The 70250-nt window shown below is 45.8% G+C and overlaps 4 protein-coding genes across 6 annotated transcripts in view; 3 read left to right on the forward strand and 1 right to left on the reverse strand.

The window, feature by feature from the left end:
- Window positions 1-18186: 18186 nt before the first annotated feature.
- LOC309346941 (F-box only protein 44-like) lies at window positions 18187-32497 on the reverse strand. The gene is made up of 7 exons (XM_081871331.1): window positions 32130-32497; window positions 30289-30555; window positions 26705-26882; window positions 26375-26470; window positions 23829-23949; window positions 22317-22528; window positions 18187-18915 (listed from the first exon to the last, which is right to left on the reverse strand). Coding segments are annotated over exons 2-7 (849 nt in total). The 5' UTR covers window positions 30530-30555; window positions 32130-32497; the 3' UTR covers window positions 18187-18914.
- A 274-nt stretch (window positions 32498-32771) lies between these two features.
- On the forward strand, window positions 32772-39239 carry LOC309346935 (F-box only protein 44-like). 3 transcript variants are annotated; one of them, XM_081871312.1, is made up of 6 exons: window positions 32772-32928; window positions 35727-36005; window positions 36530-36647; window positions 37684-37779; window positions 38748-38883; window positions 39022-39239. In XM_081871312.1, exons 1-6 carry the CDS (start codon window positions 32781-32783, stop codon window positions 39145-39147), a joined length of 903 nt encoding a protein of 300 aa, XP_081727438.1. In that variant the 5' UTR covers window positions 32772-32780; the 3' UTR covers window positions 39148-39239. The 3 variants fall into 3 exon arrangements, with proteins under 3 accessions (XP_081727438.1, XP_081727439.1, XP_081727440.1); XM_081871313.1 differs by having other exon boundaries at window positions 32772-32910; XM_081871314.1 differs by having other exon boundaries at window positions 32799-32910; window positions 35626-36005.
- A 9079-nt stretch (window positions 39240-48318) lies between these two features.
- LOC309346963 (F-box only protein 44-like) lies at window positions 48319-59637 on the forward strand. The gene is made up of 6 exons (XM_081871362.1): window positions 48319-48422; window positions 52575-52836; window positions 55079-55196; window positions 56520-56615; window positions 58261-58399; window positions 59292-59637. The coding sequence occupies exons 2-6, from the start codon at window positions 52575-52577 to the stop codon at window positions 59406-59408; spliced, it is 732 nt and encodes a 243-aa protein (XP_081727488.1). The 5' UTR covers window positions 48319-48422; the 3' UTR covers window positions 59409-59637.
- Window positions 59638-68617: 8980 nt separating this feature from the next.
- Window positions 68618-70250, forward strand: part of LOC309347034 (F-box only protein 2-like) — a 14968-nt gene continuing 13335 nt past the window's right edge. The window contains exon 1 of the mRNA XM_081871463.1: window positions 68618-69417. The gene's annotated coding sequence lies outside the window, so the exon portion shown is untranslated. The remainder of the gene's footprint in view (window positions 69418-70250) is intronic.

Here is a 70250-nt window from a genome sequence, read left to right on the forward strand (position 1 = left end):
GGGATTGCTTATAACTGCTCCAATACCATCACAAGCCCAAACCATCACAAATGCACAATAAAATGGATCTTCCACGACTTCCGGGTTGGTGCCATCGCCGAATGGCGGACTCCCTCCGAGCTCCGGAGGGAGCCTGCTCGGCAGGGGCTGGGTCCTACCGCGCCGGCGACGCGGGGACCCTCAAAAACCATGGGCGCTGAAACCCATGGACATGGTGACTCGGCTGGCACCTTTTGCGCCCCCCCGACCCGCGAAGGAGCCTTTTTAAAGGCTGCGGAACAGGTGACGGGGGGGTGGTGCTTTGAGTCCTCCGCTTCCCCTGCCGAGCGAAGCCGCATGCCATTCGACGGAGAGCGCTGACTTCTTCTATTGAAAATTTGGACTTAAAAGAATAACCCGTGAGTAATTGGAACCTGGACTAAAAAGGGGGATAATTTTTTTAAAAAAAATTCGGAGCGAACGGGGGAGGCGCAAAAAGGAAGTCAGCCCCCCCCCCCCGTCGTAGAGGAGTTAAAGTAAAGGATTTGACAACTAAGATCGAGCGCAACCCTATTTTGACAAAGTTACTAACTTCGCGATGGAAAATTATAAGACTGAGCTGGAGGAGAAAAGTGGAATTGAATTAAAAAGCAACCCCCCCCCCCCCGGAATCCTGGGAGCGATTTGTGAGAGCACCGGGAGAAGAGAAAGAGAGGTTTTGACAGCTGTCAAAGAGCTGTCAAAGCGGAAGAACAAAAAAGAGAACTTTGTTACGAGGACTTTGCCGGTTACATTTGTTATAAATTGGATATAAATTGTTTAAAACAAGGAATAACAAGTTATTTTGACTGGTGGGCGTGATTTGGAAGGGAATTGAGTTATTGCAATCCACCTAGAGGAGCTGAGGGATATTACAAGTATTGTTGGCTTGGAACTTGAATAGAATTTTTTATCTCCTGGGAAACTGCAGAAATGGAACACTATTTTGTCTACAGAGGTCTACACACTAAAGGAGACAATAGATTTATCTATTGAAGAATGGAAGGGACTTGGCATAATGTTTTGTTCCTGAATAACAGAGCCTCTGCAGAGGAATTAGAAGCTTTTGGAATTAGAACATTTGTGCAGGAGAGCAGGGGAAAAAAAAAAAAAAAAGGAGGAGAGAGACCAACAAGAACAACAAGAACAACAAGAATTGGACAAAGTTGGAAGTGGGAACATTTGGGACATCCAGATTTGAAAGGTCTAAAGAAATAAAATTGGAGCTTTTACTCCTAAATATAAAAATCTGGATGGAAGAAATGGGCCTTTTTGAGATAGACTCCTTCCAAGATTGGACATTCGAAATTAAAGATGACTGGTAAAGGACTATGGCCTAGATAGATGTGGGAGCTCCAGGAAGACATCAGACGTTGAAGAACATTGGGAACGCAACCGGGAAAGGGGGGAGGGAAATTTGGAATCCAAAGGGCGTAAAATTATATTTGATTATCTTAACTATATTTTATAATTTTATTTTAATTAATTATATCTGATTATTTTAATCTGTATTGTATATTAAAGGAGGGAACGCGCGGAAGGGAACAGGTCGATTTTAGGGGATGGGAAAATATTTTTAAAATTGGGCTAATGAAAATAAGTTCAAAAACTGGGATAAGAACTTGCTGAATTTATTTGTAAGATTTGGAATACAAGAGGGGGGAGGGAGGGGAAGTCCTGGAAAGATGTTATTGAAAATAAGATTTTAAATTGGGATGTTTTGTTCTTTTTATTTTGTTGTAATTGGAAATTTCTAATAAATTTTATTTTTTTAAAAATAAAAAAATAAAATGGATCTTCCAGAAGGGCCCTACTGCTACTTCAGAGTAGGTTGTTGTTGTTGTTGTTTGTTTTTTTTGCCTCACATCAGTCTTGTTCACACAACCACCATTAACAGGTGGTTAATTAACATTAAAAAGACAGTACATTTCTGGTCATTTTGACTCTGCCAGCCTTGTGCCAGGAGGAAAGAAAACTCAAAACGTAGGTGGGTGAATCGATAACAACTAGCCCTGATCCCAGAGAGCCAAGATTTTTGCAGCCGAGATCCCCCCCCCCCCCATTTAACAAACCAGGCCATATGAGGAAAGCTTGAAGGAGTTGAGTCTGCTTAGCCTGGATCAGAGGAGAATGAGAGGAGATTCGATAGCCATCTTCCGATACTTTATCTCAAGGGCTGTCACTTGACAGATGGAGCAAGCTTGTTTTCTGCCATTCTGGAGGGTAGGACTCGAACCCATGGCTTTGAGTTACAAGAAAGGAGATTCTGACCAAACATCAGGAAAAACTTTCTGGCAGTAAGAGCTGTTTTGACAGCAGAGCGGACTCCCTCAGGATGTGGTGGACTCTCCTTCCTTGGAGGTTTTTAAGCAGAGGTTGGATGGCCATCTGCTATGGATGCTTTAACTTAGATTCCTGCATTGCAGGGGGTCAGACTAGATGACCGTTGGGGCGCCTTCCAATTCTATGCTTCTATGCTAGATTTAATGTTAAGCCAGGGAGCAGGGTTTGTTTCCTTCGCACGTTAGTTGGGAAGGATCGAAGGAGCCCTCAGAGGCACAGTCAGGGCAAACTGTGACCTGTTTACCACCATGATGTGGGAACTGCACCTTTAGCAAGCAAGAGCTTTCACTCTGGTTTTCGCCTCAGGGTAGCGTTCACATATAAATGCAGCCATGCAGATCTATGGCACAACCGCATTTGAAATACTGTGTACTGTTCCTGTCGCCTCACCTCAAAAAGGATGTTGGAAAAGGTCCAGAAAAGGGCGACCCAAATGATCAAGGGGAAAAGCCAAGCGAGAGGTGTCATGACAGTTTATAAAACTACGTGTGGTGTGGAGAAAGAGGGTGGAGGGAAGCTTGTTCTCCTTCTCTTCAAACACCCGAAGTTGCGGACGTCCACTGAAGCTGAATGATGGAAGAGTCGGGACAGATGGAATCAAGGACTTCTAGAGTTAAACGGTGGAACTCACTGCCACAGGAAGCAGTGATGGACACCTACTTGAAAGGCTTTAAAAGACAGACTCATGGAGGAGAGGACTATATACCAGTTTCTAGGAATCATGAGTGGGGACTTTTCCTGTTGCGCTTAGGTCCTTTTTGTGGGGTTCCCACAAAATGGGCCCCTGGTTGGCCGCTGTGAGACCAGGACGCTGGGCTAGGGGAACCATTGGCCTGATCCAGTAGGTTCTCCTCATGGCCTTTATATTCTATCACAGCTACAGCCAACATGGCGTCCTGCAGGCCTTCAACTCCCCTCATCCCCAGCCATCACAGCCCAATGGTCGGGAATGAGGGGAGTTGCAACAAATGTTGGAAATTTAAAGAGAAAGGGAGAGACCTTTTGGAATGTAATGTAAAAGTGCTGTCTAAAATGTATAAAATATTATTGGAATGGGAGACCAAGTAAAATCCTTAATGATACATTGGGCAATAGATATTGGTCATTATATAGATATGAAAGCACGGGAACGATTGTGGAATATGGATATAAAATTTACAGCATGTTATGGTGTAAGAGAAAATTATATGAAAATGATATATCGATGGTATCTAACAACGAGTAAACTGGCAAAAATGTATAAATCCAAATCAAATAAGTGTTGGGAATGTAAAGAGAAAGAAGGTTCTTTTTATCATATGTGGTGGTCTTGCAGTAAGGTTGAAGCTTACTGGGAAATGATATATAATGAATTGAAAAGGATGTTCAAAATAACTTTAATTTTTTTTAAAAAAACCAGAAGCTTTTCTTTTAGGAATTATAGGGACAAAACTACTTAAATTGTATAGAAATTTATTTATGTATGCTACTACAGCGGCAAGAATGTTACTTGCCCAAAAGTGGAAAGAAGCTTAAGATCAATAAGGCCTTTAAGAACCATATTGTCAGGAAAGCAGTATTTAATGTCTGGACAAAATACAAAGACTTATTGGAAAACAAAACTCCAAGGTGGCTTTCACCTCTGGAAGCTAAGGCCCGAAAAAGACCCAATATGGAGGCCAAATGGCCAAAATATTGGGAAATATTAGAAAAAGATGGAGACAATTGGAAATTGCAGAGTTTGGAGAAAATGAAGGACAAAGTGCGAGACTGGTTACATCATGCTCAGATTAAAGAAGTTTTTAAAAATGACAAAAAGTTAGGGTTCCAGGTGGAGAAATCGAAGTTAGAAACAGAATTGCTAGAACCAAAGACTAAGGTACTATCTAGAATGTATAACTTGCTGTTAAAATGGAACACACAAGACGAAATGGTTAAATCGGCTATGATAAAGTGGGCACAGGACATTGGGTATAACATTATGTTCGAGGACTGGGAAAGGTTATGTACCACTGGGCTGAACTTCACTGCATGTAATGCTCTGAAGGAAAATGTAATGAAAATGATATATAGATGGTACATGACCCCAGTTAAACTTGCCAAAATATACCATTCGTCTGATAATAAATGTTGGAAATGTAAAGAAAATGAAGGAACATTCTTTCACCTCTGGTGGACATGCCCTGAGGTGAAGGCTTTCTGGGAAATGATATATAATGAGCTGAAAAAGGTATTTAAGTATACCTTCCCTAAGAAACCAGAGGCCTTCCTTCTGGGCATTGTCGGCCAGAAGGTGTTAAAGAAGGACCGAACATTTTTTATGTATGCAACAACGGCAGCAAGGATACTCATCGCAAAAAACTGGAAAACTCAAGATCTACCCACACTGGAAGAGTGGCAGATGCAGCTGATGGACTACATGCAATTAGCCGAGATGACTGGCAGAATCCGAGACCTGGGAGAAGAGAGGATTGAGGAAGACTGGAAGAAATTTAAGATGTATTTACAAAAACATAATTTGGTTGAATGTTAAGAAGGATGCTAGATTATAAAAAATCGGCCACCACTAAATTAGATTTTGAACTTGATGATAAGTGAGATTAAAGAAAACATAAATTTTATGGAGAATTGTTAGATTATACTTGATTGAGTGGATATAAGATCGTAAACAAGTTGATAATTTGCTTGGAAAAATCTTTTAACGATGTAAATGGGAGCGGGAGACGTGAGGGAGTCCAAAGAAGTGATGAAACTACGTTATGATAGAAGTAAGATTGTTTATTATTGGTGTATTTGTATTTAAAAACTCTAATAAATATTTATATATATATAAAAAAAAAAAGTGGAAAAAAGCAGAAGTTCCCAGCAAAGGAAGAATGGATACAAAAACTTATGGAAGATGCAGAAATGGCAAAATTTACCGGAAGAATAAGAAATCAAGACAACAAACTCTTTATAAAAGAATGGAAAGAGTATATTGAATATTTACAGATAAATTGTAAACTGATAAAAACATTAGCAAGATTATGGTAGTAACCTACAGGTTTGTAAGAATATATATTTAAAGTAGATGATTAAACGAGCACATTAAGTTAATGTGGATATACAGAAGATATTAAAAATATATTTAAGGAACCACAGAAAGAAGGGGGAGGAAGTCAAATTTTGAAATGATAAATTGATTGTAAAGCTAATGAAATGTATAGATTTGAAAAGTGTGTGTGTGTGTATGAATGACAGAAGTTCTAGTCCCTCAGCACCAGGAGGATGTCATCTTGACTACCCCCTTTCTAAAAAATAAAGCAAAGTAAATAACCTTAACCGACAATAGTGGGAGATATCGACTATCTTGTTGTTAATTTATTTTGGTAAAACAGTCTCATGAACTGAAGCATCTCCCATTTTACTTCATGGTTGTTGTTTAGGTCAGGAGAGCAATCTATGCCCCCTGTCCAAGTCTGAGGTAAAAAACGAAAAACCTTAGTCATGCTTTTTTATTTTATCTCCAGATCACCTCACTTTAGCTAACCACAGTTGTTTGTTCATAATCACTGTGGAATTTGGTTTCTTGTGTGGTTAGGATAGAAATGGCCATGAATATCTGGCTCGGCATCACATTTTACCTCAAATTTTGCCTCAGAGTGTAATGACACAGGTCACGCTAACAGCGCTCCCCTTGTCAGTCAGAGAGAAATAAATTCACATCTTCCTCTTCCCTTATTGCAAAAGCTCCCGGAAGATTATAAAGAGGTGTGGAGCTTTTATTTTAAAAGGGCCAGTTTTTTAAAAACATGCTTTTGTTAGCGGGTAAAAGGGAGTGACTTTGATCCATGTCAACTAAGCGATTGTTCATAACTGACTTCTTAAAATCCAAGAGGCGACAGGAGTGTGACTGGTGTGTTAGGCCACATTGCTATTGGAGTTTGTGATTCTTAGTGTGAAATTGGGCTCCATGAAAAGGAAATCTGCACCTCTGCAGTCCTGTGTTTGTTTGTTTTGCAAAGTGACTGTTTTCTGTCAGCCTGACTAATGAATGGGGGGATGGATTTGTTTAAAGAAGAATCTGTTTTATTCACACTTTCCAAAACAAGACAGCCCACCTTCCAAATTTGCATTTTTCCATATTTTGCAATGCACTTCTCCGGCCATGTCTACCAAAAAATGCATACGCTGAGGTAAAGTGTGCGTAAAAATGCATATGATAAAACGAAGATGGCATTCAAAAGTAGAGAACCCTGCTTGTGGGTTTTCCTTCGGTGCTTCTGGTCAGCCATTGTGAGAAGAGGAGGCTGGACTAAATGGGCCCCCTTTGGCTTTTTCCTATGTTCTTGTGAAATTTAAATATATGTGGAAAAATAAACATATGGGGGAATGTAAATGTTAGGGAACATAGGCTTTGCAAAAATAATAATAGGGGAAACTGAATGCATAAATGAATATATTGGGAGAAATCCACACTGAACTGCTGGTGAAGCTATGCAAGCAGGGACAGAGCGCATGTTCAGAGAGGGTGGTGTCAGGGACCAATGAAGAAGGGCTAACAGGGCACTGCATGAGCCAGATAAGAGAATGAGTTGAATTGTGTAATATGGTTGGATAAGGAAAGGGATGACGATGTATGGGGTGATGAGGGGGGTATAAAAATTGCTTGCCAACATGCTGCAAGGGCCACCAGCCTTTGGAAGCAATTCCGCTGGCCGCCTCTGCGCAGAACTAAATAAACTCTTTCTCCGTGAAGCACACCCTGGTGTCCATTGACTCCTCTGTCTTCCCACCCTGGGGCAACGTGCATAAGGGGAAAAGGCTACACTATCAGCCGCAGCCGGCATTTGGTCGAAATTTCAAAGTAAAAAAAAAAAGAAAGACCTGGATGTCACCAGGCCTAGGAAGGAAGACGGAGAACAGCTGTGGCGTGGCCCTCCAGGTGTTGATGGACTCCAATTCCCATAAGCCGCAGGCAGCATGGTCAGGGAGGAGGAGGATGGGAATTGTAGTCTGGGATCAGCCAGAGGTTGGTCAGCCCAGCATTAAAAGAAGGCAGAGGGGGGAATGGAGGGAGCCAGGGGCAGTGAAGGCAAGTGAGGGTCTAGTTCAGGGATGGGGGAACTCATGGCCCTTCAAATGTGGTTCGACTCCAACACCTACCAGCCCCGGCCAGCAAGGCCAAAGGCTCAGATGGGTGCCAGACATTCATGCCAGACATTCAAAGCACTACAATGCCATTTGAAACAGTCATGGCTTCTGGGAGCTGTCATTTGTGACAGGTGCTGAGAAGTGTTAGGAGGCCTCTTTGGGGCTGAAAAATAACAGAAAGTCTGTCTTTGGATGCAGAAAGAGATGCTGATGGCAAGGTCTAGGAATGAGGAAAGGAGATTACAAAAAAGGGAGCCAAACATTTGCCTAAGACAGTTGGGCAATAGAAACCAGCTGCAGGGGAAGTTGTGGTATGGTGTTTACTGGATGACGGAAACAAAACAAAATGTCTTTCTCTTCCAGGGAAGATGTATTGCAGATCTTACGCAGTGTGTGCCTTCAGATAGGTGCTGGGGCTCAACCTAGACAGAATTGCTCAATTCCACCATTAACAGGAGCAGAAATGGCCAGGTTTTGCCTATTTGTCCCGCTTCTGGAAAGGAAATCAATCTAGCAAGTACAATAGGCATTTACGTTGCTTTCCATCTGCAAATGATACATAATTGATTGTTCCGCTTCCCCTCCTTTGCACTGTGTTTCCTTTGCACTAAAATGATGGGGTGGAAGAACATAACAACAATGCAGTTCATGTGATTAATTATGGGTGTTATATAATTGTACCACAGTGGACAGTGGGACAAATAATGTAGGGTTTTTGGTGGTGGGGTTTTTTTTTTTTTTGGTTTTTTTTTTTTGCAAAAGGCGAACTGAGGTAGAATGGAAACCACACTGCAAATTCAAGGCGGGGTGGAAAAGGTCCAGAGCCACCTGCACTCTGCACTCTTATCAAACGGTTTACCTGCACATACTTGTTGTCACGATGCAAAAGTCTGTCTGCCAGGAGCTCATCCAGACCTGCACAAATTTTAAAAACTTGCTGGCTTTCACAAGCCCCATCAGGAAGGGAGCAGTAACTGAATTTTCTCAGTTGGTTACGGCATGGTGCTGATGACACCAGGCTTGCAGGTTCAAATCCTGTATGGGGCAGCTGCATATTCCAGCATTGCAGAGGGTTGGGCTAGATGATCCTCAGGGGTCCCTTCCAACTCCACAGTTCTTTGATTCTGTCCTCACCTTCAAACAGGGCAGCATTTCCAAAACCTTCTTTTGGCTTCATTCCGAACAGCGGGACTGGCTAAGAGCAACCAGAAGGCAGGGGGAGCCCCGGATTCCCCTCTTCCAGAGGAATCATTAGCCATTGGAACCAAGGAAATCGGCCAAACCGTTGAATTTTTGTGCCTCTTTGCTGTTGTGTATGTATGGTTCTTGTATAAAGGGTCATTGTCCTGGCTTAGTTCGAGGCTGTGTTGGAGACTTGGGATTTGGGGGGTTTCATTTAACTGCCCCCACCATTCCTGGCTTTAACAATTACAATCACCTATAATTGGAAAAACTTTCTGACGGTAAGAGCTGTTTGACAGTGGAACGGTCTTCCTCTGGAGGTTGTGGACTCTCCTTCTTTGGTGGTTTTTAAGCAGCGGTTGGGTGGCCATCAGTCATGGCTGCTTTAGCTGGGATTCCTGCATTGCAGGCGGTTGGACTAGATGACCCTTGGGGATCCCTTCCAGCTCTGCGCTTTTATGATTCTACAATCACTATTATGACAACATTTGGGTGCCATATTTTTCCTTCAAGGAACACCAGGTGGCACACGTGGTTCTCCCCATCCAAAACAACCCTGTGAGGTAGGTTAGGCTGAGGAAAGGCAGTAACCTTATACCCAAGGTCTCACCCACTGAGCTTCCTGGCAAAGTGGGGATTTGAACCCTGGTCTCCAGGTCTTAATCTGACATTCTAACCAGGGGAGAACTTCGGTAATATGGCGGCCCTGAGCGAGGACAAAATTTGGCCCACACCCCTAAATATTTATTGTTTTCATGCCCTCTACCCTCTTGCCTTCTGTTCTGCGCATATTTTGTGCTCCTTTGGCTCGGCGTCCTGTTTGGGGGAACCGCCCACAGCACTTCCCTAAATCCAGCACTGCTCTAACCACTAGGTCCCACTGGTTCTCTATTTCAGCTAGGCAAAAAACCCCAAAGACTTTAGTGCAAAGCAGGCTCAGTAAGAGGTGTGGTTCGCAAATTTTGGGGGGCCTGCTCCCTTGGGTTCCATAAACTCACACCTCGTGCCTGCTACTCTAAAATAAAAAATCATTGAGAATAGCACTTTGCAGGACCCACTAAGGAAGAAAATAACACAATCCAATCCTAAACAGTAACCATTAATGGCATATTTATTCCAACGCCAGCTAAAACTATTTAGTTTATTGAACTCAACAAAGCATTTGAATTTGATCCAGTGATAGGGGCTTTTTGGAGTCTGATAGGCATTGACACCTCCATCGCACCCATGATTCCCCCTTGCCTCTTGGCCCCTGGGAATCCTGCTGGCCACTTTGGGATCCCCTAACCTAGTGGCGCTGGGATGCAGGTGGTGCTGTGGGTTAAACCACAGAGCCTAGAACTTGCCGATCAGAAGGTCGGCGGTTTGAATCCCCACGACGGAGTGAGCTCCCGTTGCTCAGTCCCTGCTCCTGCCAACCTAGCAGTTTGAAAGCATGTCAAAGTGCAAGTAGATAAATAGGTACTGCTCTGGCGGGAAGGTAAACGGCATTTCCGTGCGCTGCTCTGGTATGCCAGAAGTGGCTTAGTCATGCTGGCCACATGACCTGGAAGCTGTACGCCTGCTCCCTCGGTCAATAAAGCGAGATGAGCACCACAACCCCAGAGTCGGCCGCGACTGGACCTAATGGTCAGGGGTCCCTTTACCTTTACCCTAGAATTTCCCCTGTGTTCTGACTGCATTCCAAATCCAGGATTGTGATGCAACACTTGACAACAGCCTTACACACACACACATTCCACATATGCATTGCCTCCTGTCTCTCTGTGCTTCCTCCACCCAGCTTTGTCTATGCCTTGCAGCAGCTTGTAAAGAAAGATATTAACCTGTCAACACACGCGGAATTTAAAAGAGAAGCCGAGGGAGGCAGTAAATCTGGTCGTAAACCCATCTAATCGCTGCTTTCCTTGTAGTTGGGCTCTGTTGGATTTACGATCCACAGAAGCACACCCATTAAGCATGACTCCCAGAGCTAGTCGTCTTTGGTTGCAGAAAAGAAGGACGGAATGCAGGGTGGAGGGGGGAAATGAAAGCTTCTTTTATGGGCCCTAAATAAGAGCGATCAGTTTCATAGTGTTTTCCATGCAGGTGGAGCAGCCGCCTTCGATCTCTTAATCTGCACACACCTAAAGGTCATCCTGGGAGTTGGGCTGGCTGATCACTGTTAACGGAGAAATCTGAGGGCTCCCTTGGACAAAAAACAAGGACACCAGCCAGGAATACCAGAGCAAAACAGCAGCCAGTAGGCTTGGTCTTTATTGAAGGCTGCCAGGACTCCCACCTGCCACAAGGTGGAACAAGATGGAAGCCCAGAACAAAAGGAGACCCCAACTTTTATTAGCTACTAATCCCCCAAGCTACACCCCTAGAACTACATCATGACTACATCATTGATACATCACAAAAAAGAGGGGTTGCAGGAGGGGTTTGTGGAGGTAACCAGAGTATCTTGTCACCTGGCTGGTCCCTTCTTTCCCCCTCCCCATGAGTATTTTCCAGAGGACAAAGGGGAGCTGGCAGTTTCCTGCCCTCAGAGGGAAGAGCTGATCATTGTCCTTTGTTCCAGTCTGTGTTGAATCCACTCCCATATGCAAGCTCTTTGTGTCCTTGATGGTCTTCTGTCTAGGACAATCAAGGTTGGCATGCCAACTGGGTAGGGCTCCTGCTTATGTGTTGGTACGGTCAAGGGATTATGGCCATCCTGTATCAAACCATCCCCTTTTGATAGTCCTTCCTTCATGGAGCAAAATAAAAGTGGACCGGTGTAGATCAGATGTACGGTTGATTTTCTATGAATTTATAACAGAAACATTGTGTATGTCGTGTGTGAGAGTTTGTGTGTGTCGAGTTTGTACAAACTAAATGATTGGGGGCGGGGTTTCCTGCAACATCACATAGCAGTTAAAGTATTTTTACAGGAAGCCCCTGAGCAGGTCCTGAGCGCAAGAGCAACTCTCCCCATGGTTTCATTAACCTGCAACCCCGAAATTCAGGATCCCTCCCAAACTGATGCCAAAGTTTTGTGCAGTTTGATGCTATGAACCCCACGTTTTGTGTGACTCCCCAAACTGAATAACCGACAAAACAAATTAGGGTCACAAGTTAATGCCAAAAATCCAAACTTGTCCGATTGACTCCAAACCAGTGTCAGAATTTTCTGCCGCAAACCCCACTTTCCCAACTGCCCCCCAAACTGTGTTATTGACCCTCAAACTGGGGTCACAAGTAAAGGGCCAAAAACCCAATCGACTGACGCCAAACTGGTCCCAAAGCGGAGTGCTGGTTTTGTGCTGTTTTGTGCCACAAACCCTGCTTTCCCAGTGATGTAGAAAAATAGTTAAGAAGCTGAAAACCAAGACCAAATAAACCAAATGAAGACAACCTAAGAGAGATATCAATCTTTTCCTCAATTTTGCCTTCCAGTATGCTCTCCTTTTAATCTGATTCTCCTGTTATTCCCCGCTTTCAAATCTCTTCTTACCTTTCTGTCAGATAAAGCATTTTTCTTTCTTCCCTGCACTGCCCTATTTCCTGAATTTATCCTAACTCTATTTTTATAATTGTTTCCAAGTATTTTTTTGTAATTGTATCCAAGTATTGCTGTTGTTTTTATAATTGTATCCAGGTAATTTTAAATTGTATCTAGTTTCATTTTTCTTGTAATTGTTGTCTTTACTACTTGTAAATGTAAATCCTTTCTGTGACCCTTATGCAATTGTTACATTTGGTGTCTTTGCAATGGAATTGACCCCTTTGTATCCTTATCAGTGTTTGTTCAACTTCTCAATGATTGTAACTACTTTCAGGAAAATAAGAATTGGAACTCATGTATTCAAATTGCATCACTTTATTGTAACCATGAAAGTAAAAATATTATTGTTAGCCTCAACCTAATCACTTCCACTCAGATCCCCTTCCTTCTTCCTGTCAGATGACCAGATCCATTTCCTTTGACCCTGCAGGGTGAGAAATTCAGCTGCTGGATAAAATTCTCATCCAATTCCCATTCTAGAAAAACCAGATTACATTATCATTTGCCATCTCTTCCTGGATTTCTAGGTATTACTTTACTTATGTAGATAGGATTTGCACCCCACTTTATATCTTGCACCCAAACCTCCCTTTTGCAACCCGCACCCATGTACCTCCCCCTTACCTTGTAAGCTGACGAACCTGTGATGAATAAGACCACCTACAATTGGGACTGTACAAGATTCTGGATTCATCATTGGACGGGGTTCCTCGTACCTTTTGTCACCTTTGTATAGGGAACCCAGTTGCAACCAAACAAAGGATCTTTGCTTTTAAAAAGCCACTTGCTTCTTTCTCTCTGTTATGTACTGAGTCGAATAGGATCCAAACTGCAGCAGTCTGATTGGTCCTAGAACAATAGGATCCAAAAGGCAGCAGTATGATTGGTCCCAGAACAATAGGATTCAGAATGCAGCAGTCTGATTGGTCCTAGAACAATGCAGCAGTATGATTGGTTGGCAGGAACCACCCAACCTGCTCCAGATTGAAGTGAATCCACAACCTGATTGGCTTACAGTAGAATTCCAGAGTTAGCCAATCATGTGCAGCCCATTGTGTAAATAATGTATATAAAGTAGATACTTTGAGGGGGCTTTCATTCATTCCTCCTCACCACTATGAGCTGAATAAAGAGCATGAAATCACTTTGCGACTCTGAGTATATTTCACTCTCCTTGGTTGGACATCACCTATCTCCTACAACCGTAGCAGACTCCTTCTATATACAGTGGTGCCTCGCAAGACGAAATTAATCCATTCTGTGATGCTCTTCGTATAGCGGTTTTTTCGTCTTGCGAAGCAAGCCCATTGACAGCTTAGCGGATTAGCGCTATTAGCGGTTTAGCGGCTTTTAGCGGATCAGCTGTTAAGCGGCTTATCAGCGGATCAGCTGATAAGCGGCTTAGCGGCTTAGGAAAAGGGGGGAAGGGGGGGAACCTGCAGGAACTCGCAAGACATTTCGTCTTGCGAAGCAAGCCTATAGGGAAATTCGTTTTGCGAAGCGCCTCCAAAACGGAAAACCCTTTCGTCTAGCGGGTTTTCCATCTTGCGAGGCGTTCGTCTTGCGGGGCACCACTGTAAATTCGTAGAAAATCCATACTTTAACCAACTCTCCACGGCCATTTTGACCCTTATAGAAAGATGAATTTGGGCTCCACCTACCTCCATGAACCAAGAAGCAGGAAGTCACATAGGCAGCAGGAACAGGGCATCCCTCCATAATTCCCCAGGCGTACGGGCCCCTCACCCAGGGGGTGACCAAGGGGGCAACAATAGACATCCACAGAGGCAGTTTAGCAAGTCAGGTTTTCTGAAAGCCCATCTCCAGACAAGTCCTGAGGACAAGGATATGTAAAGTGTTTTATTGTTCTTTCGGTGATGGCTACTTAAGAGGCGTTGGGAAAGGTGTCTGATAAATTCACCTAATGTTGAATTCCTGTTAACCCTTGTATTTGTTGTTTTTTAGTCATGTCTGACTCTTCGTGACCCCATGGACCAGAGCATGCCAGGCACTCCTGTCTTCCACTGCCTCCCGCAGATTGGTCAAACTCATGTTAGTAACTTCAACCATCTCATCCTCTGTCATCCCCTTCTCCTTGTGCCCTCCATCTTTCCCAACATCAGGGTCTTTTCCAGGGAGTCTTCTCTTCTCATGAGGTGGCCAAAGTATTGGAGCCTCAGCTTCAGGATCCGTCCTTCCCGTGAGCACTCAGGGCTGATTTCCTTAAGAATGGAGAGGTTTCATCTTCTTATACCCCTCCCTGTTTGTGACATTCCACTGATGTAGTGATGATGTATCAGTGATGCTGCTCGAAGTGTATTCTGGGGGAAAGAGTGAAGTTTTAAAAGAGGATGACACCCCATGCTTGGTCTTCTTACTCTTGTGGGGACCTGTTGCACAATAATAAAGATATTGGTCTACTGACCGCTGTTTTGCTCCTATATTTGGCTGGAACTTCCTTCCTTTCTGACCGTATAGACCAGCAGGCTCTGCCCCGATGAGCGGGGCTGTTGAGTAGTCTCTCACCCCCTAATTTTTCTTAACAAAGTATTTCACATAACCAGCTGCCCCCCCCATTTGAGTAATTGACACTCAAACTGGGGGCCATAGGCACACCAAACCCACTCCACTTTGGCACCAGTTTGCAGTCAATTGGACAAGGTTTGGTTTGCGGTTTGATTGACACCCCCCCAATATTTTCTTCAGGTTGGCACCCTGCCCAAGATCTTCCATCCCTTGAGGCACCGGGCTATGTCCAATTAAATTTCACTCGGAGTAGTAGACCCATTGCCTATGTCCCCAATGAAGTCCTAGGTGGAATCTGCACTCGTATAAAAAAGGCTGTGAAAATGGCTGTGAAAAAAAAAAGTTTCGAAGGATACGTTGAATTTTGCATAGCTCATTGTCACCATCTAGTGTCACATTTGTATATTGCACTTTGCAGCACATTTAAAACATTTTATTTGCAGCTGTATAGCTGAGTCCCTGGGCGACAAACCTTGCCAACAAAGGTCCGTATAGTTAAAGCTATGGTTTTCCCAGTAGTGATGTATGGAAGTGAGAGCTGGACCATAAAGAAGGCTGATTGCTGAAGAATTGATGCTTTTGAATTATGGTGCTGGAGGAGACTCTTGAGAGTCCAATGGACTGCAAGAAAATCAAACCTCTCCATTCTGAAGGAAATCAGCCCTGAGTGCTCACTGGCTTTGAGTGCTCACTGAGTGCTCACTCTAACAAATCAGCCCTGAGTGCTCACTGGCAGTGAGTGCTCACTGAGTGCTCACTCTAACAAATCCTGAAGCTGAGACTCCAATACTTTGGCCACCTCATGAGAAGAGAAGACTCCCTGGAAAAGACCCTGATGTTGGGAAAGATGGAGGGCACAAGGAGAAGGGGAGGACAGAGGATGAGATCGTTGGACAGGGTTGCCAAAGCTACCAGCATGAGTTTGACCAAACTGTGGGAGGCAGTGGAAGACAGGAGTGCCTGGCATGCTCTGGTCCATGGGGTCATGAAGAGTCGGACACGACTAAATGACTAAACAACAACAACAAGGTGAGTCCCTGGTCTGGAATGAGTGCAGAAACTACATAACAATTTCGACAGGAAATCTAGTCACCACTCTGCTCAGTCACCAGGCAGTAAGAGGAAATTGGAAGCGATCCTAGTCCAGGCAATGGAATTGCAGGAAGTGACATACCCCCTGCTGCCAATCTTCCCTTTAGGGGCGGGGTCTCTAGCAAGTTCTTCCCCTTGTGGGCTGGGCAAGCAGTGGAATCCCTGCCAGACTGTATTTGCATAAGATGATGCTCCTCCCAGGGTGTCATGCCCCTTTCAAGGCCACAGGCGCTTATTAAGCCCCCATCTTGCTGCTCCTAAGGTTTTAGCTCAGCCTGAAGGAATTTGCTCTGAGCTCTAGGAAGCAGATTTCCAAAGGTGGACTCAGGACCCTGTAGCCTACAAAGCAAGTGGATGCAAAGCTTATATTGAAGGGGAGCCAACTCAAATAAAATACTGATAACTGATCATACGATAACTGATAACTGCAGGCACACTATTTGAAGGGCAGTGCCCATGAACTTTGGGGGCCCAGCTCCCTCAAAACATTTTATTGGGGGGGAGAGACCCTTCAGGCCCTAGGAGTTGGCTGCTATGTTAAGATTGTGTGTTAGCAAGCATTATGATTAGCACAAAAAAGCCCCAACGCCGTGTGTGACCCACTTGGCTGATTTCAGCTCCACCACTGGTCCCCATGAAACACGCCTGTGGCCCCCGGAAGGCACGCCACAACCCTCTGTGGTGCATTTATTTTGCTTGGTTACTTCCTCCAAAAGGGTGCTGTACAAAAGTTTAAAGCAGTATATATAACATACAACGCATGCAGATTTCTTTAACGAATTCTTCAAAAGAACCATCATCACAAAAATCAGCAAAAAAACTAAATAAAAAAGCAACAACTCAGATACTTTGCTGCGACAAAAAAATGAAAATTTTATTATGAGGTTACCTTGAAGAAGTCATAAAAGGTATCAGTTTAAGGGTCTGGAAACCAAGACAGGTGAGACACGGTTGAGGGAGCTGGGTCTGTTTAGCCTGGAGAAGACTAAGAGGGGATACAATATCCATCTTCAAATAACTAAAGGGCTGTCCTAAGGAATGGAGCAAGCTTGTTGTTTTGGTGCTCCAGAGGGTAGGACCCAAATCAGTGGATTAAAGTTACGAGAAAGGGGATTCAGACTACCGTATTTTTCCCTCTATAACACGCAGATTTTTTCTCCTAAAAAGGAAGGGGAAATGTCTGTGCGTGTTATACAGCGAATGTGTGGTCCCTGGAGCTGATCACATAGCATGTCCATGGCTACAGCCTGCACCAAAAAAATCACGCACCCACTGTTGCCTGGGGCTGCAATGCTGCAAAAACGTGGTTACAAAGCATGGATCCACAGGGATTCTCAGGATCTTTGCATTGGGTCACCCCAAATTCACCATCAGATCACATAGCATGTCCATGGCTACAGCCTGCACCAAAAAAATCACGCACCCACTGTTGCCTGGGGCTGCAATGGTGCAAAAACGTGGTTACAAAGCATGGATCCACAGGGATTCTCAGGATCTTTGCATTGGGTCACCCCAAATTCACCATCAGATCACATGTCTGTGGCCACAGCATGAAGCCCAAAAATGATACATCCACTGTTTCATTCAGAATGTTTTTTTCCTTGTTTTCCTCCTCTAAAAACGATGTGCGTGTTATGGTCAGGTGCGTGTTATAGAGCGAAAAATACGGTAAATATCAAGAACAACTTTCTGACCCCAAGACCTGTTCAGCAGTGGAATGGACTCTTCTTCATTGGAGGTCTTTAAGCAGAGGTTGGATAGACATCTGTCATGTATGATCTAGATGAGATTCCTGCATTGCAGAGGGTTGTGCCAGATGACCCCTTGGGCCCATTCCAACTCAACCATTCTGTGTATTTGTATATATATAGGTAAAGGTTCCCTGGATGGTTAAGTCTAGTCAAAGGTGACTATGGAGTGTGGCACTCATCTCGCTTTCAGGTCAAGGGAGCTGGCGTTTGTCCACATCTGGGTCATGTGGCCAGCAGGACTAAACCGCTTCTAGCACAACAGCACACTGTGACGGAAACCAGTTCGCACGGAAATGCCATTTACCTTTCCACTGCAATGGTACCTATTTATCTACTTGCACTGGTGTGCTTTCAAACTGCTAGGTTGGCAGGAGCTGGGACAGAGCAATGGGAGCTCACCCTGTCATGAGGCTTTTTGAACTGAAAGCTCAGCGGTTTAGACCACAGCGCCAGACACATCCCAGATGTAAATCTGCTTCTAGTAGCTGAAATATGCATGGCAGCACATTGGAAGTGGGAAAACCGATTGCTCCTTTGATCTTGGAATGTTACAGGAGGGATAGAGAATGTAGCATTTTCCTCTATGCTGATGTCTTTAAAAAGGGATTCATGTAAAGAACAGCAAACACATTTGTTGAAAGATGGACTTTATTTGCCAAGTTTTGTTCACAGTAAATGTCAGGGTGGTGCTCAACCAAATTTCTTTTTTTCTCTGTTATCGTAAGAGTTTGGATTTGAGGCTTTAACTCTTTTCGTGTGAGACAGTTCTTTATCCCCTCTCTCTTTTCATAAGTTCTATGTCCGCTGTCACAGTTTACTTTTCAAAGAGTATTGAAGGCAGTGTTATATAGCCATGGCAGGAAAAATAAATTAATCAAATTCATCTGGCAAAGGATTTGGGAGAAGTCTCGGAGTTTTATGCATTTGTTTATGAGAAGGAAATCAACATCAAGATGTCTGCAGCGAGGATTGCATTGGGAAATGCAGTAATCAGGGCTTCGGTTTAGGGAAAAGGCAGGGAGTCATCATTCTCTCCAGGACAATTTTCCAGGGGCCACAAACCGGCAGTAGGTTTGGCTTGAGGCAAAACATGGGTGGAGCAACAGAAGGCTTCATCCAAACCATGCACAATCCAGAGGTTTGTATACTCAGGTTTCTCCATCTAGGCAAGCTAAAGGCTTTATTATAACTCAGGGACACATTCTGCTAGGCAAAGGCACTCAAGGAAGCAAGCACAGCAGGGCCAGTGAGAGGAGAACCCCAAGGGCCGGATGGGAGGGCCGCATCTGGTCCCAGGGCTGCAGTTCATCACCTCAAAGTTAGGGACTAGAAGCTTGAATGGTGTCACGGAGTACTCATCTGCAAAGGAGGACAGAGATATGGATTTAGCACGGGGGCAGGGAACCCTTGGCTTGACACAGAGCTACAACTCCCATCAGCCCTGGCAAGCATCACATGCCCAATATCAAGGAATGATGGGAGTTGTGGCAGGCCCAAGGTTCCCCATACCTGACTTAGTGTAAACCATGGTAATCCACATAGCTTAGCTTGCTTTGCTGTGCTGCGATTCCTTTTATAGTAAATAACTCCTCACAGTCAGTTACATAGAAATATGTCTCTGAAGAGCAGAGAGAAGGAAGGGAGCATCCTACCCCAGCAAAAAAATAAAAAAGTGAACCCAGAAAAATACAATGTTTGGTATCCAGTTACTATGCCAAACACAAATTAGGCTGCGAGCCTAACCCCACTTACTTGAAAATAAACCCCACTGAATTCAATAGGGCTTACTTCTGAGTAGACACAGTTAGGATTGCAGTGTCTATTCCTATTTTATTAATTCAGGATGAGAGAAAGACCCAACTCATGAAGAGATACTTTATTTACATGTGGCGGTAGAGAAAGACAGAGGACTCTTTGCTGCCCAAAATTATCTTCGTTCAAAAGTCAGCTTCCATCGTTCTCCCTAACTGGCCAGACTACACAGATCAGGAAGCCCTGATGCATCTTTTTTTTTTTTTTTTTAAAGTTTTTATTTATACTTTTCAAGTTTATACATTTCATTAGTTTTACAATCAATTTAACATTTCAGAGTTTGACTTCCTTCCCCCCCTTTCTGTGGTTCCTTAAATTTATTTTTCAATATCTTCTGCATATCCAAATTCATTTAATTATCTACTTTAAATATATACACTTACGAAATTGCAGGTTGGCCGCGCGATTAATGGTGGATGAGAGCTCTTTCGGAAGAAGGAGCCCTTGCGCTTTGAAGACTGGGGTGACAGCAAGAGCGTCGCAGAACCCCGAAAAAACCTCAGATCGAGCGTTCTGAGGACCTGGTGTTCCAGCGGGTACCCCTTGCGACTCCCCTGCTCCCTGGTAAGCTCTAATAAGCAGGGTCGGAGATGCAGATACTGTGGAATCTACTCGCTTTCTTCATCGCGCAAAGCTCCGAAGTCCGGGAATCATGAGCGACCAATTTCTCTGACCAAATTTTAAAAGATTGGACAAGCATGAGTGTCAGGGGCTCAGGAGCAGAGGCACAGGGAAGATGGGAAATGGAGAGCGAGGGCGAGGAATCAGAGGGCAGTGTAGGAGGAGACAGTGGTCCGAGGGATTCCATAAGCCTCTCCAGCGAATCGGAAGATTCACAGAAGGGAGCGCCAGTGGCCAGGGGTAGGGGGGTCCCAAGGGGAACACCCCAGGAGCAAGGGGGGAGCAGGGACTCCCAGAGTAGTAGTTGGAGATCAGGACCAGCTTCCCCACCAGAGCAGAGTGGGGGGGAAGGGTCCCAGGCATCGGGACCAGTACTTCCCCCACCAGGGAGAGAAGACGAGGCAGAGCTGACCACGCCTTCCTCGGAGAGTCGTACAACGGAGGGGAGGTCAGATCCGGCCAGTGTCACGGAAGAGGGAAGCAGTGATAGAAGCAGTGTAACGGTTAGGAGAAAGGTCACTGGGTTGGTGCGAGAAGCAAGTTCAAATGTACAGGAGCGCGGGACAGCAGAGAGTGAGGATTGGGAACCGGGTCCTAAAGCACGCCGGAGGCAAGGGGAGGAGCTAAGCGACTCAGCGTCGGAAGAGTCCAGGAAGGGCAATGCCCCGGAGGGCAAGAGGACCCAGAGGAGGAGAGAGCAGCGCAGAAGGTGGAGCAGGGCTAGGATCTTAAACTGGTGCGGAAGGGGAAGTGATTCAGATAGGACTTCGCCGATCTAGAGTCTAGACGTAGGGTTGCACGCTCTGGCTTTAAAATGGAAACTATACTTCAATAAAGACTTTTGTACATAATATCAGCCTGGCGTTGGTCCTCTGTGAGCTGGGACCTAGAGGCAGCCCTGACAATGAGTAAAAAAGGTTTTAAATTCGGACTGTCAATTGGATTGGAAGGGATTTAAATTACGGAGGTTGATCCCTTTCTGCTGAAGTAGAAGTGAAAGAAGTTACCGCTGACCGAAGCCGTAACTTTAAAAGACGTGTCAAAACTTCCAAGGAAACATTCTAAACCCCTCTTTCTGCAGGGGGAAGGGGGGAAAATCTGACTGAATTGAGAGACCCTGCAAGAGATAGATTTGACAGGGGAATAGACTCTTTCTGGAAGCGGACCTCCCGGTGGGAGAAGGCTGTACTCCATTATTGTGTCACAAAGGGAGAGGAAACATTCAACTTTCTTTTTCCGCTTTGGGGACTACAAAGTAACTGCTGCTGTCTGAGCTTGTTAAAATAGTATAGAGTGTTTCTTTTACCCTCCTTGAATTGGATATAAATGTGTAAATGGATTTTGGATGGTTTTTAAAAAGAATAAGAAGAGTAAAGAAATTAAGACTTTGAAAGGGGGGAGCTGCTGAGCTGTCTGCTGCTGCTGCCTGTGCACTAAAAATCTTGTTGACTGTGACTGGCTGAGTTGACCTTGATACTATAGAATAGTTATGGCTAATGGTGTAGATAAGTCTGAGAAAAGTAAAATGAAAGACAGAAACACCAAATTTTGAAGAGGCGGTGATGCAAATGCTGTCGGACATAAGAACAGGTGTCAGAGGAACGCAGCAGAGTGTACAGGACAGAATTAAGAGTCAGTGGGGGCTGGCAGTGCCCATTGGCACTGGTAGGGCAGTAGGTAAGGAGCCCACCTCTAGGTGGTGCCACGGCCAAAGACAGATGGAGAGCCAATGACAGGCAGAGCCTGAGGAGATTTCACCCCTCCCATATCCAAGAATCTGCTGATGTTCTCTGCTGATTCTCCAGAGAGGAGGGGCGGTTTTCTGCTCTCTACTTATTCCGCTCCAGCCTCACATCAAAGAGAGAGAGACTGTGTGTGATCTCTGTATAGAGAGACTGTGTGTGATCTCTGTATAGATAAGGTTGCTGCTAAGAGCAGCTGCAGACACTCAGTGCAGTTCAGCATTTTCGTTTTAGACCTCATTTAGCTCTGTATATAGTTATATATTATAGTTGTAGATAGAATAAAAAAGATATTCTACAGAGCTGCTCTCCGAGTGGTTTATGCTCTACTATACTCTGCTATACTCTGCTGTGTCAACGACTGTCTTCTTGTGGAAGTGAATCCGGTGCTCACAACTCTAAGCTGTGAGTCCACAGCACTTTGACCTGTTCCTGTGCAGAAGATGGTCTCTGGAAGTGCTACCCAGCTCACTGGCCCAGTTGGGGCTGAAGTGGATGAGTCCAGTTGGTGGCACTGGCTCAGGGGCGATGCTGACAGAGCCTCCCCTTGATTGGTTGCAAGAAGACAGGGGGGAGGGTCCTCACCAGTTGCATCCGCTGCCACTAGCGCCGTCTTCGTCATCTGAGTCGGGAAAGGGCTCTATGAAGTCTTCGTCCCAATTAAAAGGCCCAAGAGTGACGCTGCTCCTGGTGACTCTTACGCTGTTCTCGGGCGGCTGGCCGCTCCCGTTTACAGCCAGGTGTTCAAAGAGGATGTAGCGGAGTCCAGCCCGGCATTCAATAATCCCTTGCGAAATCTGAAGACAGGAGAGAAAGAGGGAGATGCTGAATATAGGGCAAGGCTGCCGAGCTAGGAGGAAAACTACCCCCCTCAAAGGTAGGGGTCTTTGGGCTGAATGTGGCCCTCAAGCCTGGCCCCTGGATCTCCCCTCTGGACACTCCACTTACCAGTCCTCCTTGGCAAGTATTTTTAGGGGGCTGGGAGATCTCCCTGACCCCCCCCCCACTCAACCAATATGTCCTGCCAGATTACAAGAGATGCACAAATGTTCACTGTGCACTAAGATTCCTTCTTTTAGCATGGCAGCACCGATGTTTTGGAACCACCTGCACATGATGTTTGTCAGGTGCCTTTGCTGTCCTTCTTTCAGTGCCCAGCTAACCTCTTTTTTCTTTTAGGCACATCCAAAGACATGCATATAATAATGTGCAACTTTGTTTTATAACATGCATGTAGTCTGATTTCGCCAGTAGTGATTTATGGAAGTGAAAGCTGGACCACAAAGAAGGCTGATTGTCAAAGAATTGAAAGTATTGGAGCCTCAGCTTCAGGTTCTGTCCTTCCAGTGAGCACTCAGGGCTGATTTCCTTCAGAATGGACAGGTTTGATCTTCTTGTAGTCCATGGGACTCTCAAGAGTCTCCTCCAGCACCAGAATTCAAAAGCATCAATTCTTCAGTGATCAGCTTTCTTTATGGTCCAGCTCTCCCTTCCATACATCACTACTGGGAAAACCATAGCTTTAACTATACGGGCCTTTGTTGGCAAGGTGACGTCTCTGCTTTTTCAGATGCTGTCTAGGTTTGTCATTGCCTTTCTCCCAAGAAGCAGGCGTCTTAATTTTGTGACTGCTGTCACCATCTGCAGTGATCATGGAGCCCAAGAAAGTATTCATTTATTACTTTTATAGACCATGTTTTCTCCAAGGAGCTTAAGATGCTGTATATAACTCTCGCCTCCTCATTTTATCCCCAGGGAGGTAGGTTAGGCTTAGAGAAGACATTGAATGGGCTCAAGCTTCATGGCCAAGTGGGGATTCGAACCCTGGTCTCCCAGGTCATAGCCTTGACACTCTAACTAAAACACCACACTGGCTCCCTCCTTTTGTGATGACCACAAACTCCTTTAGATAAAAATAAATGAATAAGCACCCGCTTGCCCACTTCAACCTCTGCTCCTGCCCATCACTGGAATGTGGCCCCCGGAAGCCTGCATACAAGGGAATGCCGGCCCTCAGATCGATAAATCCTTCCTCCATCTACTGCAGGCTTTGCTTCTGCTCCCCACCCTAAGCATTTCCCACTGGGGCTTACAGACCCGACGCCAGCGTGGAGCTTCCGAACCGCGCCCTTCCGTATGGAGGATGTGGAGGAGCTGAAAGTCTGCGTCCAACAGCTTCACACTAAGTTGATAGCGGCTGCCAGGGGGACAATAATAGCTGGGTGGTTTTTTTTTGGGGGGGGGGGAGAAAAAACATCAGTTTGGGCAGAAACCAAACTAGGCATGATTTGAACACTCAACACTAAACCAAGAGTATATATTTCGCGACCGATAACCTCCAGATAAAAAAATCAAGGCAGCCTAGACCTTTTGATACAAATCTATTCCCATGTACTTGAATGTACAACTTTAAAACAGTTACTTCTAATAAATAATAATTAGTAGTAATATAGCCAATAATGGCAAATGGCTGTGTGCTTATATACATCAATCAGTTTCATGCATGAATACGGCTTTCAATGGCCATTATTATTATTATATTATTATTATTATTACAGTCATACCTCGGGATAAATGTTCTTCAGGTTAAGTATTTTTGGGTTGCGCTCCATGGCGACCCAGAAGTAACGGAGCGTGTCGCCGCACGCACATGTGCAGACAGTCAAAATGACATCACGTGCATGTGCGGAAGCAGCGAAACGCAACCCGCACAGACGTGGGTTGCATTCGCTTCAGGATGCGAATGGGATTCCGAAACGGATCCCGTTCGCATCCCAAGGTACCACTGTATTATATTTCTATAATGCCCTATACGTGAAGGTCTCAGGGTGGTTACAACATAAAATCACAATATAAAACCACAAAACACATAATCAAAATAAAACAAAAACAACCCACTACATTTTAAAAAGACATCGGGTGTTAGTCAGCCAAAGGCCTGATTAAAGAGGAATGCTTTTGCCTGGCGCCTAAAGCTGTATAATGAAGGAGCCAGGCGAACCTCCCTGGGGAGAGCATTCCACAGATGGGGAGCCACTACAGAGGAGGCCCCGTTCTCATGTTGCCATGCTCCGGATCTCTCGAGGAGAAGGCACACAATGGAGGCTCTTGGAAGATGATCTCAGGGTCTGGCTAGGTTCATATGCAGAGAGGTGGCTCTTGAAGCTACCAGCCATGGTATCTGTGTTCTCCCTCCACTGTCAAGAGGCGGGACACATTTGAATACCAGTTGCACAAGAACAGGAGGCTGGACTAGACGGGTCGTTGGCCTGATCTAGGAGGGCTCTTCTTACGTTTGTATGTAGATATATTACTTGGTGTGTCTACAAAACATAAGAAGAGCTTGCTAGATCAAGCCAATGGACCACTGAGTCCAGCATCCTGTTCTCACAGTGGCCAACCAGATGCCCATTCTGGGAAACCCACAAGCAGGACCCGAGTACAAGAAACTTCTCCCTTCCTGCCTTTCCAGCAGTTGTTACTCAGAAGCATCCCTATCTCTGACTGTGCCATTCATGTCTGCCTGCAAGCCCTTTAAGGAGGATCTTATCTCAGTGAGGCACAGCTTGCTCAGGAAATTCAAGGCCTGCAAAGGTGCAAAAAGGCTCAGGGTGCTAACAAAACAAGGTTATTTATGTATGCTACTACTGCGGCCCATATTTTGTTGGCCCCAAAATGGAAAACGAGCAAGGTCCCAACTAAAGAAGAGTGGCAACTTAAACTGATGGAATATGAGCAGCTTGCGGACTTAACATATAGAATAAGAGAACATATGCTTAAAGAAGATTGGAAAATGTTTGTTGAATATATGGGGGGGGGGAATTGTGTACACTTGAAAACATTGGCAGCATTCAGATAAATTCAGCAGTGCAAATAAGTTTGGATGGATGCAATAAGGGAAAACTGAATGGTTCGGTTTATATAAAATATGCAGGGATTTATGTTATGCAAAATGAACCATGGAAAGAGAAGAAGGGAAGTCATTGATATTTTAAGGTTGTTTAAATGGATATTCTAAAATATAAAACAGAAAAATTATTGGGGGGGAGGAAGGCTCAGAGCGGATGAGCAGTGTTCTATAACCTTAGGTGGTTGGACTACAAGTCCCATCATCCCCAGTGGTGAGGGATGATGGCAGTTGTAGTCCAGTAACACTAGGAGACCCAAGGTTGAAGGGCGTTGGGTTGGAGCACATTGCCAGCTTTGGAGCTGTCTGGAATCCTACCAGATCCTGCTTTTCAGTTTTCTACATTTCACTAATTTTACAATCATTTTAACATTTCAAACCTTGACTTCCTTCCCCCTCTTTCTGCGGTTCCTTAAATTCATTTTTAGTATCTTGTGCATATCCAAATTAACTTAATTTGCTCATTTATTCATCTATTTCAAATATATATATATATTTAAAACAGATGAATAAATGAGCAAATTGTATGTAATTGCAGGTTATTACAATAATCCTGACAATCTTGTTTACAACTTATCTGTAAATATTAAATAACCATTTCCGTTCTTTTGTTGTCTTGATCTCTTATTCTTCCGTTAAGTTTTGCCATGTCTCCATATTCCATACGTTTTTATTCTGTCCTTTGAACCAGGCAGCCCCCCCCCCCAATAACCAAGACTGGATGCTCTGAACCCACCATTCATTCACGGCGATGTTAGGTCTGGCTTCATCTATCAGCTCGTCCCAGTACCCAAGGTCCTTCAGAATGATGAGCTGAGCTTTGCTGCAGAGCCTGGAGCACAAAGGAACATCTTGCGTGAATATTTGAAGGCGTTTGGAGGATTGATGGCGGTTGATGGATTGCCTGAGGTCAAACCCCGACAAGAGAGAAGTACTGTTTCTGGGGGACAGGGGGTGGGCATGTGTGTGGGGTTCCCTGATCCCAAATGGGGTAACTGTGTCCCCGAGGGACCAGATTTGCAGCCAGGGAGTCATTTTGGACTCACAGATGTCCATGGACACTCACCCGTCACACGCAGCAAAGCATCGGTTGTCCCACTGTGGGGAGGAGTCTTTCTTTTTTGCGTAGGAATTCCTCTGGAGGAAACTTTCCACGGGGAGGGCTGCCAAATCCTCCTCGGACAGCTCCTCAGTTTTCCAGTGGCCCTCGGAAGGGACCCTCATCACCCAGGAGTCCAGGCCCTCTGCGGAAACCAAACCAAAATGACGGACATTGAAGGAAGAGGCTTTTGAGTCAGTGGAAGCAACAGAGGAGTCAATTGCCAGACAAAGGAGAGGATACAGATCCTGGAGGAACATGCGGGCCAGCGAGGGCAACAGGGGGGATGTTTTAGGCATGATGTATTGACATCACGGGACGTGGGTGGCGCTGTGGGTTAAACCACAAAGCCTAGGACTTGCTGATCAGAAGGTCGGCGGTTCGAATCCCTACGACGGGGTGAGCACCTGTTGCTTGCTCCCTGCTCCTGCCAACCTAGCAGTTCGAAAGCACGTCAAAGTGCAAGTAGATAAATAGGTACTGCTCTGGCAGGAAGGTAAACGGCGTTTCCGTGCGCTGCTCTGGTTCGCCAGAAGCAGCTTAGTCCTGCTGGCCACATGACCCGGAAGCTGTATGCCGGCTCACTCGGCCAATAAAGTGAGATGAGTGCCACAATCCCAGAGTCGGCCACAACTGGACGTAATGGTCAGGGGTCCCTTTTCCTACTGACATCACACGCACAAGAAGAAGAAGAAGAAGAAGAAGAAGAAGAAGAAGAAGAAGAAGAAGAAGAAGAAGAAGAAGAGTAGTAGTAGTAGTAGTTTGGATTTGATATTCCGCTTTATCACTATCCGAAGGAGTCTCAAAGCGGCCAACATTCTCCTTTCCCTTCCTCCCCCAGAACAAACACTCTGTGAGGTGAATGAGGCTGAGAGACTTCAGACAAGTGTGATTAGCCCAAGGTCACCCAGCAGCTGCATGTGGAGGAGCGGAGATGCGAACCCGGTTCCCCAGATTACGAGACTACCACTCTTAACCACTACACCACGCTGGCTCTCAAGCATCTCACATCCTTCCCTAAGTCAGGCAGAAGCTTCCTGGACTTTGGAAAGGTGGCATCAGGGTTTAATACTTTAATACTCAGATATACCAGGAACATTTAGGGGAATAGCCTAGTACCTCTAGTCCACTGACTGACTGCCACTGAACCCTTCTCCATTAGGCTTGGGCAATATATTGATATATTGCCCAGGACCGTTATTTGGGGGCAGACCGCGATGAAGCCATTTCCGACCCTGGGGAGGAGAGGGGGTTGCGGTCTAGCCCCTCCCCCCCAGGCGCGGGGGCTGTCCTTGGCCCCCCGCGAGAACTGGGGGAATCCCTGGGCGTGCCCGCGACCCTGGCCGCCTATCGGCAGGCCAGGGGGAGGCGTGGCTTTAGGTATTTTAAGCCGGGCATGCCCAGGGTCCACCCTCTTCACTCCCGACCAGCTGAGAGGTTTTTTGCCCATCCCACCCACCCTTAGATACTTAGGCAGCCGTAGGTCGTCATGACCTTGCTATGGACTTCGGTTGGTCGCCGCAAGGGGCCTGGTAGGAATTTTTCCAAGTTGGCAATCTTTCTGCCATTTGGTTTTTTCGCCTACCTCATAGCAAACGTCACAACTTTCCCCGTATTGGCGGTTAGGCATTGGCTGGGGTTCTATTGTTATGCAAATGGATGGGGGGGAAGGAACGCCATCACCTTCCCCCAGGAAATGGGGTAGTCCGGTAGAGGACTCCGAGGGGCGTTGTCTTGTCCGAAACCTAGCTTGGTAAGGGCCCCCGGCACGCCCCAAGCGGTGACACCTGTGGGATCCTAGTTGGCGTACTTCAACAGGCTCTCCCACGGTTCGTGTTAACCCTTCCCGGTCATCATCCCGGGTAGCTGATAGGAGCCAATGCCTAGGGCCAATACCTTCAATCCTCTAATCAATAAAGTTGTGGCCATTTCATGCCCATTAAAACTTAAACATCGTGTCCTGTGTCTTTCTTTCTGGTGGGAGGGGTTTTGACACGCAACAGCTTCACTCAGCGGTATATCACTGGTGAAACGGTCACCGCTCTCCAGTCCCTCTGCCTCCAGCGCCCAGAGGGAGAAGCAAACTAGTTGGGAGCTGGAGGCAGATATACGGCTGGTGAAACCGCCATTGTAGTCTGTCTCAGCAGAAGCGACTCACACGAGCCAGCGGCAGGATGGGGGCTCTGTCAAAGTGCAACCCCTCTCCAGCTGAGAGAGCCCAGACCCCGCCTGGCTGCCTTCCTCCAGGAGGGGGTGCTGTGCCTTTCCTCCCAGGAAGATGGAGCCCCCCCCCTCCTGGTGGAAGGCAGCCAGGTGGTTTGGGGGCTCTTTGATGCTGCTGGAGGCCCAGCACTCGCCAGCAGCCCCTCTCCACAAGGTGAAGATACCCCATGCCTTGCGCCCGGGGGGGGGGGCTATGTCATTCCTCCTGGGGTGAACGACACCCCCACCGGAAGAAAGCAGCAGCGCACCCGCATAGGTCCCATGTGCTTGGCTATTGCCACTAGGTTGGTCTTCGGGAGTGGGGGGCGAGCGGGCAAGATAGCTTGCCTGCCCCCAATGCCATCAAAGGCAGAAGCAGCTTGGATCCTTGCTGCTCCAGCACGAGTGGCAGGGACGTTGGGGCTGTCTGCGCCGGGGGCAGTTGTTTTCCAGCCCCCAGCAGAGCCAGGCCAAAGGGCCTCAGAGCTGGCTGAAACTGCCTCAGCTCCCACAATGAGATCTGTGGTGTTTTCACCCAGCACCTCGCCGGCTGGGGCCAATGCAGCTTTTTTCAAAATTGTGGTATATCGTCAAACCCCGATGTTTGGCTGGAGATGAACCGCGATGTTGAAAACCCAGCATTGCCCTGCCCTGTTCCCCATCATTTGCAGCAAGTGCCTTCACACAAATCATTTGTCAGACTGTGACTATTTCCCTTTCCTTATTTATTTAATTTGTACATAGTAGTACCTCAGGTTAAGAACTTAATTCGTTCTGGAGGTCTGTTCTTAACCTGAAACTGTTCTTAACCTGAGGTACCACTTTAGCTAATGGGGCCTCCTGCTGCCGCCGTGCTGTCGGAGCACGATTTCTGTTCTAATCCTGAAGCAAAGTTCTTAACCTGAAGCACTATTTCTGGTTACAGATAGGTAGCCGTGTTGGTCTGCCATAGTCAAAACAAAACAAATTCCTTCCAGTAGCACCTTAAAGACCAACTAAGTCAGTTCTTGGTATGAGCTTTCGTGTGCATGCACACTTCTTCAGATACGAAGAAGTGTGCATGCACATGAAAGCTCATACCAAGAACTGACTTAGTTGGTCTTTAAGGTGCTACTGGAAGGAATTTGTTTTGTTTTCACTATTTCTGGGTTAGCGGTGTCTGTAACCTGAAGCGTATGTAACCTGAAGCGTATGTAACCCGAGGTACCACTGTACTGCCCTTCATCTGTAGATCTTAGAGATGTAAAAATGCAAGGTAACGAACACAAAACACATAATAAAAACAAAGAACAGAAACGAAGCAATAACCCCCTCCTCCCCATTTCTCCCCCAGCTGAACAGGGACGCACCTTTGCCACAAGGATTCTTGATTAAGTTCTTCTCCCTGTGGGAGTAAATGAAGAAGGCCTTCGACTCTTGGGTCTCAGGTCCGCTCTTTCGCTGGAATTTAATCTTCCACAGCTCGGGGTCGTCCACCAGGCGTCGCCACTGGGAGCAAACCAGCCGGCAGTTGCAAAGCAGGTTCCTCGCTGGTACCCGGGCCAGCACCTCCAGCAGTACACGTTCAGGCAAGTCTCCGATAGTCAGCATCTTTCTTCAAAGTGGTCTTTTGTCCGCTAACAGGGAAGCACCACAAGAGGGCGAGAATGAGAGAGAGAAATCCCACAAGAAGAACAGCAGTGGGAAATAGTTGTAAAGAGGAACGCTGCAACAAAATGTTGTAGCCACGTGCTTCATTCCTTTCCTGATTCTTCCCCCTGGTTTCTTTCTCTGCCCTAAGAGCCAGTTAAACATTCTGTGCTCTATCCACATCCATCTGCTGCCCTCTTTCATTCTTTGCTTTCCTTCTGCATTTTGTGCTGGCCATCAGGCAATGGCTTTTTCTACCTGCCCTGGCCCACCCTCCAGACCTAGGAGGAGCCTTTCCCAGACCATGCAGAAGCAGCTGGGAAGAGAGTAGTTCAGCGATATTAAAAAATTATTATTATTATTATTAATGAATGTGCTTTTGCTTCTCAATTTGTATTGTGTTACTTTATGCACCGTGATTTGCTGTTATTTTTATTGGTTATAGTTTAGAAACTGTTTATTGTAATTGTTAAGAGTGAATTTGTACTTAATTCTTATTTGCTGATATTTAATTTCATTGTGCACTACTATATCCCAATGGGTTATCAAAGAACGCTTTATTGGATATACCGTAAGTTGTTGATTTTAAAGATGTGTTTTTATTATGACATAACTTTTGTATGTCATAATATTGGATTGGATCAGATTGTTAGAAGGTGCACGATCTTTTGTCATTTCTTCAGCTTGTAAACCGTCCTGTGTATAGTGACACAGAAAGGTGGGATACAAATTAAAACTGAACTGAAATTCAATGAAGTGAAATGAAATCCAAAAATCCAAAATTAGCATACTACATTTAGAAACCATTTAAATCAGCTCCACTCCCCAAATAAAACAGCATCCACCCAAGTTAAAACCCCACCGCCCATTAAAATGTTAATTTAACCAGGGTTATTATCGGGTTGTATGTTCCAACAACAGTTGCCTTCAGAGATGACCCATTAAAATGAGTGAAACCGGCTAACTTTGCCCCATTCATTTCAATGGGCCTATTCCGAGTAGCCCATTACTAACTATTGCATTTCACTGTTCTGTATGGACATATTGGTACCCCCACCCTTCTCTGGCTATGGGTCTAACAGGGGTCCTCTGGATAGGCCAATAAATTTAAGTCTGAGCATCCCCATGGACCCCAAAACGCAATTACTCCATGCACGTGGCAACACTTCATAGCGAGGGGAGGGACTCCCATCACACGTTCACATGTATCTGAAACCCTGGAAAAAAACACACGAACTTATACTTAGAGGGAAGAAAAGAAGGAGGGGTCGCTCTGCACATGCTCAGAGGCCATGCCTTCACTTCTCCTACCGCAAACAGGTCCGGAGGGCGGACCCCCCCCATACAAACTGAACCTCGCAGGCTCCACAACGTCCCCTCCCTCCAGTGGCGTAGCGTGGGGGGTGCAGGGGGGGCCGCCCACACCGGGCGCAACATCTGGCGGTTAGGGTTAGGGGGCGCAAATCCACGGGTTAGGGGGCGCAAATTACTTCCCTTGCCCCGGGTGCTGACAACCCACGCTACGCCACTGCCTCCCTCCAAAAAACAGCAACAGGCTTACCGGGACTGGAAAATGCGCAAGAGCCACGCAGGAAAAAGAAACCGAATGTGAACATGGGCGAGGGGGCAGGAAACTCTCTGGGCGGGTCCCCCAAGGGAGCACCACCTCTTGTAGGCCGGGCGAGCAGGGGATTCCCAGCCGGGGCTCCTTTACGCACGATGATGCGCCTCTCGGGTTGAGCGCGCCCCGGTCGCGGGCAGAAGCTCTTCTCCAAAGAGCAACAGCAATTCCCAAGTCCACTTTTTCCTGAGTTTCCTGGGAAGGAAGTCTATCTGCCTGAGCTCAAGGAGGCTGACTTCCAGAGCACGGTTGCAGGAGGACCCTATACAGCCTTCGCTGTTAGGATGGAGAGCCCCGGTTTAAAAAAGAAGCGCTATTATCATAAATACTGTAGCTTCCAAAAAATCATGCACACGTCCAAGGAGCGATCCCCAAGTAAGGCTCATTTGCATAATATGACGAGCCTCTCCTGTCGCCCCGCCCCGGATTAAATGAAGCCCTGGTGGCCAGAATCAGCTCGGAACCGAAGCGTTGCGCGTGCCTCTGTACTTTGCATCTGAAGGCGCCTTAAGCTATTAAACGATTAAAGCGGGAGGGGAGGGGAGGGGTTCCTTTCGAAGGAGCCAGCTGACGTCGAAGGGGTGTCATCGTATGCAAATGAGCCAGGATTCCCCTCCTCGAGGCGGAGATTGGGTTGTGTTATCTGATATCAGAGCAGTTTCACTTCCTCCTTGCCTTCTCGGCACAGAACCGGGCAGAGACGACTCTTTTAACCCCGGAGGTGAGTTGGGGCTTCCAGGTACCTACCATGAGCTGGAGGGCGGGGGTGGTGGGTGTTGGGGTAGATCCGTGGGAGGCTTTAATTAACAACACTTTTTTAAAAATAAGGAACAGGGAAAATTTATAATTCCTCTTAAAAACCCATTGTAAACTGTTAAAATCGTTAGTAGGATTGGAATAACACTTGTAGTTTAATGGTGAATTTTAGATATAATGGAGATGTAAAAGATTATTGCATTATTATAAAAGATCAGCGGTCAGCAAACTTTTTCAGCAGGGGGCGGGTCCACTATCCCTCAGACCTTGTGGTGGACTATATTTTTTTTTGGGGGGGGGGGATGAAAGAATTCCTCTGCCCCACAAATAACCCAGAGATGCATTTTAAATAAAAGGACACATTCTACTCATGTAAAAACGCGCTGATTTCCGGACCGTCCGCAGGCCAGATTTAGAAGGCGATTGGGCCGGATCCAGCCCCTGGGCCTTAGTTTGCCTATGCATGTAAAAGATGCAGGAGGAAATGACTAAAGATAGAACCCACAAAGGGCAAGAGAGAAGTCCAGGAGATTCTTTGGAATCTTGTCTTTATGATGTATGTTGGATATGCGAGTGTAAAATGTTAATTCGAAAAACCAAATAAATTTGCAAAAATAATAATAAAGCACTTTTGGAGGGGGGAACCAACAAAAACGTTATTCTCATCATCTGAGTAAGCAAGCTTGCATTTCCGAGGGCAAGCTGTAAATAAGTATTTAGTATAAGTCAGTACGGTAAAAACGCCCACATCAGAAACTGTCTCCAAGAGCACAAGTGGCCAAAGTGCCTCTGAGCAGGGAAAGAAGGAACTTCCCCCATGATCAGAAAATAAGAAGCAGTGATGGCCACCAACAGTGGAAGGCTGTGGACACTCCTTCCTTGGAGGTTTTTAAGCAGAGCTTGGATGGCCATGGATGCTTCCGCTGGGATTCATTCCTGCCTTGCAGGGGGTTGAACAAGATGACCCTCGGGGTCCCTTCCAGCTCTAGGTAAAGGTAAAGGGACCCCTGACCATTAGGTCTAGTCGTGGCCAACTCTGAGGTTGCGGCGCTCATCTCGCTTTATTGGCTGAGGGAGCCGGCGTACAGCTTCCGGGTCATGTGGCCAGCATGACTAAGCCGCTTCTGGCAAACCAGAGCAGCGCACGGAAATGCCGTTTACCTTCCCACCAGAGAGGTACCTATTTATCTACTTGCACTTTGACGTGCTTTTGAACTACTAGGTTGGCAGGAGCAGGGACCGAACAACGGGAGCTCACCCCGTCGCGGGGATTCAAACTGCCGACCTTCTGATCAGCAAGTCCTAGGCTCTGTGGTTTAACCCTCAGCGCCAATCGCGTCCCCAGAATCTTCCAGCTCTACGATTCCATAATAACTTGGATGGCTTTAAAAGAGGATTGGGGAAACTCATGGAAGAAGATGAGGAGATCTGTGGCTTGCTAGCCAGGATGGCTGTGCTTTGCCTTCACAGGTGAAGGCAGCAATGCTTTTGAATGCCAGTTGCTGTATGTTCTGGGCCCGGGGGTAACCCGAGAACCACGGTCTAGGTCCGGTCCAGAATCTGTAGGTTCCGCTAGGAGTCAGTCCAACAGGGTCAAGGCAGGACACGAGACAGGAACCCAGGCAAGGACAGGTACAGGGTCTGGCATACAGCAATGTTGCTCCCGCATCCTGGGGCAGGGTCTAACAGCCTTTTATCTATGTCGGGGTAGTGGCCAGTCCTGATCCCCTGGTGACTCACCTCCCTGTTTTGCCTGAAGGTGAGCACTCCTCCTGCGAGTACTCGGGTCTCTCCTTCTCTCAGACCTTAGTCTCTGCAGCTTGGGAGACGTCGGTGGGTTACTAGACCCAGAGGCCGCCTCAGCCTCTCCTGACCCAACCGGTAGTAGAGCAGCTGTAAGTGATGGCCCAGGTGATGACAACAAGGTAATCCCCACAGCTGGAGCCAGGGCAGGCTCAGGCCCCTGACTCGGCCCAGCTGGTGTTTGTTGCAGGGAAACCTGTGCAGACTGGGACCCTTCAGGATCAGGCCCCAGACTTGTTTCAGATGATGCCTGAGGCAAAGGATCCGGTGCAGACTGAGACTCCTCTGGTTCCGAGTCCGAGCCCGAGTCCCAGGCTATCACATTGGAAGCCACAGATGGTTCTCTGGCTTGTGGGTTTCCCTTGGAAGCATCTGTGAGAACAGGATTCTGGGTTAGATGGACCATTGGCCTGATCCAGCAGGCTCTTCACATGTCTCCATGACCTTGTCTAATCCTTATTTATTTATTTGGTTTTTCAAATTATAAATTTACAGTCACATATCCAACATACAACATAAAAACAACATTCCAAGGCATCTCTTGGACTTCCTTCCTCCCCTTTGTGGGTCCTATTGTTAATCATTTCCTCCAGCATCTCTTAGGATAATCCAAAATCTTTTTTACCTCTCCGTTGTGTCCAAAATTCACCATTAAACTACAAGTGATATTCTAATCCTACTAACGACTTTAACTGTTTACAATGGTTTTTAAGATCAGTTATAAATTTCCCCCCTTCCCTATAAAATTTTGGTCTTCCTGATTTCTGACTCTTCCGGTCCTTTTGGCCATTTCGGCATAGTCCATCAACTGGATCTGCCATTCTTCTCTGGCGGGGACTTTATCTTCTTTCCATCTCTGTCTAATCCTCTTTTAAAGCCATCTGAATCTGCGGTCGTTGCTGCTTCTTGCGGGAGCGAATCCCAGAATTTGAGATGCTTTCTCTTCCATTTCTTCCCCCGCCTCGTGGCCGCCCTCAGACCTTTCCCGAAGGAAGATGGTGAATATTGAGGACCTTCCCAAGGAGATGCTGCTGGAGATCTTCCTTCGGCTCCCTTCCTGGTTTCTCCTTCGCAGTTGCCGTCTGGTTTGCTCCGGGTGGCGAGACATGGTGGACCCTCTGAACATGGGATGGAAAGAGAAGTGTGAGCAGGCCGGCTACCCACTTGGGGTGTTGACTGGTGCTCTCCCTGACTGGAAGACTTTCTACTTTCTCTGCAGAATGAAGAAGAACCTCATCAGGAATCCCTGCGGCGAAGGTGGGGAGCAAGAACTTCTTCCAGACTTCTCCCGCGCCATAAATCTTAATAACATAATAATAATTTTTATTTATACCCCGCCCTTTCCGGTTCAAAAACCGGGCTCAGGGCGGCTAACAACAAATTTAAAACACTAGCAGCATAAAATACAGTATAAAAACATGAATAACAATAAAATTCAAAATTCAAAAAATAAGCATTAGATAGGGATGCGGGTGGTGCTGTGGGTTAAACCACAGAGCCTAGGACTTGCTGATCAGAAGGTCAGCAGTTCAAATCCCCGGGACGGGGTGAGCTCCCGTTGCTTGGTCCCTGCTCCTGGCAACCTAGCAGTTTGAAAGCACGTCAAAGTGCAAGTAGATAAATAGGTACCACTCTGGCGGAAAGGAAATAGTTTTGGTTGCCTCGGGTGATTACCTTTATCTGGAGACAGTGTTCATGTGTAGGGGGTGCAGAAATCCCAGGTTCAATATCTGTATGTATCCTTTCCTTTCACTGTCCTTTTCTTTCTGGATTCGCCACAGAGGGCCTGAACTCTTGGCAAATTGGGCCAGATCAAGAAGAGGCCTGGGATGTAGGGAAGCTATCAAGGGATGACTCTCCCTTTGAGGATGGAACATGGTGCTTTGGTGCATTTAGCGGGTAAGGAGCACATTCCCAATCAAATGAATTTGGGGTGGTGGTGGTATGTGTTTAATAATAATAATAATATTTTTTAATATATATCCTGCCCTCCCCAGCTGAAGCCGGGCTCAAGGCAGCTAACAACAATAAAATAATACAACATTCTAAAATCATTTCATTATAAAATTAATTCAAATCAAATTAATGGCAACCATTGGGCTAGAGTTCTGTGAGGATTGCCAAAGGAGGAAGTCAGGCTGTGCCTTGGCCAAAGGCCTGGTGGAACAGCTCTGTCCAGCAGGCCCTGCGGAAAGATGTCAAGTCCCGCAGGGCCCTAGTCTCTTGTGACAGAGCGTTCCACCAGATCGGAGCCACAGTCAAAAAAGCCCTGGCTCTGGTTGAGGCCAGCCTAACCTCCCTGTGGCCCAGGACCTCCAAGATGTTTTTATTTGCAGACTGTAAGTTCCTCTGTGGGACATACCAGGAGAGGCGGTCCCGTAGATACAAGGGTCCTAGGCCGTATAGGACTTTAAAGGTCAAAACCAGACCTTAAACCTGATCCTGTACTCCACCGGGAGCCAGTGCAGCTGGTATAGCACCGGGTGAATGTGATCCTGCAGCGAGGACCCCGTAAGGAGTCTCGGTGTGGCATTCTGCACCCGCTGGAGTTTCTGGGTCAGTCTCAAGGGCAGCCCCACGTAGAGCGAGTTACAATAATCCAGTCTGGAGGTGACCGTTGCGTGGATCACGTGGCTAGGTCAGGGCGAGAGAGGTAAGGAGCTTAGCAGTTACTTATTTGTCCAGTGGGAGTTTGCTATGGGGAGTTGAAACTTTGCATGCTTTCGTGGAGGGTAAAAGCTTCTGAGTTGGGTCGTTGAGTTTGTCAAAGTCAGTAGGGCATGGGGTCGGGAAGGGGTTGCAGCCTGGGCCAGACAGAGAGGTTTGGAGGGCTGCAGTAGGTGCTGGGGCCTGAGATTTCCCACCAGTGCTCTCCAACCCAATATCAATGGGTCCATGTGGGTGATGATGATAATGGCTTTGATCTCTTTTTCAGGCCCTCACCCAAAAGCCAGGTCATCGTCTTAAAGGATCATGGCTACTGGGATGAGCTGATGGATGAAGTCAAGCCTGATATTGTTGTGAAAGACTGGTGAGTGCTGGAGCTGGCGATACCAGGGGTTGCAGGGTGGGTAGCCCTTCTTGTTGGAGAAGCAAAACGAACCCCTACGGTTGGGGTTGCTCATCTGCCATGATTTCTGGGCAAAGCGAGGAATGCAATAGATAGCAGAACTCAGTTTAATTTGGAAGCAGCAAGTTCCTAGTGGTTTCAAAGATCTCAGGGCTTCACCTCCTTCTCCTGAATTGTGCCAGCTGGTCCCTATAGGTATAACTGTTTGGAAACTGGTGCCCACATTTTGATTTTCCTCTTCCTTCCCTGTCCCTTTTCTCTCTTGTGTGCTGCAAATTGCAAGCCTGCGAGAAGGGGTGGTCTAGTTTTCAGTTTCAGTTCTGTGTAAGCTGATCTGGGGGCTTTTTTGGCTGAAAAGCAGGGCACAGATACCCTTTGTTGTTGTTTAGTCGTTTAGTCGTGTCTGACTCTTTGTGACCCCATGGACCAGAACACGCCAGGCACTCCTGTCTTTCACTGCCTCCCACAGTTTGGTCAAACTCATGCTGGTAGCTTCGAGAACACTGTCCAGCCATCTCGGCCTCTGTCGTCCCCTTCTCCTTGTGCCCTCCATCTTTCCCAACATCAGGGTCTTTTCCAGGGAGTCTTCTCTTCTCATGTGTCATGAGGTGGCCAAAGTATTGGTGCCTCAGCTTCAGGATCTGTCCTTCCAGTGAGCACTCAGGGCTGATTTCCTTCAGAATGGAGAGGTTTGATCTTCTTGCAGTCCATGGGACTCTCAAGAGTCTCCTCCAGCACCATAATTCAGAAGCATCAATTCTTCTGCGATCAGCCTTCTTTATCGTCCAGCTCTCACTTCCATACAGATACCCTAAATAAATATATAATAAGCAGGCAGCTGCAAATTCTCCAAATGCGATCAGCTCTTTTTTTGCGGGACCGGTTCCTCCTCAGAAATCGCTCATGTGTCGTTTTGTGCCCCAAAATAGGTGCGATGTCCTTGACGAGGACCCCTGCAACTACACTCTGCACGTGAAACTCTTGTCTGCTGATTCTGAAGTCCTCTGCGAATGTCGCGCTGAAGAGTTGGTCTTAAGTGAGCCCGGAGAGACAGAATGGAGAGAGGTTAGTGGGAAAAGGCATCAAATCAGCTCTGGGATATTAATGTGGGCCTTGAGTAAACGGTTCGTGAAAACGTCAGATCCTTCCTCTTTCTTTTGTTGAACTGACTCCTAACCATTCCTTCTCCTCTTTCCTTTCTAGGGCTCGTATACATTCCATAACTACCCTGCCGGAGTCCGTTACATCTATTTTGAACATGGAGTGACCGGTGTGGACTCTGGGGGCCTAACTAACAGCAGCATCACTGTGGGTCCCAGATTTCCCTAGAAAGAGGAGGAACCACCAGAAGGGGAAGACGGTTCCACTCATCTGCTTGAGCAACAGGGTGGGGAGACACACAAGGGCTCACTCTATTGTGTCATTCCTGTTGCTATCAAAGGGTTAAAAGGTAGCAGAAACGCTCTAATCACTGAGCAGCTGGAGGTCATTAGGCTTCCAGGAACATGAGTTTGTATAAATAGTCAGTCTCCCATGTGTTTGTTCCCCTTTTTCCCCTTCTCCCCTTTTGGGCATGTTTGCTGATATGTGTGGTTCGTCGCCGGGGTTTTTTTTGTTTTTGTAAATAAACCTTTCTTTGAGTTCCAAACCGCTTGCTCCAAGACTCCTCTTTGAAAAGATACTGCCTCTCCTGCCCTTCTAAACCGCTGCGCGAAATGCTCTGCTGTAGTGGGACTTGTGACGATGGAAGCGCACTGGGCATTTACATTAAACTAATTAAAGTTTAATGGGACAGGTTATGGATGTTTGTACGTCAAGAAGGAGATAAGGAGTGCAGTTCAGAGTGATTTATGCAAGGACTGGAGCGAAGTCAGAAGCGGTTGCTGACAACGAAAGCCTTCAAAGCAGCTTGAGTCCTGCAACGTGCCTAGAAAAGTTTTAAACAGGCACTGAGCAGTTTGTACTCGCTGGAAGACGTCTTATTCCTCAGGGAGCCACCTCAGCAGCTGGGAGACGGTCTACAGGTGTGTGAGTATCGTTCCTAAGCCCCAGGGAGGATGGCAGAGTCCCAGGAAAGTTTTTCTGTCCCGTTTACGCGACTCAATGGGAAAAATTGGCAAGATAAAAGGCAAAGAGAAAGAGGTTTGTCTTCAAAGGGGAGTTATGCTGTGCCTAAGAGTGTTGATGCTGAGTTTGAGAACACAGTAAATGCTTTTGCAGCTAGACACTGTTTTCGCTGTGGTTCCCCTTCCCATCTAATCAGGAATTGCACACGTGAACCTGGTCAAGACAGCACCAAGGCCGTTACCCCTAGTTACCAGACAAGGAGTTCCAGGGGACGTCGAAGAAGAGGAGGAGGTCGTGGCTACTCCCAAAGCACACAGCACATGGCTTCAGCAATGGCGTTGATGCAAGGGCGTGGCCAAGGCAGCAATCTACGCTGGTTGATCGACAGTGGTGCATCTCACCACCTGGTGGCGCCATCTAGTGTCCGTTTGCAGAATTGCAGACATTTGCAAATCCCTAAAGTTGTGACAATGGCAGATTCAACTAAACGTTCCTTAGAGACTGTAGGCACAGTGTTCTTGAATTGTTTGCAAACAGAAATTGATGCCTACGTGCTAAAGGGATTGAAGGGGTGTATTTTGTCTGTGTCAGAACTTGATAGAGTTGGGTTTAAAACTGTGTTTGAAAATGGGGTTTGCACTATTTCAAAGAATAACGTATCTCTTTTGCAGGTGGAATGCAGAAATGGGTTATATTATTTTGAGACAAGTCCAGATGAAGTTGAACAGGTTCATGCTGGTTGTGTGAACTCGCCTACCCATAATTCTTGTGTTCATTTATGGCACCGCCGTCTGGGACATATTAATTTTCAGTATGTTAAAAGGCAACCTGAATTATCAGAAGGGTGCAAAATGAACAAATGTGCTAAGTATTTGGATTGTACTGCATGCAAAAGGGCGAAGGTTCATAGATGCAGCTATCCCAGTTCAGATAGGAAATCTGACAAAGTATTCCAACTTGTGCATATGGACCTATGTGGCCCAATGCCTGTTGCTAGCATGGGAGGTTCGAGGTATGCACTGTGTCTCTCGGATGACAAAACAAAAGTCACATGGTTTTTTCCTCTCAAAACCAAAGCAGATACTGCAGAAACAGTTAAAAATTGGGTTCATGCAGTAGAACTTGAATTCGGTACTAAAGTACTTGCTTTTCAAACAGACAGAGGGTCAGAATTTACCGGGTCTGTGTTGCAGAATTTCTTTAAGAAAAAGGGAATTAAGCATCGTCTGTCTACACCTTATTCCCCCCAAGAAGGAGGCGTGGCCGAACGTAAAAACAGGGTTCTGCAAGAGTTGGCAAACTCTATGTTGTTTGATGCTAAACTCCCTCAAAGTTACTGGGCGGAAGCCTGGCAGGCAGCTACTCATATTCTGAACCGAGTATATAATTCTGTAATTGGCACTACCCCTTATTTTGCTTTATATGGGAAGAAGCCCAAAATTAATTACTTTCGGGTGTTTGGATGTCAAGCCTATGTACTTATCCCAAAAGCGTTAAGGAAAAAGGGAGGTCCAAGGGCTAGGAAACTCATCTTTTGTGGGTACGAACCACACGCTAAATCTTGGAGATTCATGAACCCAAATGGGGATACTACAAGAGTGGTCCTCAGTAGGAGCGCTGAATTTTGTGAGCAATCCGGATGGACTCACTTACATGCTAACCCTGACATTTTGAGAGATGATTTAGGCATTTATGCTGAGAATGAAAGTCCAGAGAGTAATGAGCCAGAAGGGGATGGTGCACATGGTTCAGATGCAGATTCTGACCAGGCACAAGGTTCTTCTCCTAAGGTAGAAAAGCCAGAATCTAGGAGTGTTCCAACATCGCCAGTCAGTAGGCCTAGCAGACAGCAAAAGCGAAGCAGGTCACCTGCAACACCAAGCCCAAGGGAGGTATCTAAACGGAGGTCTTTATCCCTAGAGGCACATCCAGATATAAAGTCTGAGACAGATTCTGACAGCCAACGGTCAGAGGGGGCACAAGAGGAACAATTGCGCAGATCAAACCGTGCCACAAAGGGCAAGCCACCAGAGCGGTTTAAGGTGACAAGTGTATACGTAAATATGGCACAGTGTGAGCCAGATAGCTATATGGAAGTACAACAGCTTCCAAGCTCAGAAGCCGTAAAGTGGCAGGAAGCAATGGAAAAAGAGATGGCTTCAATGAAGTCTCTCGGTGTGTTTACAAGTACAGAGCTTCCGAAAGGGCAACAAGCTGTAGGTTGTCGATGGGTATATCGTTTAAAGCCCACAACTACTGAAGAGTTGCAGTATAAAGCCCGACTAGTTGCAAAAGGGTTTTCGCAGCGCAAAGGTGTTCACTATTCTCAAATCTATGCCCCTACTTCAAGATCGGAGTCACTAAGAATGCTTTTAGCCTCTTCAGCTAAGAAGGGAAATAAGCTGTTTCATTTTGATGTCAATGTGGCTTATTTAAATGCAGACTTACAGGAGGAAGTCTATATGACACCACCACCGGGTTTTGAAGGAGACAAGCCAAACCAGGTCTGGCGCCTACACAAATCCATTTATGGGTTGAAACAGTCCGCCCGTAATTGGAATTCCTGCTTAAATGATGCTCTAGAGAGCATGGGGTTCAGAAAGAGCGCAGCAGATGCGTGTCTTTATCTAAAAGGCTCGGGATGTGAACAAGAAGCAGTCTTGATATTTGTTGACGATTTATTATACAGTGGAAAGGATGATAAACTTGCACAACAATTTGCCACAAAGCTTGGAGAAAGGTTTCAGATAAAATCACTAGGCAATGTATCTGTTTATCTAGGAGTTAAAATTCAGCAAGATGAAAATGGGAACTATTGGCTCAGCCAAGAAGCTAAGATCCAGCAGTTGCTGGAAAGGTTTAAAATGGACAACTGTGCTGGTGTTAAAACCCCAATGGAGTTAAGTTACACAAAGGATGCTCAAGTCGAGCAACAGGCAGAGTTCTGTAATCCCGGGGTTTACCAGTCAGCGATAGGCAGTCTACTCCACATTGCACAGTGGACTCGGCCCGATATAACATATGCTGTCAACATGCTGTGTAGACAAGCTGAAAAACCATCAATGCATGCTTGGCAAGGAGTAAAAAGAGTTTTAAGGTATCTCCAAACTACCAAAAGGTTTCGCTTAAAACTATCAGCAGAGGGCAGCACACAACTTGAATGTTGGGCCGACAGTAGTTGGGCAGATGCTGGACCAGATAGAAAATCAGTGTCAGGAATGGCGATAAAATTTGGAAATGCACTAATTGGTTGGAGATCAAGAAAGCAGTCACTTATAGCTTTAAGTTCAACTGAATCTGAGTTTAATGCATTATCAGATGTATGTAGAGAACTGGAATTTTATAAGCAACTGGTACAAGAATTGTTTGGAGAATGTTCCCTACCTATCAGAGTGTGGGAAGACAATCAACCTTGTATTAAACTAGCTAAATCAGGTCAATTCAAGGCACACACAAAACACTTGGATATCCGTTATCAAAATGTATGCCAAAGTGTAAAACAAGGTTTAATTGAACTAAAGTATTGTCCAAGCCAAGAAAATCTCACAGACGGTTTTACGAAAGCTTTGAGTCCGCAATCTCATAAATGTTTCTGTTCAGGTTTAGATTTGAATTAAGGTTGGTACAGCTCAGTGTTACGAGCGAGAGGGGGTGTTGCTATCAAAGGGTTAAAAGGTAGCAGAAACGCTCTAATCACTGAGCAGCTGGAGGTCATTAGGCTTCCAGGAACATGAGTTTGTATAAATAGTCAGTCTCCCATGTGTTTGTTCCCCTTTTTCCCCTTCTCCCCTTTTGGGCATGTTTGCTGATATGTGTGGTTCGTCGCCGGGGTTTTTTTTGTTTTTGTAAATAAACCTTTCTTTGAGTTCCAAACCGCTTGCTCCAAGACTCCTCTTTGAAAAGATACTGCCTCTCCTGCCCTTCTAAACCGCTGCGCGAAATGCTCTGCTGTAGTGGGACTTGTGACGATGGAAGCGCACTGGGCATTTACATTAAACTAATTAAAGTTTAATGGGACAATTCCACACACACACACACACACACACACGCTTTCCAGCTAAATGGTTGCAATCCTGGGTCCTACATCTCTTTCCCCGAAGTTGTGTTTTTGTGTAGTTTTCAGATGATCAGCATTTTTTTAAAAAAACGAATGGGTGTGGATGTTATTTTGTAAGAGAAGGTGGGGGGACCCTGCAAACAATATTATACTGCAAAAAAGAAAATGCAACCAGCCCACGGTATTGCAGTTGCGTTGAGCAAATACATAACGTGGGACTCATCTACACAGCTGCAAATGAAACGTTTTAAATGTGTTGTAAAGTATACAAATGTGACACTAGATGGTGACAGTGAGCTATGCAAAATTCAATGTATTTTTAAAAACATGTTTGTTTGTTTTTAAAAAAGCATTTTCCCATCGTGGGTTTTGTTTGTGTGTGTAGATCCCACTGTGGTTAAGATAAAAGAAAGTCCTTCTTTACACAGCTCACAGTTAAGCTATGGATCTCTCTTCAATAGGAGACAGCAATGGCTACCAATTTGGATGGCTTTAAGTATGAGATCAACATGGAGGAGAGGTCCAGCACCGAGGGCCTTCTGGCTGTTCCCTCGCTGCGAGAAGCCAAGTTACAGGGAACCAGGCAGAGGGCCTTCTCGGTGGTGGCACCCGACCTGTGGAACGCCCTCCCACCAGATGTCAAAGAGGAAAACAACTACCAGACTTTGAGAAGACGTCTGAAGACGACACTGATTACAATAATCTATTAAACATTAAAAGCTTCCCTATTTTAATATTCTGTTGGAAGCCACCCAGAATGGCTGGGGAAACCCAGCCAGATGGGCGGGGTATTATTATTATTAATAATAATAATATTACGAGCCATGATGGCTCTCTTCTGGCTCTGCAGTTGGAGGCAGCAATGCTTCTGAAGACCAGGTGCTGGAGACAACAGCAGCAACGTTTGTTTTGTGCTTGAACCCTCTTTATGGGTTTCCCATTGAGGCATGTGCTAGGCCACTGTGAGAATAGGATGCTGGACTCGATGGGCCAGTGGTCTGAACCAGCAGGCTCTTTTTACATTCTTATACGTACCTGGGAGTGATACTAAAGGCAGACGATATACGGTATATACCCCCCGCCCCACACCCGGTCAATTCAGCTGTGTCAAAATAATGAACTGAAGTCAATGAATCTCTCCAGGAAAAAAGGTGATAAAATTGTGGTGTAAGTCAGTGTGGTATAACGGATACAGTGGCGGACTCGGAGCTGGGTTCAAATCCTCCGTTTGGATACGAAGCTGGAGCCGCTCGCTGCCTCTCGGCCTAACCTGCCCTCGCAGGGGTGTTGGGATAAAATGAGGAGAACTCTATGCCACCTTGAGCTAGCTTGGATGAAAAGGAATTGTAGCATTGGAAGGGACCCTGTTTAGGGAAGTTTTTAATGTTTGAGGTTTTATCGTGTTTTTAATATTCTGTTGAGAGCTGCCCAGAGTGGCTGGGGAAATGGAGCCAGGTGGGTGGGGCATAAATAATAAATTATTAATTAGTTCCCCTATGGATCATCTCGTCCCACTCCCTGCAATGCAGGAATATGCAGTTGTCCCATACGGGAATCGAACCTGTAACATTGGTGTTATCAGCACCACACGCTATCCAGAATGCAAGCAGAATAAAGAAATGAAAGTGAGGAAGTATTCAGATTTCTAGAGGAAATAAAGTGGTACCGCACTGTTGAAAACTACTCAGCCTGAGGACCTCATTCCCTTCCGGAAACCTCATGCCTGTGATGGGAGGGGCCAGAGACAAAGGGGTGGAGCCATGAATGCAAATTTTACCTTTGTCCACACACTTGCACGCTGCTCTCTATTCCCCATCTAGGCAAGCGAAAGGCATCATCAGAGGTTTTTTTTTTCATATTAAATTAGTTTCCCGCCTTCCCTGCTAAGAGCTGAATGGTGGTGCTCACAACTGTCCCTTTGTATTATCCTCACAAGGACCCTGTGAGGTAGGTTTGGCTGAGAGGTGGTGACTGGCCCAAGGTTAACCTTCGTGCCTGAATGGGGATTTGAACCCTTGGCTCCTAGGTCTTGGTTCAGCAGCCTAACCACAACGCCACAGTGAAGACACCTGAAGGAGCATCTCCACCTCCATCGTTCTGCCCGGACACTGAGGTCCAGCTCCAAGGGCCTTCTGGTGGCTCCCTCGCTGCGAGAAGCCAAGATACAGGGAAGCAGGCAGAGGGCCTTCTTGGTAGTGGCACCCGCCCTGTGGAACGCCCTCGCACCAGTTGTCAAAGAGAAAAATAACTACCAAACTTTTAGAAGACATCTAAAGGCAGCCCTGTTTAGGGAAGCTTTTAATGTTAAATAGGTTATTGTATTTTAGTGTTCTGTTGGAAGCCACCCAGAGCGGCTGGGGAAACCCAGCCAGATGGGCGGAGTATGTGTATATATATATATATATATATATATATATATATATATATATATAATTATTACTATTACGGTGACAGGGGAAGCTTACCTGGTTGAACATCTGCCTGTCATGCAGCAACTAAGTACACCAAGTCCATACAAGAATTATAATCGTTAACTTCTCTTAACATAATTGTCTAACAGCAATGTACTAAAAAAAATTAGTTGTGAGAAATAGATGATGCGGTAATACTCACTTTGGAACTCCCTGCCTGTTGACATCAACCAGGCACCGCCTCTGTACTTTTTTTGTGGTGTGTGTGGCTTAAACACCTTTTTTGGGGGGGGGGGCAATGCACAAATTTATTTATTTATACTTTTCATGTTTATGCATTTCACTAATTTTACACCTTTCCCTAATTTTACAATACTTTTTGACATTTCAAAATTTGACTTCCCCCTCTTTCAGCAGTTCCTTAAATTTGTTTTTAATATTTTCTGCATATCCAAATTAACTTAATTTGCTCATTTATTCATCTTATTTAAATATATACTCTTAAGGCGTAAATGATGCGGGTGGCACTGTGGTCTAAACCACAGAGCCTAGGGCTTGCCGATCAGAAGATGGGCGGTTCGAATCCCCACGATGGGGTGAGCTCCTGTTGTTCGGTCCCTGTTTCTGCCAGCCTAGCAGTTCGAAAGCACGCCAGTGCAAGTAGATAAATAGGTACCTCTCCAGTGGGCAGGTAAACGGCATTTCCATGCGCTGCTCTGGTTCACCAGAAGCGGCTTAGTCATGCCGGCCACATACCCGGAAGCTGCCGGCTCCCTTGGCCAGTAAAGCAAGATGAGTGCCACAACTCCAGAGTCGTCCGCGACTGGACCTAATGGTCAGGGGTCCCTTTACCTTTAAGGCTTAAACACCTTTTTGTTCACACAAGCCTATCCAGACACATAGATGTTGACATCACTTTTGCTGTTGATTTTACATGTTTTTAACTGATTTTTTTTTTTTTAAAACCTGGTCACATTTCTTGTAAACTGCTAGGCTTTCTTACAATCAAGTGGTATGCACATTTTGTTAAATAAAAGAAATATCATCAAAAACTCAGGGTAAAGTTTACAGAAAATCAAATCCATGTATGTGACCACAGTGGCTAGATTGTTACTTGCCCCGAAATGGAAAGAAGCAGAAGTCCCCGCAAAGTAAGAATGGATTAAAAAAAACAAAAAACTTATGGAATATGTAGAAATGGCGAAACCTTCCTGGAAGAATATGAAATCAAGATAACAAACTTTTTTTCTAAAAGAATGGAAATGTTTTATGGAATATTTACAGATAAATCGTAAACAGATAAGATCATTGGCAGGATTACAGTAATAACCTGCAGTTTTATAAGAGTATATATTTGATGTAGATGAATAAATGAGCAAATTAAGTTAATTTGGATATGCAGGGGATATTCAAAATAAATTTAATGAACCGCAGAAAGAGGCGGAAGAAAGTCAAGTTCTGAAATGTTTAAAAAAAATGTAAAATTAGTGAAATGTATAAACTTGAAAAGTAAGCATAAAATTTTAAAAAAGGAAAAAGGAAATTCATATATATGCAAAATCCCTCTCCCGCCATCTTGGTGGGAGACGCGATTGAACTCTCTATCATTGTTACAGATAGGTAGCCGTGTTGGTCTGCCATAGTCAAAACAAAACAAATTCCTTCCAGTAGCACCTTAAAGACCAACTAAGTCAGTTCTTGGTATGTGCTTTCGTGTGCATGCGTGTGCATGCACACGAAAGCTCATACCAAGAACTGACTTAGTTGGTCTTTAAGGTGCTACTGGAAGGAATTTGTTTTGTTTTTTCTCTATCATTGATTTGCCACTGGCATGTGAAAGATTCTTTTGGAAGGGGCGTGACGTTGCAGGCGCGTCACTGAATGCAAATGAGCTGGGGTTCCCCTTCTCCGCCCCGCCTAGGAAGGAGGCAGCGCCTGGCCGCTAACGCCTCCCTGGGTTATCTTGCCCGCCTTCTGCTGCTTCATGCTGAGCGGGGCGGAGACGGAAACTTCCTTCGTTTTGTCTTTCCAGAGAGCTTGGGACGCTGTCATTCCTTTTCTTAACCGAGGTAAGGCTGGGAGGAGGCTGAGAGGTGTCCACTAGCTGCAAGGTTGAACCTCAAGGCAGCAACACTTTGGTGATAGGGTCTCTGAGCATGTAAAGAGTGACTCTTCACTCCCTCCTTTGCTTGAATTCAGCCTATCTCTGGGCTAGGCAAAAAGGCTGGTGGCATTTAGGGGAACCTCTTGCAGCCTAGGCTTCGGTATTTTGAATTTTCCATCAGCATGGATGAATTTTTAGGGCTTATTTTATTTACCGCATTGATATCCCACCTTTTCCACCACATGCGGGATTGCATGTTCGTTAACTTCATTAGTTCCACTCTGAGTAGGACTAATATTGGATGCAAGGCATTGTTAGCAAAAGACTTTTGCATTAAAACTTTTGTTCCCTCTAGCAATAAAATGAAGTTTGAGTGTGTAAAACAGGTTGGGGAGTCTAAGCTGTAGTGGAATATATTTAAAGGGGTATGTGTTTTTAGTTCCTATTTCCCTTCAGAGTGCCAAGTGAGTAAACTCCAAACTTTAAAACAGCTGCAATAGACCCTGCATGAACGGTCATTAATTTGTTCCCATGCAGAGAAGCATGTTTTCATACCGTTAATATTCCCTTTGTGTGTGTTTGTTTATCTGAACCATTTTTATTCTGCTCACCAGCAAAAAAAAAAAAAGGGGGGGGGGCTTGTGAATGTAGCTCAGAAATGTGAAGCCACTGTCCTCATGCTTAAAAAGACTAAAAAATAAAAATGCACACAGCACAAAAGGAAACAAGGTTGGGAGGGAGGAGGAGTGGAAAGATTTCAATTAGAGGAGGAGTCAAAGTTGCTGCTTTTTTTGAAAAAGATCTGAAAAAAGGTTTTGCTGGCTTCCTGTCCTGTAGCCGTATTAATTATAATGTTAGACCAGCTCTGATAATACCAATCTGAGCCTGAAACTAAGCAGCAGCTTGAGGGCTGTTTTTGTTAGCACCAAAGCTGGAGAAGGAAGGGTTAAAACTCAGCTCCACCTTGTGGGATCCTAATTAATCAGGTGATCCCCAGCTGGGGCTCCTGCTTTGTGTTTTTTAAAAATCCTGCGTCTGGTTTGGCCTTGTATCAGCCTAAGTGAGTTTAGAAAGTGAGCCTAGCCTCTTGTACCCTAATTCATTCATTTAAGATGCTGGTTTAAGAGGCCACTAACATTATTGTTTTATGGGATTTTCCCCCCTGACTAGCTCAGTGATAGAATCCTCTATTTATAAGATTCTTACCTTCACTAGAGGGACATGGGTGGCGCTATGGGTTAAACCACAGAGCCTAGGATTTGTTGATCAGAAGGTTGGCGGTTCGAATCCCCACGACAGAGTGAGCTCCCATTGCTCGGTCCCTGCTCCTGCCAACCTAGCAGTTTGAAAGCACGTCAAAGTGCAAGTAGATAAATAGGTACCACTCTGGCAGGAAGGTAAATGGCATTTCCGTGCGCTGCTCTGGTTCACCAAAAGTGGCTTAGTCATGCTGGCCACATGACCCGGAAGCTGTACGCTAGCTCCCTTGGCTAATAAAGTGAGATGAGCACTGCAACCCCAGAGTCGTCCAATGGTCAGGGGTCTCTTTACCTTTAACCTTCACAGGAGGGATGCGGGTGGCACTGTGGTCTAAACCACAGAGCCTAGGGCTTGCCGACCTAGCAGTTCAAAAGCACGTCAAAGTTCAGGTACCACTCCAGCAGGAAGGTAAACGGCGTTTCTGTGTGCTGTTCTGGTTTCGCTAGAAGCAGCTTAGTCTTGCTGGCCACATGACCCAGAAGTTGTACGCTGGCTCCCTCAGCCAGTAAAGTGAGATGAGCGCCGCAACCCCAGAGTCGTCCGTGACTGGACCTAACAGTCAGGGGTCCCTTTACCTTTACCAAACCTTCACTGGGCACAAGATTCCAAGAACTGGAAGGGACTCAAATGGATTGGTTTTTTTGTTCTTGTATATACCGTATTTTAACAATCCCAAAGGTTTGAGAGTCAGTAGCCCAGAGGTTGTGACAGTCTCAAATTAAGTTGTGCATGTCATCTCCAGAAAAATGACATTGCAAGGAAGCTCTCATAGGATGAAACTGTATGTGAATAAGTTGCTAGAAAAAACCAGAAAAGAGAATATTTTGTAAAATGTGCTTTGTGTAACAGGAGGTAATCCAGGACAGCAATTTTAATCAAAATTTGAGATATGGAAGTTGTTGTTGTTGTTGTTGTTGTTATTATTATTTACTGTGGTGTTTTGTTGTGGAACAACCCCACTGAAGAAGATTAACAGAAGTTACCCAGACGTCATTGCTGGTTGCGAAGAGGGCTTCATGACAGTGAAAGCTTCCGGGACCCCAAAATGTAGCGCGCCACTGATCCAGACTGACCCCTGAAACCCACAACAGTGTTGTAATTTTCCTACCACCACTGCAAGTTTCCTACACACACCCATGCCCACCCCCCACAGTGCTTTTTTCGGGGGGGGGGGGTACGCAGCAGTACACATACCCCTAAACATTTTGTGAATCTAAGTTTGGCCTCATTGAGGGGCAGTATTTCAATGGGGGATGTGGGTGGCACTGTGGTCTAAACCACAGAGCTTAGGGCTTGCTGATCGGAAGGCTGGCAGTTTAAATCCCCGTGATGGGGTGAGCTCCCGTTGCTCGGTCCCTGCTCCTGCCAACTTAGCAGTTCGAAAGCACATTAAACTGCAAGTAGATAAATAGGTCCCGCTCCGACGGGAAGGTAAACGGCATTTCCGTACGCTGCTCTGGTTTTGCCAGAAGTGGCTTAGTCCTGCTGGCCACATGACCCGGAAAAACTGTCTGCGGACAAACATCGGCTCCCTTGGCCAGTAAACGAGATGAGCGTGCAACCCCAGAGTCATTTATGACTGGACTTAACTGTTAGGGGTCCTTTACCTTTATTTCAATACAAGTAGGAAAATGAGAGTACCCCTAAACATTTTTTTAAAAGAAAAAAGAACTCGTGTGTGTGTGTAAATTTTGTTAATAAATTTTCTGTTTTGCAATTTAGAATATTCATTTAAACAACTTTAAAATATTCATGACTTCCCTTCTTCTCTCTCCATGGTTCATTTTGCATAGCACAAATCCCTGCATATTTTATATAAACTAAACAATTCAGTATTCCATTATTACTTCCCTCAAAACTTATTCACACTGTTGAATTTATCTTAATGCTGCCCACGTTTTCAAGTATACACAATCCTCCCTTCCCATATATTCAATAAACATTTTCCAATCTTCTCCAAACAAATGTTCTTCTTGTTCTCTTATTCTATAAGTTAGGTCCATAAGCTGTGCATATTCCATCAGTTAAGTTGCCATTCACTCGTTTTCCATTTTGGGGCTAACAAAACATGGGCCGCTATAGTGGCATACATAAATAACCTTTTTTGACACCTGGGAATTTCCATCTGAATCATCCCCTACAAAAAGAGGGGTTTTTTGGGAAAGGTGTTTTTAAACATATTTTTTTTCAATTCATTATGGATTATTTCCCAATACTCTTTTACCCATTTTCATGTCCACCACATATGAAAGGAAGTACCCCCCGACCTTATTGCATCTCCAGCACTGATCTGATTTTGTCTTACACATCTTAGCCAGTCTAAAGATAAAAGTAAAGGGACCCCTGACCATTAGGTCCAGTCATGACCGACTCTGGGGTTGCGGCACTCATCTCGCTTTATTGGCTGAGGGAGCCGGTGTACAGATTCCGGGTCATGTGGCCAGCATGACTAAGCCGCTTCCGGTGAACCAGAGCAGCGCACGGAAACGCCGTTTACCTTCCCGACGGAGCGGTACCTATTTATCTACTTGCACTTTGACATGCTTTCAAGCTGCTAGGTTGGCAGGAGCAGGGACTGAGCAACAGGAGCTCACCCCGTCATGGGGATTCGAACCGCCGACGTTCTGATTGGCAAGTCCTAGGCTCTGTGGTTTAACCCACAGCACTACCCTTGGAGTTAAATATAAATCATTTTCAAGTAGTTCTCCTTCAGGGAATAACATGCTGTAAACTTCAGGTGAAGGAGCAAGCCCTATTGATTGCTAGCGGGTTTGGGTCTGAGTAGCCCGGGTCTCCTGCCTTTGCATTTATTTTACATCTCTAAAACCTCTCTTGGCCAAGACTTCTCTTGCGGAAGATGGTGTCCATCAACGACCTGCCTCTGGAGATTCTGCTGGATGTGTTTGACTTTTTCCCCTCGTGGCACCTGCTCCGCTGCTTCCGTTGGGTGTGTTGCTGGTGGAGAGACCTGGTAGACTCCTTGAACGCTCAGTGGAAAGACAAGTGCAGACGGGCCGGCTACCCCATTGAGATGCTGACCAGTCCTTTCCCAGACTGGAAGGTCTTCTACCTTCTCTGCAAGCTGCAGAAGAACATTGTCCGGAATCCTTTCGGCAAAGGTGGGTCTCTTTTCGGTGGCAGAGGGCTACCCCTGGCTGCTAGCCTATGGTTATTAGATTTTTTCCAATGAATCAAATGATTTTTTTTTTTTTTTTTGAGGCTGAGTAGCAACAGGGAGTCAGTAGTGGGGATGGTGAGGCAAAAGTCCCTGGGCCCAAGCACACATGCATATTGTATAAAGGTGCAAAGCCATAGCTGTCAACTTACAGATTTGAAAATAAGGGACCAGCAGCCTTGAAAATAAGGGATCAGCAGCCAAAATAAGGGATTTTCCAAGCACAGGTATGTTCAGCTTCTGAGCCCCTCCAAGCCAAAGGCAGAAAGCCCAGCCAGCAGCCAAATGAAGCCTCAAGCGGTAGTTCCCACAGCGCAGCAACCCGGCAAAGGGGATGCAGCAAGGAAAACCACCGGCACCTCTCCGCTGGGAAGCGCTGAGCAAAGGTGAGTCCCCAGGCAACGTGGCCGATTTGATCGGCCCAAGGCATGCAAGCTCCACCCCCCAGTCGTTCTTAGACTCCTTATTGGGTGAGCAACGCAGCCAAGCAACACAGTTGGAGCCTCCCTCCTCCCTGTCCGGCAGGGAGGGAGGGAGGGAGAGGAGCTGCTTCCTTTGAAACCCGGGAAATTTAAGGGACATCATCAATAAGGGACAGCAGCGGGACACAGCCCTGGGATAAGGGACTTTCCCACCAAATAAGGAACGGTTGACAGCTATGTGCAAAGCCCTTCTTTCGCACCCTGTGAAACATAAATGTGCAGAGTTTTTTTAAAAAACTGGGCAACACCCACCCACCCGAGCCTTCCCCGATCTGTCAAAACAAAGGAGGAAGGCGGGATCTACAATGGACTGCTGCCTGTGGGGTTTTCTTTGATGGGGGGGTGGTGGAGGGGGAATTTCAATGTGAGGGGGTGACAAAAAACAAGTTCTGCCCCAGGTACCAACTGACCATTCTACACCACTATACCCACCCACCCTGTTTTCATGCTTTGCTCTGATATGACCTTGCTAAGGCAATCGTCGGTCACCATCTTCTTGGGGCCAGGTTGGAATTTTTTCCACTTGGCAAATTGGTACCGGCCATTTGGTTTTCGCCTGTCTCGTAGCAATCGTTGCAACTTTTGTGAGGTTAGGCCTCCATTTGGTTGCAGGGGATGTTGTTACCTTCGCCTGCCCCTCCTCAGTAAGGGTATCCTGTTAAAGGGATTCGTGAATACTGTCCAAAGCCTGGGCGTGGGCTAGGGCCATGTCACAGCCCCTACGGGGACCCCTCAGGGTGGTGCCACTATCTGACGTAAGTTATTGGGCACCCCATATTAGTGGTTTACCCTTCTATGGACTCCCTGCAGATGGGCAGGAGTCAAGATATAGCCTGGCTTCACCCCAATGTCTAAGCCAGACAGCTCATGTTGGTAACCAATAAAGTTGTGGCCTATTTAATAATAATAATAATAATAATAATAATAATAATAATAATAATAATTTATTATTTCTACCCCGCCAATCTGGCTGGGTTTCCCAGCCACTCTGGGCAGCTTCCAACTGAATATTAAAAACAATACAGTGGTACATCTGGATGCGAACGGGATCTGTTCCGGAGCCCTGTTCGCATCCTGAAGCGAACACAACCCGTGTCCACACGTCTGTGGGTCGTGATTCGCTACTTCCGTGCATGTGTGTGACATCATTTTGAGTGTCTGCGCATGTGCGAGCGGCAAAACCTGGAAGTAATGCTCTCCGTTAATTCCGGGTCACCGCGGAGCGCAACCTGAAAATATTCATCCCGAAGCTACTTAAACCTGAGGTATGACTGTACAGCATCAAAAACATCCCTAAACAGGGCCGCCTTTCAAAAGACAACTGGTCTTTTGAAAGTAAAACAGTTGTGTATTGCCTTGATATCTGCTGGGAGGGTATTCCACAGGGCAGGTGCCACTACCAAGAAGGCCCTCTGCCTGGTTCCCTGTAACCTCACTTCTCACAATGAGGGAACTGCCAGAAGGCCCTCGGCGCTGGACCTCAGTGTCAGGGCTGGATGATGGGGGTGAAGACACTCCTTCAGGTATACAGGACCCAAGGCCGTTTAGGTAAACCATAAACCAAAATGCTCTGCCTCAGTGTGTTTTATTGTTCTCCTGGGAACTTTGTGGCTCAGGTGCCTTGGCACGCAAGAGGATTCTGGACTTGAGGGCCATTGTCCTCTTTTAAAGTTCTTACACCCTCCTTTCTTCCTTCTCCCACAGAGGAATTTCTCTACTGGGAAATCGACAAGCATCAGGAGCACTGCTGGGGTGTGGAGGAGCTGTTAGCAGACGAATACCCCCATGACAACGTCACGACATGTTTCTTTGCCTTCAATGGGTGAGGACCTTGTTATAAGTTCAGCAAATCCTCAAATGTGGCTATGGATTTAGAAGATCGGTCACATGGTAGTGGAGGACCAGCATTGAATGCAGAAGGTCCAACCTATATCCCTGGCATCTCTAGGTAGGGCAGCAAAAAGACTCTTCTAGGAATCCCTTGAGAGCTGCAGCCAGAGTCAAAGAGTGGACAATATAAAACTAGATGGACCAATAGTCTGACTCAGCAGGCAGCCCTTCCTCCATGAGGACTGGAACCTTAGAGAAAAGAACGTAGGTTAGATGGAGAACACCTGCTTTGCATGCAGATAGGCCTGAATTTGATTCCCAGCATCTCCAGGTAGCTCTAGAAGAGACTTTTCTTGTGATAGGATAGATAGATGCTGCCAGTCAGTGGTCTGCCTCAGTGTAAGGCAGGAAGATCCAGTCTCCTTTTCTCCCATCAAGGGCTATTTCAGCAGAAGCAGAAAGTAAAATGAAAGATGTCCATAGGTGGCAGTAGAAGGACCACAGGAAGGCTTAAGGTATCTGGTTTTCTTGCTGCCCTCCTCTCCTGCAGCGCAGGCTGCCTTCTGAGGGCTGAATTGGGTTCATGGGCTGCCAGTTGCCAGTCTCCAAGGGCACAAAAGGTTAACAAGCTGGGCTGGTGATGGTGGTACCTTGATTTTCAAACTTAATCTGTTCCATAAGTCCATTCCAAAACCAAAGCATTCCAAAACCAAGGCACACTTTCCCATAGAAAGTAATGCAAAACAGACTTTTAAAACCAACCCCTAAAACAGCAATTTAACATGAATTTTACTATGTAACAAGACCATTGATCCATAAACTGAAAGCAATAATCGATGTGCTGTTCTATAAAATAAAGAAAACAGTATTGTAGATGACACAAATTAAAATTATTATTTTTTCTTACCTGCACTGATGATAGTCATTGTTTGGATGGGGGGATTTTATCCACTTCCGCAGTCACACAATCAATCAATCAATCAATCAATCAATCAATCAATCAGCAGCTGAACTGGGTTGCACAAAGGCACAAAAACAAATTAACCAAAAAGGCCTTAACCCCCCCCCCCAAAATAAATAGCAAAAACAAAAGCACCAAACTTAATCTTTTCCAGAAGTCCATTTGACTTCTGAAATGTTTGAAAACCAAGGTGCAGCTTCTGATAGGTGCAGGTGTTCAGGAAGCAATAGCATCAGACATTCGGCTTCCGAAAAACATTCAAAAACCAGAACACTTACTTCTGAGTTTTCGGCGTTTGAGAACCAAGGTACCACTGCACTTGAAATGGCTTTGCTTTCCTTCCTCACATCTCAGGCCCGACACAAAAATTCAACGCATCACCTTGAAGGACCACGGCTACACGGATGAGTTGATGGACTACGTGACACCCCATATCGTGGTGCAGGATTGGTGAGTGCTAGAGCTGGCCTCAGAAGAGCTTGCAGGATCAACCCCCCATCTAGTCCTGTTATTACAGTTCCCAGCCAGATGGGTGGGTTTGGTAGGTCTTGAGTAGCAGGGGAAAAAACCCTACCAGGGTTGTTTAGGCGTGTTCGAGGATTTATCCTGAACTTCCAAGGGTTATTTAGCAAAATTTACAGCCCGCTTAAAGGTAAAGGTACCCCTGACTGTTAGGTCATCAGGAAACCCCTATGAGTTCATTCACACTTTTGCATTTTAATCATTTTGTGCATTTCAGTGTTTCTCAAACTTGGGTCTCCAGCTGTTTTGGGACTACAGTTCCCATCTTCCCTGACCACTGATCCTGCTAGCTAGGGATGATGGGAGCTGTAGTCCCAAAACAGCTGGAGACCCAAGTTTGGAAAACACTGGCATACAGGTTAATTTCTCCCCGGGTCTGAGAGCTTTTCCCGTTGTTCCTTGTGGAAAACTGGATCTTACTCTCTTATCAGGTGCATGGAAAATCCAGAGACAGATTTTGCTTTGCTTATCTTGCTCAGTTCAGTTCTGTGAGTAAGGCTAGATTTTTGGCAAGGCTGGAAAAGTGAGAAAAGCTCTCTGACCCGGGGTGGGTGGGAATTAACCGAAACACAAAACGTTCAAAATATGGGTTGGGAGAAAGTGTGGGTGGTTTGCAAAAGAACAATCTAACATATTCATTAGCAAATACCAATTTCAAACCAAACATCAGAAACAAATTGATGTGGTTTTTAAAATCAAGATATAAATCCAAGTGTTTTTAAATGACTGGTTTTACGTGGCCAGAAAGAAAACAACTGCCCTCCTGTAGCAGGCCTGAAATATAATAGAATTGTAGATTTGGGACCCCAAGGGTCATCTAGTCTAACCCCACCCTCGCAGTGCAATGTGTGATGAGCTGCCTGCTTTGGAGATGCCCCACTTTTGTTTCGAAGGTGCCGCAATTGCCTCCAAAGCAGCTGGTTTGGCTTCAGCCTTTGGGCTTCATCTGCACACTTGCTGTTGTTTAGTCATGTCCAACTCGTCGTGACCCCATGGACCAGAGCACGCCAGGCACTCCTGTCTTCCACTGCCTCCCGCAGTTTGGTCAAACTCACGTTTGTAGCTTCGCGAACACAATCAAACCATCTTGTCCTCTGTCGTCCCCTTCTCCTTGTGCCCTCCATCTTTCCCAACATCAGGGTCTTTTCCAGGGAGTCTTCTCTTCTCATGAGGTGGCCAAAGTATTGGAGCCTCAGCTTCAGGATTTGTCCTTCCAGTGAGCACTCAGGGCTGATTTCCTTAAGAATGGAGAGGTTTGATCTTCTTGCAGTCCATGGGACTCTCAAGAGTCTCCTCCAGCACCAGAATTCAAAAGCATCAATTCTTTGGCGATCAGCCTTCTTTATGGTCCAGCTCTCACTTCCATACATCACTACTGGGAAAACCATGGCTTTAACTATATGGACCTTTGTTGGCAAGGTGATGTCTCTGCTTTTTAAGATGCTGTCTAGGTTTGTCATCTGCACACTATAAAGCAGAAATTACGATATTGTCTTCACTCTGCCAGTGACTGGGAAGCCGTGATACTTTTTACTCTTGGCTTGATTTTGCCTTGTGCTCTTCTCCCCAACAGGTCTGATGTCCTCTACCCAAATCCTCGTTACAACTACAGACTGACCGTGAAGCTGCTGGCTGAAGATTTTAAAGCCCTCTATACCTGCTATATCTCGAATGGGGAGGTAATCAAGGACGGCACAAGGAACTGGAAAAAGGTAAACCCAGGATTGAAGGCAGGGGAAGTACTCAGCCAGGGCAGGATTTGGGTTTGATGAGGCCCTAAGCTACTGAAGGTAATGGGGCCCTTTATATGTCCAGCTGTCCTTTGTCAACAACAAATTGTCGCTGTTTTTTGTGTAGAATATTTGCTATAACGCTAGATAACAGGTACAACAGCTTGACCTACATTCAACTGTGCTGCACTGCAGTCCATAGTCTGCAGCTGCATGCTGCCATGCAACCAGTCCATGCAGAATGTAGGCACCCTGTACAGTCACGCCTCAGATTACAGCCGCTTCAGGTTCCTTTTTTGGGGGTTACAGACCGCTGAAACCCAGAAGTGCCGGAATGAGTTATTTCCGGGTTTTGGCAGTCACGCATGCATAGAAGCACTAAATCGCACTTTGCACATGTGCAGAAGCGCCAAATCGCAACCCGCCCATGTGCAGATGCGGGTTGCAAACATGCATCCCGCACGGATCACGTTCGCAACCCAAGCCTCCACTGTATATAGAAATGAGCAAACCGGTGATATTTTAGGGAGCAGGCTAGTTGGCGGGGCCCATTACTTACATCATAGGAGCCCACACAACACAAAACACTGTTGCTGTATGTAGGTTTTATTTGTTGATCATATATTTTGGAAATGTACATTAAGTTGTTGTTTTTCCTTTAATTTTTTTTTTTTGGGGGGGGAACCCAAGAGAGTGAGGCCCTAAGCTATAGCTTATCTGTAAATCCGGCACTCTGTGCTCAGCAGTGGCCTAGCTTGAGGGTGAGGTGGGGGCAAAAAGTCTGACACCCGGTGCTACTTCAATACAGCTGCACCTGCCTGTTGCTGTGCTCTGGTGAAAACTCCGTCTCCCTCCCCCCCCCCCAAATTTCCAGACTGTGTACATCTTCCGCAACTACCCCAGCGGAGTCCGCCACATCCATTTTGAGCACGGCGTGGACTATGGAAAGCTTGCCAACAGCAGCGTCATTGTGGGCCCGAACTTCCCGTAGAAGAGGAGGAAAACACCCCGAAGAGAAGGAAAGGGTTGCTGAACAGCTTGAACCCACCTCATCTGGAGTTCTCTCAGTGTCCCTACGGATCTTGGATGCTGGTTATGGTCCCTGCTTAAGAAACCTTTCCTCCGAAGCTGTATATCTGCATTTTAAAAGTTATCATTGGATTTTTATTTTTTAAGGGGAAGTTTTAAAGAATATCAATAAAGTACTCGACTCGAATGTATGTTCTGGGTATGAAACAGGATGGGAGAGCTGTGGCTCAGTGGTTAATGGCTGCCTCGTGCGCAGAAAGGTCGTGGGTTTGATCCTCGAGCATCTTCAGGTGGGAGAGCTGCTGCCGGTCAGTGTAAACCACGGGTAGGCAAACTAAGGCCTGGAGGCCAGATCTGGCCCAATCGCCTTCTAAATCCGGCCCGCGGATGGTCTGGAAATTAGTGTGTTTTTACATGAGTAGAGGGACGCGGGTGGCGCTGAGGGTTAAACCACAGAGCCTAGGACTTGCCGATCAGAAGGTCGGCGGTTCGAATCCCTGCGATGGAGTGAGCTCCCGTTGCTCGGTCCTTGCTCCTGCCAATGTCAAAGTGTAAGTAGATAAATAGGTACTGCTCTGGCGAGAAGGTAAACGGCATTTCCGTGCACCGCTCTGGTTCGCCAGAAGCAGCTTAGTCATGCTGGCCACATGACCTGGAAGCTCCCTTGGCTAATATAGCGAGATGAGCACCACAACCCCAGAGTCAGTCATGACTGGACCTAATGGTCACGGGTCCCTTTACCTTTACTTTACATGAGTAGAATGTGTCCTTTTATTTAAAATGCATCTCTGGGTTATTTGTGGGGCATAGGAATTCATTCATCCCCCCCCCAATATAGTCCAGCCCCCCCCCGAAGGTCTGAGGGACAGTGGACCCCTGCTGGAAAAGTTTGCTGACCCTTGTAAACAATGCTGAGCTCTGCTTTCCTTTGGACCACATCAGAGAGGCTGGGGGGGGGGGGGTCTTCTCAACTAGGCAGCCCAGGACCTCCAGACACACTGCCCAGGATTGCAGCCCAGGGAGATCATTTCAATGCTGTTAATACATGAAATATGCTCGGTGTTGAGAGCTGATTTCATGCTCTTTATTCAGCTCATAGTGGTGAGGAGGAATGAAAGTTCCCCCAGAGTATCTGCTTTATATACATTATTTACACAATGGGCTGCACGTGATTGGCTAATTCCGGGATTCTCCCGTAGGCCAATCAGGTTGTGGATTCACTTCCATCTGGAGCTGGATTGGGTGGCTCCTGCAGACCAATTATACAGCTGCATTGTTCTAGGACCAATCAGACTGCTGCATTCTGAATCCTATTGTTCTAGGACCAATCCGACTGCTGCATTTTGGATCCTATTGTTCTAGGACCAATCCGACTGCTGCATTTTGGATCCTATTCAACTCGATACATAACAATAAAATAAAATAAATTGAATTACTAGGGCTAGAATGGGAATAATCCAACAGCTGCTAGAGGGCCCTGCCTGTTGGCTACCAGACTGTTGGTAGCCAGACTGTTGGCCATGTTAGCTGATTTTTAGAGTCAGAAGGGAGCCCCAGGGGTCATCTAGTCCAACCCCCAATCACAGCTCAAGAATCCCTGTTAGATGGACATCCAACCTCTGCTTAGAAACCTCCAAAGAAGGAGAGGCCAGTGTTATGAGAAAAACTGCTCCCTTTCCCTTATGGGGTATTCCTGAGCCCATACAGAGTCCTTAAGTGGGTTCCCTATCGGTAGGAGAAAATAACAAAGGCAAACCAGAGAATATTGAGAAGCAAAGCAGCTAGTAAGCCTGATCTCCATTAAACTGTTGAAACAGGGTCCCCACTCACCACACGCAAGAGGGAGGAGAGAACACTGAACAATGGTGCGTAAGCCCTTATATCAGGGATCAGCAAACTTTTTCAGCAGTGGGCTGGTCCACCATCCCTCAGACCTTATGGGGGGCTGGACTATATTGGGGGGGGGAATGAACAAATTCCTATGCCCCACAAATAACCCAGAGATGCATTTTTAATAAAAGGATACACTCTACTCATGTAAAAACACGTTGATTCCCAGACCATCTGCAGGCTGGATTTAGAAGGCAATTGGGCCGGATCCAGCCCCCGGGCTTTAGATTGCCTACCCCTGGTTAATACTTTAGTTCCTGAATCCAGGTCACAGGCTCACCCTATTCATACACACATACACCCTTAGGATTTGTAAGCAATAGACAATGAAGTGGCTTTCCCATTTCCTTCCTCCTTGCAGAGAAATATGTGAGGTCAATTTGGGAGAGTCAAAATGGCTTCAGGATTGCTCTCCTGTACTATTTCAGACACGTGGTTTATATACTTATGTATGTGTTTGCCTTGTACAATTAGGAACATTTAATTTATATTTGAGACCTTACAGTTCTTATAACACGAAGAAGGCAAATCTACACACATTTACTTGGAGGGATACCACATCAACCTAAGATGGAGACGTATAGGCTGTGGGGTGGGGGTGGGGTGGGGGTGTTGTGTATGGTAGGTTTGGTGGATGCTGGAAGCTGGATAGACAGAAGATTGTCTTGCCCTGAGCTGGAGCCAGAGCTTTGGCTTGGGGCCTCCCTGGAAACCTAATGGGGAAGCAAGATTGATGGGAGGGTTAATGCTGTGAAACCCTCCATCCTCATTCATATGTGTAAACAAAGCCTAATAGCCTAAAGACACCACAGTCTTCATACCAAGGAAATGGAACCCTGGGTAAGCACAGGTACCCCTGGAGTCTCCTGCCACCCAGAGATGGGGATGTTCATAACAGCCCTTTTTCACCGTCTCACGCCACTTCCCCATGTGAAGAACAGAAGATGCTCCATCAGTTCTCTCAAAATGCATCTTACCTGCAGGAACCAGGCTATTGGGACTGCTTAAAGGTAAAGGGACACCCTGACCATTAGGTCCAGTCGCAGATGACTCTGGGGTTGCGGCGCTCATCTCGCTTTATCGGCTGAGGGAGCCAGCGTACAGCTTCTGGGTCATGTGGCCAGCATGATGAAGCCGCTTCTGGCAAACCAGAACAGTGCACAGAAACGCCATTTACCTTCCCGCTGGAGTGGTACCTATTTATCTACTTGCACTTTGACGTGCTTTCGAACTGCTAGGTTGGCAGGAGCAACGGGAGCTCACCCTGCCGTGGGGATTCAAACTGCCGACCTTCTAATCAGCAAGTCCTAGGCTCTCTGGTTTAGACCACAGCGCCACCCACGTCCCTCTATTGGGACTCCTTAGCCAACGCAAATAATAAAGAGAGAGGTCTTTGCCAACGTCTTCCATCCTGTTCACACTGGGAAGCAGGACTGAAAAGGGTCTTCTTGCCTGTGGGAGGTGGGGGCAATAGAAAAGCTCAACTTGCTGTCCCTTCAGCACTTAACAGCCCCTGCTGAAAACACAGGGTTGTATCCAATGCTGCCTGCAGGGACTTTAGCAGGTGCTTTCTATCTCCTCTGAGCCTGAGTCCACATCACAATGCAACCAGTCATGCACTAGGTGGGTGTTGCCAGGGGCTGGCTGAGGTTTATATAAATCAGACCCTTTCCCTGTTTCCCCAGTGTCTGTTGCTGAGGCCTCAGTAAAGCCATTAAGCCTCGGGTCTTGCTTGAACCCAAATTGACTTCACTTTCAATCTCATGGCTGCGTCTAAATGCAGGCAAGTTGGAAGGGATATTCCCAGTCTAGCATAGGGGACTACCAAGTACAAAATCCTGTGGAAGAAATACTGTGCAGCTGGTATGGGTCAGCTTTTCACAACTGGTGGTTTATGACATGTATATCCTGCCTTTCTCTCTCAAGGTAAGGTCCATATTTCTCCTTCTGCTTGTCTTCTCCTCACAAGAATCTGGTGAGGCCAGCTAGGCTGAAAGTGAGTGACTAGCCCGAGGTCACCCAGGGAGTCTCCAGGCTGAGTGGGGCTTTTCACCTTGCTTTCCCAGGTCCAAGTCTACTATGACACACTGTCTCTCCTAGAATCTTGGCACGGTGGCCGTCCATTCCATGTCACCAAGGGCTGTTGCCCAGCAACAAAGTGTGTGGCCGTTTGAACGGAGGTTCTGGCATCCTCAGTGTGTAGAACCTTGCAGAGGTTTGCTGTAGTGGCCCTTGCTTACTTGAGTTAGAACACGGCATCTGAAAAAACTCCTGGCAGTAAGTGAATTGTTGTAAACAAAAACGGCTTCCTTTCCCTTATTGGTTACACAAGAACCCTTATAGAGTCCCTTGTAGGTTCTCCATCGGTAGGAGAAAATAACAGAAGCTAACCAGAGAATATTGAGAAGCAAGGCAGCTAGTAAGCCTGATCTTTATTAAAGCTGTTGCAACAGGGTGCTTCCCCACACGCAGGAGAGAGGAGGAGGACACAGGACAAAGGTGTGTAAGCCCTTATATAGACTTTTCAGCTGCCCACCCTGAAGCCCAAGACCACCCCCCAATACATCGTATGTACATCAGAGAAGGCGCAGACTACAACAGAAATCTGAGTGCCTTGTTTTTATCCTGGCTGCAAGGTTACCTGATTGGATTACCTGGGCATCCTGGCCACTCTTTTGCTTTGATAAATACTCAATTATTGAATCCAGGTCACAGGCTCACCCTATTCATATCTTAACTGTGCCCTTGAGATAGGATTTGTGAGCAAAGAGACAATGGGGAGGCTTCCCATTTCTTTCCACCTTGCAGAGAAATATTTGAGGTCAATTTGGAAGAGACAAATGGTTTCAGGACTTTTTCTGTGGGTCTCTGACATGTGGTCTATACATTTATGAACATTTAATTTATATATATAAGACCTTAAAATTCTTATAACAGAATGTTGGCATTTCCTGTAGACTTCGCTCTAGAACATAGCATACTGGTCCTTTTATGTATGTTCCTTAGTGTCTCCTGCTCTGAGCTTGAGTCCGCATCACAAGGCAGGCCAGGAATCTCAAACCTGCATTGTGATTCACTGCCTGGCACAAAGCAGCCAGTCATGCCTTAGGTGGGTGTCACCAGGGGCTGGCTAAAGAGTTTAGAAATCAGACCCTTCCCCCCTTTCTGTTCCTGGGGCCGCAATAAAACCTTTAAGCTGAATCACTGCCTTGGGTCTTGCTAGAACCTGCATATACACGTTTACAAAGCTATTGTACTACCAACCTTACTGTATGCTTGTGAAACATGGACCACTTACAAACACCATCTCCAACTTCTTGAAAGATTACATCAACGGTGTCTCTGAAAAATCAGTTGGGAAGACAGGCAAACTAATGCTAGTATACTGGATGAAGCAAAGATTACCAGTCTTAAAGCAATTATTCTTCAACATCAACTTTGTTGGACTGGTCATGTTGTGCGGATGCCTGATTATCATCTTCCAAAGCAACTGCTCTATTCCAAACTTAAAAATGGAAAGCGTAATACTGGTGGTCAACAAAAGAGGTTTAAAGGCAAATCTTTAAAAATGTAGTATAAACACCAACAACTGGGAAACACTGGCCTGCGAGTGCTCCAGTTGGAGAACAACCTTTACCAAAGGTGTCATGGACTTTGAAGATGCTCGAACTCAGAACGCAAGGGAGAAACATGCTAAGAGGATCAACTTCCACCCGGGAACCAATGTCCCCACTGTGGAAGGTCATGTAGGTCCAGAATTGGCCTCCACAGTCACTTACGGACTCATTGATAAAACCGTGTTTATGGAAGACAAATCTTACTCAGCTATGAGTGATTGCCAAAGAAGAAGAAGAATACTTCAGGTACCACCAGGTTTGGCAAAGAGCTATCAAAGGTCAAAGAAAGTGTTGACCTTTGGGCAAGTTTTGAGAAGAGAAGAATGTATGCTGTTTCCATTTAATGCGAACCTACGTTATCTGCGCTTCCCAGATCAACACACAAACAGAAACTTGCTTTTAAGTGCTTCCTTGTCCCCATTTTGTGAAAAGGTTCTCTGTCCCACGCCCCTCCCAGTATAAATATTAGCATCTTTAGATATCTGCCTTCAAAAATGTGACATCCCTGCCTGGGGGCCTGATCTGTTCCTCACATTCTGACGCTCCTGTTTCTTTTCTCTCTATTCTCATGGACAGGGAATTGATTTCAAGGAAGATGAAATCTCCAAAATCAGCCCGGAAGAAGGGGAGGATCTAAAGCTTTTGCAGATGACCTAGTTTTGACCCTGCAGGAGCCAGAATCTAGTACGAAAAGAGTATTACAATTGATACAGGACTTTGGTCGGGTGGCGGGATTTAAATTAAACAAACAGAAAACCAAAGTGTTGGGAAAAAACTTGACAGACACAGAGTCAGAACGGTTTCAGAGAGAAACAGAATTAACTATGGTTAAAAAGGTAAAGTACCTAGGGGTAAACATAACAGCAAAAAACCTGAGTCTATTCAAGGATAACTATGAAAAATGTTGGTCTGAAATTAAGAGAGACTTGGATAGTTGGACAAAATTGAAGCTTTCTTTGTTAGGCCGAATTGCTGCTATTAAGATGAATGTATTGCCAAAAATGCTGTTTTTGTTTCAAACATTACAGATTGTGGACAAAACGGAGTGCTTCCGGAAGTGGCAGAAAGATATATCTAGATTTGTCTGGCAGGGCAAAAAGCCCAGAATTAAGTTTAAGATATTAACAGATGCGAAAGAAAGAGGGGGCTTTGCCCTGCCAGACTTAAAGTTGTACTATGAAGCCGCAGCTTTTTGCTGGCTAAAAGACTGGCTACTTCTCAAAGACACTGACGTGTTGGATCTGGAAGGTTTTAACAATGCTTTTGGTTGGCATGCATATTTATGGTATGACAAAGTTAAGATCAATAAGGCCTTTAAGAACCATATTGTCAGGAAAGCAGTGTTTAATGTCTGGACAAAATATAAAGACTTATTGGAAAATAAAACTCCAAGGTGGCTTTCACCTCTGGAAGCCAAGGCCCGAAAAAGACCCAATATGGAGGCCAAATGGCCAAAATATTGGGAAATATTAGAAAAAGATGGAGACAATTGGAAATTGCAGAGTTTGGAGAAAATGAAGGATAAGGTGCAAGACTGGTTACATTATGCTCAGATTAAAGAAGTTTTTAAAAATGACAAAAAGTTAGGGTTCCAGGTGGAGAAATCGAAGTTAGAAACAGAATTGTTAGAACCAAAGACCAAGGTATTATCTAGAATGTATAACTTGCTGCTAAAGTGGAATACACAAGACGAAATGGTTAAATCGGCTATGATAAAATGGGCACAGGACATTGGGCATAACATTATGTTTGAGGACTGGGAAAGGTTGTGGACCACTGGGCTGAACTTCACCGCATGTAATGCTCTGAAGGAAAATGTTATGAAAATGATATATAGATGGTACATGACCCCAGTTAAACTTGCCAAAATATACCATTCGTCTGATAATAAATGTTGGAAATGTAAAGAAAATGAAGGAACATTCTTTCACCTCTGGTGGACATGCCCTAAGGTGAAGGTCTTCTGGGAAATGATATATAATGAGCTGAAAAAGGTATTTAAGTATACCTTCACAAAGAAACCAGAGGCCTTTCTTCTGGGCATTGTCGGCCAGAAGGTGTTAAAGAAGGATCGAAAATTTTTCATGTATGCAACAACGGCAGCAAGGATTCTCATCGCAAAAAACTGGAAAACTCAAGATCTACCCACACTGGAAGAGTGGCAGATGCAGCTGATGGACTATATGCAACTGGCCGAGATGACCGGCAGAATCCGTGATCTGGGAGAAGAGAAGTTGGAGGAAGACTGGGAGAAATTCAAGATGTATTTACAAAAACATTGTAATTTGGTTGAATGTTAAGAAGGATGCTAGATTATAAAAAACTGGTCACCACTAAACTAGATTTAAATTTGATGATAAGTGAGACTAAAGAAAATATAAAACTTTTTGGAAGAAGCGCTAGATTATATGTGTGAGTGGATATGAGATTGTAAACAAGTTGATAATTTGTTTGGAAAAAATTTTTTTTAACGATGTAAATGGGAGCGGGAGGCGTGAGGGAGCCCAAAGAAGTGATGAAATTGTTGTGAAAGAAGTAAGATGTTTATTATGTTTTATATTTAAAAACCTTAATAAATATTTATTTAAAAAAAAAAAAAGAAGAAGGGGAGGATCTTCCTCCAGGGTAATCCTGTGCTAATCCCCCCCCCCCAATTATCAATCACTTTCAGACGCCCCCAGTCCATTTCTATGGTGGTGCTGCTTGGGTTCTTTGAAGGACGGGAGGCAATGGAAGCTGCTGGGCACTTCCAGGGAATTGAGGGACCACAACTGGGGGTTTGAGAAGGCAGCCATTTCCTTTCTGACACAAGCAGCCCTGTTTCAGTTCTACTATTGAATGGACCATGAATACTGTAAATAAGCAGTACGTTATGAAATTCTTAAACGCCATTGCTGGGATTTGAACCACCGACCTTCTGATTGGCAAGTCCTAGGCTACACCCTTAAATATTTCCCTGCAAGGAGGAAGGAAATATGGGGGTGGGGGGGAATCCAGTTGGTCTTTGGATTGTAGGGGCTTACATCTCCCTTTTCAAATACAGTCTGGCAAGTATCTGTTAAGCTGAGCACACTATCAATATGCTTCAGAATTGCTCTCCTGCACTATTTCAGACATATGGCTTATATACATACTTATGTATGTGTTTGCCTAAATGGCCTCTGCCCAGTATACCTAAAGGAGTGCCTCCACCCCCATCGTCCAGCCCGGACACTGAGGTCCAGCTCCGAGGGCCTTCTGGTGCTTCCCTCCCTGCGAGAAGTGAAGCTACAGGGAACCAGGCCAAGGGCCTTCTCGGTAGTGGCGCCCGCCCTGTGGAACGCCCTCCCATCAGATGTCAAGGAAATAAACAACTACCTGACTTTTAAAAGACATCTGAAGGCAGCCCTGTTTAGGGAAGCTTTTAATGTTTGATGTTTTATCTTGTTTTTAATATTCTGTTGGGAGCTGCCCAGAGTGGCTGAGGAAACCCAGCCAAATGGACGGGGTATAAACAATAAATATGATGATGATGATGATGATCACTTAATTTATACTTGAGATGATGAACATTTAATTTATACTTGAGACCTTAGAATTCTTATAACGCCACCCTCTTCTGAGGGAGTCGGTTCAGCTGTGACCTTCAGAGAGTTCTCCCTAAAGTTGAGTCAAAATCTCTTGTACAGTGGTACCTCTGGTTACGTACTTAATTCGTTCCGGAGGTCCGTTCTTAACCTGAAACTGTTCTTAACCTGAAGCACCACTTTAGCTAATGGGGCCTCCCGCTGCCGCTGCACCGCTGGAGCACGATTTCTGTTCTCATCCTGAAGCAAAGTTCTTAACCCAAGGTACTATTTCTGGGTTAGCGGACTCTGTAACCTGAAGCGTCTGTAACCTGAAGCGTCTGTGACCCGAGGTACCACTGTAGTTTGAATCCGTTGGTTTGGGCCCCACCCAAACGAGCTTGCTCTGTCTTCCGCGGGACCGCCCTTGGAAGTGTCAATGCAAAGGTTTTCCTCGCAGGGCACGTTTTCCTGGTTTGGAAATGTCAACTGCAAACATTCTCCTAGAGAAGGCGAACTTCGGTCTTGCAGGGCACGTTTTCCTGGTTTGATGCTTGCGTTGGTTCGTCTGCATGAGCTCTCTCTCTCTCACTCACTCAGCCAAAGGGAACAAGAGCCAAGATCTGAAGTTACTTGCCTGCGACAGACAAGATCAGACCAGTCCCGCTCCAGAGGCGGAGTCTGACGCCCCAGAAAACATCTCTCCTCCTCCTCCTCCTCTTCTCTAACCTTGCTGACGAGGCTGGGACATCAGAGACTTGCTGTGTCACAGAAAGGAAAGGGACCACTGCGATGCTGCGCTAGGAGGCAGAAACCACCAGCTCCTCTCTCTTTCCTACCCCCCTCCTGCAAAATCCACCTTTTCGCCCGCCTGCAGACTCCTCACCTCCCCAACCTTGAAAGTCCGGACGTCTGGAAGGTAGGTGAGCCCTTGCAAAAATGCCCTTCCTCTCCCAACTTGACCCCATTAAAAAATTAGAATGGGCAATTTCGTTTCTAGAAACATAAATAAATCATTGATAGACGAGTCGACGGAGCCCGGATCAAATGATACTGGTTTATGGTTTATGGATGAATGTATTGAGTTGACTTTGTATTTGATGGGTCATTGGACGAATTGGCATTGCTTTTGATGGATCATTTGTTTGGGATTATTTGCTCCCAAAAGGCAGACGTTTCCCAAGGTTTGGGGGCAGAGATCTTGCATCTTTTCATCAAGGTAATAATAATAATAATAATAATAATAATAATAATAATAATACTCCACCTTTTCGCCTAATGGCACTCAAGGCAGCTTACAGATAGAAACAAGAATGGCTAAACACTTTTAAAAAAAAAAAAAGCCTAACATCAACAGCATCGGTAGGCATACTAAGGCCCCGGGGGCTGGATCTGGCCCATTCGGCTTCTAAATTTGGCCCACGGACAGTCCGGGAATCAGTGTGTTTTTACATGAGTAGAATGTGTCCTTTTATTTAAAATGCATCTCTGGGTTATTTGTGGGGCATAGGAATTCGTTCATTCCCTCCCCCCAAAATATATAGTCTGGCCCCCCACAAGGTCTGAGGGACAGTGGACCGGCCCCTGGCTGAAAAAGTTTGCTGACCCTTGATTAACAGAATTAAAACCTGAATGTGGGTTGAATGTGGGGAACCGACTCAAAGGGACAGTGGTGGAGGTGATAGCAGTAACTACCAGAGTCATTGGAGAAGCACAGCCGGCCAACCTTGCAAGGCAGGTGTGCAAAGAAGG

Source organism: Podarcis erhardii (genome assembly GCF_964252035.2).
Source record: "Podarcis erhardii genome assembly, chromosome: 7".
NCBI classification, from domain to species: domain Eukaryota; kingdom Metazoa; phylum Chordata; class Lepidosauria; order Squamata; family Lacertidae; genus Podarcis; species Podarcis erhardii.

Excerpts from the sequence above, each read along its gene's own strand:
- LOC309346963 (XM_081871362.1), top strand. The coding sequence starts at position 52,575 with ATGGTGTCCATCAACGACCTGCCTCTGGAGATTCTGCTGGATGTGTTT. Across the intron at positions 52,837-55,078 it reads CCGGAATCCTTTCGGCAAAG|AGGAATTTCTCTACTGGGAA; the intron begins GTGGGTCTCTTT and ends CTTCTCCCACAG. Across the intron at positions 58,400-59,291 it reads GCACAAGGAACTGGAAAAAG|ACTGTGTACATCTTCCGCAA; the intron begins GTAAACCCAGGA and ends CCAAATTTCCAG.
- LOC309346941 (XM_081871331.1), bottom strand. The coding sequence starts at position 30,529 with ATGCTGACTATCGGAGACTTGCCTGAACGTGTACTGCTGGAGGTGCTG. Across the intron at positions 26,471-26,704 it reads TGCTTTGCTGCGTGTGACGG|GCTCTGCAGCAAAGCTCAGC; the intron begins GTGAGTGTCCAT and ends TTTGTGCTCCAG. Across the intron at positions 23,950-26,374 it reads AACATCGCCGTGAATGAATG|CTATTATTGTCCCCCTGGCA; the intron begins GTGGGTTCAGAG and ends AAAACCACCCAG.
- LOC309346935 (XM_081871312.1), top strand. The coding sequence starts at position 32,781 with ATGCAAATGAGCCAGGATTCCCCTCCTCGAGGCGGAGATTGGGTTGTG. Across the intron at positions 32,929-35,726 it reads AGGTGAGTTGGGGCTTCCAG|ACCTTTCCCGAAGGAAGATG; the intron begins GTACCTACCATG and ends GGCCGCCCTCAG. Across the intron at positions 38,884-39,021 it reads GAGAGACAGAATGGAGAGAG|GGCTCGTATACATTCCATAA; the intron begins GTTAGTGGGAAA and ends TTTCCTTTCTAG.